We start from the raw sequence: 72,089 nt of genomic DNA, 5'->3' as shown, positions 1-72,089 counted from the left end.
AATTTCAAAGCATGGAATTGAAGTTGACAAAGCCAAGATAGAGGTGATTTCCAGGCTTCCTCCCCCCATTTCTGTCAAAGGGGTGAGGAGTTTTCTTGGGCATACGGGTTTTTACCGGAGGTTTATAAAAGATTTTTCAAAAGTGGTACACCCCTTGTGCAAGTTGCTAGAAAAGGATGCAAAGTTTGTGTTCGATGCGGGTTGTATGCAAGCATTCAAGATTCCCAAGCTTAAGTTGACCACTACCCCTATCATTACCGCACCAAATTGGAGCTTGTCTTTCGAGCTTATGTGTAACGCAAGTGACATTGCAGTTGGGGTTGTTTTGGGTCAAAGGGTTAATAAGATGTTTTATCTAGTGTACTACGCAAGCAAGACCACGAATGAGGCTCAAAGGAACTATACAGTCACCGAGAATGAGTTGTTGACTATAGTGTTTGCAATGGAAAAATTTCGGTCATATCTTATGGGGGCCAAGGTTATAGTGCACACCGATCATAACACCCTTAGGTATTTGATGATAAAAAAAGACTCCAAGGCAAGATTGATGAGATGGGTGTTACTACTTCAAGAATTTGATCTAGAAATTGTGGACCGGAAAGGTAGTGAGAACCAAGTGGCAGACCACTTGTCCCATTTGGAGGAGGAGGGGAGGCCTTGTGATGGCCTTGAGATCAATGATTCATTTCCCGACGAGCAAATCCTTGCGTCAATGAATAATATGTCATGGTTTATCGATGTTGCCAATTACCTTGTGAGCGAAGTAATCCCGCGTGAGCTCTATTCTAACCAAAGGAAGAAGCTCAAGCGGGATAGTTTGGATTTCTATTGGGATGAGCCATACTTGTTCAAGATTTGCACGGATGGTGTGATTTGTAGATGTGTACCGGAGGAAGAACAATTGTGTATCTTAGAGGCTTGCAATTCTTCACCCTATGGTGGCCATCATGGTGGGGTGAGGACCGCCTCGAAAGTTCTTAATTGTGGATTCTATTGGACAACCTTGAAGATGCGGGTGATTTTGTGAAGAGGTGTGACGATTGCCAAAGAGCGGGTGGAATTCCAAAAAAAGGATGAGATGCCTCTCAATACCATTCTTGAAGTGGATATCTTTGATGTTTGGGGCATCGATTTCATGGGTCCATTTATTAGCTCTTGTGGAAATACTTACATTCTCGTGGCGATTAACTATGTCTCAAAATGGGTTGAAGTCATGGCTTTGCCTAACAATGAAGCCCGGAGTGTTGTTACATTTATTATAAAGAGCATTTTCACAAGGTTTGGCACTCCTCGTGCGATTATTAGTGATGGAGGGTATCACTTTTGCAATAAAGCTTTCGACACGTTGCTTTCCAAGTACGGTGTCAATCATAAGGTTTAAACCCCTGATCATCCTCAAGCTAGTGGTCAAGTGGAAGTCTCCAACAGGTAAATCAAGAGTATCTTGTCAAAGACGGTCAATGCAAATAGGACTGATTAGTCAAAGAAGTTGGATGACGCTCTATGGGCTTATCGGACGACTTACAAAACTTCGATTGGGATGTCTCTGTATCGGCTGGTGTTTGGGAAAGCATGCCATCTTCTGGTTGAGTTAGAGCACAAGGCCATGTGGGCTTTGAGGAAGTTGAATATTGAATGGGATGTTGCAGCTAATCTTCGTGTTGAACAACTCAATGAACTCGATGAATTTAGATTCCATGCCTACTCCAGTTTGTCCATGTATAAGGACAAGATGAAGTACCTTCATGACAAATATGTTCGTGGAAAGGAGTTCAACGTAGGTGATTTGGTTCTCTTATTCAACTCCCGGTACGTTTGTTTCCGGGAAAGCTCAAATCCAAATGGAGTGGACCGTTTGAAGTTGTGTTTGTGACCCCTTTTGGTGTTCTTGATTTGAAAAACAAACATGGTGAAGTCTTTAGAGTTAATGGGCACCGGGTCAAGCATTATCTTGGAAAGTTTGATGACAGCCACGTGGTGGCGCTCTTTCATCTCAAGTGATGTGGTGGTAACATGCGTCGTGCTGCAACATTAAATCAGGCGCTTCTTGGGCGGCAACCCATGTCTTTTTCTTCTTGTCATTTTCTTTGATTTTCTTTGTAGTATATGATTGATTTTTGGGCTAATTGATTGTGAGATGTTGCAGGATTGTGTTGATGCAGTGTAAGGCATGATGGAAAAAAATGCACAGGTCTCTGAAGTTTCCAGTGTGGCCGCAATACATTCTGTGCGGACCGCACTAGTGTCGGTAAGATGAAGCTTCTCTGAAGTTTGCCACCGCGGCCGCACTACATTTTGTGCGGTCCGCGGTGGACCTCTACGGTCGCAGTCCATTTTGTGCAGACCGCAGAAGGTTGCCTTCTCAAACTTGTGCTAAACAAGGCAGTGCAGATCGCGGTCTATTTTGTGCGGTCTGCACTGGTAGGTGAGGCTGGGCCCCAGGGGCTTTTCTATAAATAGACCCTGAGGTCCCCCTGTTACCCTTTTCGCAAATTTGAAACCTCTTAGAAATTAAACACTGTTCATCTTCTCACTTGCACGTAATTACTTGTTGAAACTCATTTGTTCAATTCACCTCACAATCTTGTACTTTAATCTTCTTCTTTACTTGTTCAATTTTGTCACTTGCATTTAATTTTAATTTTTTCTTAGTTTTTATTTCTTCCTTCTCCCGTAATGTCTTAATTTGTTAGGTTAGGGTAGTTAGATTTTTTATTCTTATCTACTTAGTTAGTGTACTGGACTGGGTAAACATATAGGGACATAAATTAGGGACAAATTTGGACTTAAAAGCAAAATCTGATGAACCCTAACTTAGTTCTAAGTCTAGGCACGTAGTGCAGACCGCGGTTGTTTCTGTGCGGTCCACGGTGCCCTAGTGTCGTCCGTAGTTCCATTTTGTATGGGCCACACTGATGAACTTCTGAAAGATAACACTTGGGCAGTGCGGCCGCACTACACTTTGTGTTGTCCGCACTGCCCCAGTGCGGTTGTGGTACCATTTTGTACGGGCCACACTGGTCAGATTCAGAGGATGGGTAGTCTGAACCCTATCCCAGTGCAGACCACAGTAGTTTTTGTGTGGACCGCACTGGCCCCTGTGCAGCCGCACTCCATTTTGTGCGGTCCGCATTGGGCAATTCCTGCAACCTGTGTGCAACATTTTAAGTCTGTTATGCAATTCTTTCTACACCAATGTTCCCACTGATTCTGTTGATACTAACAATGTTAGATGATTGTGTTTGCAGATAATGGTTAAACAACAAGGCAAGGGGTCAAAACAACCCGGAAGAGGTGAATCTTTTCGGGGTGGAAAATAGAAAATGGTTAAACTCACTCCCCATGCTCGTCAAAACATAAAGAACATAAGGAAGGCCATAAAAGCGGCTGACAGAGCCATTGACATGTCGGGGAGTGAGTACGAGCCCTCTCCAGAGATCTCTTCGGACTTAGTCCTAGAATACATCCCGTATACGGAGAGGGCCAGACATAGAGACACCCCACCCTCATCACCCACTGCCCAAGCACCAGGGAATGTTTCTACTGAGTCGTCTGAGGGCTCAGTAGCCGGCAGTGGTGAATACTCCACCTCCCCCACAGCTTCATTATTGGGGGAGGGTGCAGGCGGAGGTGAGGAGGAGGTACAGGGAGATGAGGAGGCAGCTGAAGGTGGTGCGCCTCAGGTGGGAGGTATTGCCAGAACAAGAAAACATGATGTCTGGAAGGATAGGTTCGTGAGCAGGTGGCGTACCACAAATTTCGGGAGTGGTGGCCGGTGAGAAAGTTGATACTGGAGCGGAGTTTCATTGACAATGATCTACTACCCCACAACCCCAACGTGCAGAGACAATTCAGAACTAGAGTGGGTTGGGAGCACTTCTTAGATAACTGTGTGGATGCCAACGAACATTTGGTCAAAGATTTTTATTATAATGTAGGCCACATTATAAAGGGCTCCAAAGTGACCAAAGTTCGTAATTTGAAAGTTTTGTTTGATGGGAAGTCAATTAATGAATATTTGGGCTTCGATGAGAAGGATAAGACTCTATATATGGAAAAGATGGAGATGGGCGAGGAGGTCCGTCCATGGTTAGCTCAGTACCTGGCAATCCTAGGTACCATTCCTGATTGGTTGACAGTTGGGGTCAAAATATTGCGGAGGACACTAAACTTTGAGGCGAGGGGTTGGGAGACCTTTGTTTGCAGCTGGTTGGACCCGACCACTCATGACCAGACCCTTCCTCTCCACCGAGCTATTTTGGTTGCTTCCATTATAGCGGGGTACCCCATCAACGTGGGGAATGTGATGTCCAGAGTTATCACTATGTGGGAGCAGAGCATGACCGGAACTAGCCTTTTCCTAGCTTCCTCACTGAGTACTTCACAGATCTAGAGGTGGAGCCGCGGCCATATGACATCAAGGTCAAGGCGACAGCCCCATTTTTCTGGTACATCTTGAAGGGGAATGACAACCCCAAGGATAAGAACTACAAATCCCCTGCTTCTGCCCCAACTGGCCAATCTGAAGAGCTAGTTGTGGTAGAGGTCCCTGCAGAGCTTACCTCCATTTCTGCTGACATGCCTCTCGAACCTTCCACATCTTCAGCCATTCCTCCTGGCCCTTCCACATCAGCAGGCTCGGAGATCCCATCTACTCGGGCCCATCCCATTACTGCCCACTGGATGAGCCAAGCCCTGTTGAGTATAAACAACTAGATGCAGACTGCCTCATCCAAGTTGTCCACATTGACTACTACTGTAGAGGCTCAGTCGGTACCTCAGCCACTCAGGTGCCCTAGTCGATAGAGGATACTTTGAAAGAGATACTTGAGAACCAGAAGAAAATTATCACTACTCAGGCGACACTGACCAAGGCAGTTGATTCACACAGCAAAGCTCTCAATGAGCTTTCTCGGGAGCACAAGAAGCTTAGAAAGACACGGGCCTCTAAGGAGTCCGTGAAGGAGCTACGGGCAGATGTAGATAGACTAAAGGCAGACTAGTTGCCTTTGGACCTGTTACTTGATGATCCAAACCCAGCAGCTCATCCACAGCCGAAGCAGATCCAGAGGCCTCCGAAGAGGAGGAAGATCCCTAGAGAAGATGATGTCATCATCCAGTTAGCGGACCCACCGAGGCTTCCTCCAGTCATCCATAGGATGTACCAGTTCCACAGCCTGTCGAGGTCTAGGTCCAGGTCCCAGTAGCAGCAGAGTAGACCACCGGGAACCAGTCTAAGGTTTCCGAGCACACAGAGGACCCAGGGACCACCCATGATCCGATGCAGACAGACACAACTTAGGGAGTCTTCTATATCCTTTTTCTATTGTTTTTGGTGCTTATGTAGACTATTTAGCATTGGGGACAATGTCAGCTTTTATTTGAGGGGGTGAGCCCTACACATTTATGGATGACTGTATATATTGATATCTTTATGCTTTCTTGATTTTTCATTTGGTTTGTATATAATTTTATATTTAGTAACTTTTATCGCATTTTTTATCTTTCCTTGGGTATGTATATAAAGTTACATCATATTGTATATATTCATACCTCGTTGTATATTCAAACTCCCTATTGTATATATTCATTCTATTTTCCGCAAACAAATTTCATTTTTAGCTTCTTAATTATGTTCGTAGATTTTTGTTTTGTTTTGGACGTTTTTAATAAGCCTTTGGTTTTCTTAATTCCACGGTTTTTTTCAAAGGTGGAGTGTTGTGTGAACTGGGTGGCTCTTCCCAATGATGGATGGCATGACAACCTTCTTAAGGGTATGAGTCCGTTTTTGTTTTTGTTTTTAGTAGTTTGTAGCTAAGGGTACCTCAAGCAAAGCTTCACTTGGGCCTAGCACATTTGCCTTTGATCCCATGGTGAAAGACAAATTATTGTGTTTAGGATGGTGAAAGTCGTGACCTTGAGACTCTTGTGTTGACCGATAATCATCAAGTGGCTTTTCGGGACCATTGTGTGCTTAAATTGTATCTAAGGTTGTTGTGGGTCCCGACTGTATATCTTTAGCGATCCTTTAGCTTGTGTGGTGAGAAATTGAATTGCAAATCCAAGTCCCGAGCCATTGGTCTAGAACTTTCTCCGAATGTTTGTTGAGGCGAAATTCTAAGTGAATTTTGACTTGAGACGTGATTATAGGCTCTCCTTGATCCAAATGATAGTTTGAACAAATTCCATAGCCTATCAATGATATGATCCCTAGTTAACCCTTTTGATCCTTAGACCTTTTTCTTTCAAGAACCATGATACAAGCTTATACCCATTTTAAAAGATACCCTCTCTTGGCACTCGATCTTTCCTTGAGCACATGGTAAAAGTATAAGTTTGGGGGAAGAGACGAGGATGGAAACAAAGTGGTAAAAGGCACAAAAATGAAAAAAAGGAAAGGCAATGAAAAAGAAATAAAAGCAAAAGACAAAAAGAATGCTCAATGTGAAAAAGAATAAAAAGGGATTCAAGAAAAGCAAAAGAATGAAAGATGTGGAAGGTGAAAAGGAGAAACGGTTTGAATTGAATAAGAAAGAGTGACAACGTGTCTCCCTAACCCCTTAGAAAGAAGTGAGATGACTCAAAGAGTCAAGAAAATATGTGCCAAATGAATCAAAAGAAGTGCTTAAAGGGAGATGAAACCCACTTAAATCAAAACATTTCCTACCCTGAACCAAAAGCCTTCATAATGACTTCACAAAAGCCCTATAGGATCTTGAGTTGAATGAAGCTTACGTTAGTGGATACTTACATAAGGGGCAAGCATATGGTACTTAGAGCCGGACTTGCGACTTTTTCTTGAGAGAGATGAGTGAATTTCCTTTAACCTCGGTTTGTGTGCTAATATTCAAAAAGGTGAGGTTTGCGTAGGGAGAGTTGAGGATGTGTGAGTTTGGGTTCCATAATGACCAAAGAAATTGAGAGAGTTCTTTGATGTTTTGAGTCAACTCTTAATGCTCTTGTGTCACACTTGATCCATGGTTTTTAAAAAGTTAAATGTTGTTAATGATTCATTTGTATTGAGGGCAATTTTAAGTCCCAATTGATGCTAGTTGAGGTTACTTTAGGATAGCTGAAAATTCTTGGATTTTCCCTTAAGGGGTGGGTCTTATTTTGTTTGCTTGAGGACAAGCAAAAGCTTAAGTTTTAGGGAGTTGATAACTAGAGATTTTGACGCATTTCATGATCCTTCTTGCTTATGTTTTGATTATAAATTCATACAAAATAGTCCCAAAAGGCTCATAAGTTGTGCTTGATTGCAGGTTTGATCAACAAAGTGAAGAGATGTTAAAGATCGGCTCAAAAGGAGTGAAACCGGCACAAGTACCAAAGACAAGAGAAAACTCTAGAGAAACAAGCCTAGTGCGGCCGCACTACACTTTGTGCGGTCCGCACTAGGGAGATTCAGAGAGTTGGTTTTTCAAGCATTAAAGCAGTGCGGCCGCAGTAGATATTGTGCGACCCGTACTGAAGGCACCGCGGCCGCACTACCAGTCTGTGCAGTCCGCAGAACCAAAGTTCAGAGAGATGCCAAGTTCTGAAGATCAAGCCTGTGCGGTCCGCAGTCATGTTTGGGCGGACCGCACTAGATGCCTCCGTGGCTGCAGTCCATTTTGTGCGGTCCGCGGAGCCTGGGTTCAGAGAGTTGAATTTGCAAAGTCAAGAGCCTAGTGCGGTCACACACCATTTTGTGTGGTCCGCACTGACCCCGTAGGGGCATTTTTGTCCAGTTTTTCTAGCTTAGTATTAATAGAACCTTTTTCCATTTTTAGGGTATCAGATATTATCAGACGTTAGCTGCACTCGTGAGAAGACTTTTCTTAGCCATTTTGGGCATTTTTACTTAGTTTTTATCATTGAATCTTTGTATTTACCTTAGCAATTAATTAATATGTCTTTATCTTCATCTATTTCTTTGTTTTTCTCTTCAAGCATGAGTAGCTAGACCCATTATCTAGGGTTGTGGCTCAACCCTAGTGTGAGTAATTGATGGGTGTTATGATTTAAGGTTATATTGACTATGGGTGTTTGTTATTTGGGTCAATTTCATGGTTTAATCTATGAATTAGTGATTGCAAACACTAGTTTGTGCTAAGTTGACTTGGGTTCTTCTTGAGAAAGAGAGCCTAAGTCTCTGAAATGGACCCAACAAGGAATTGGGATGGACTAAAGAGAATTGACAGTCTCAATTAAAGGGTTAAACCTCGAGAGAGTAATACCCGACTTGAACCCCAGTTGCTTGAGCAAATTTGCCTACCCTATTGGTCTTGAGAAAGTCAATTGGGCAAAATCACTCTCTCTACCGAGAGGTGTGAGAGTGGGTACAATTGCGCAACGGTTATAGCATATTCCCCAGTCATGTCAATCGTGCCTTAGGTTCAATTACCCGTCAATTGGCCACCTAGGAGGATGCCACTACCCTAGTGCCTTTTTAAACTATTAGATACAACTTGTAGCAATTTACTCGTAGTTAATGTAGTAGCAATTGTAATTTGTAGTTTGATAATAGTAGAATATAAAGAAAACCCAAAAATGATTAGAAGTGATATTTGGAACAAATACGCAATTCCAACCTAAATAGATACTCGACTCCATTCCTAGCTCTCTGTGAAAATCGATCCCGGCCCACAAATTGGGTAAAAGCTATTGCAACCCTCTCTTCCTACTTTTTAGTAGTGTGGAGTCGGCTGCGATCAAGGTGACAAACCTACTTTCATAAACTTTTAAGTGAAGAAGGGGATCAGGATATTGTACTAGGGGAATTGAGGATTGCTGACAGTCCCCATGAATTAAGTAATTGTAGGGACATTTAGATCGATGAGGTCATGGAGGCAATGCGTAAGATGAGAAGGGGCAGAGCTACCGGTCTAGATGAAATTCCGATTGAACTTTGGAGGTGTATGGGTAAAGCAGGCTTGGAATGGCTTACGGGATTGTTTAATATTATATTCAAGACTAATAGGATGCCTGAAGAGTGGAGATGGAGTACAATGATTCCATTGTATAAGAAAAAAGGTGATGTCCAGTACTGTAACAACTATAGGGGTGTCAAATTATTGAGTCATACCATGAAAGTTTGGGAGAGAGTGGTAGAAATGAGAGTGCGAAGGCGATGTACCACAGAAACTATCCACCTTATTAGGAGGATGGTGAAACAATACAGGGATAGGAAGAAGGATCTCCACATGATGTTTATTGATCTGGAGAAAACGTACGACAGGGTTCCTAGAGAGGTCTTGTGGAGCTGCTTATAGGATAAAGGGGACCCGGTTGCCTACATTAGGGTGATTAAAGACATGTATGCTGGATCTAAGACTGGGGTTAGGACAGTAGGAGGCGACTCCGAGCATTTTCTAGTTGTTACGGGGTTGCACCAAGGGTCTGCGCTCAGCCCATTCCTATTTGCCCTGGTGATGGATACACTAACTCATCATATTCAAGGGGAGGTGCCATGGTGCATGCTATTTGTGATGGCATTATTCTAATTGACGAGACACGAGGCGGTGTCAATGAGAGGCTAGAGGTTTGGAGACATGCTCTTGAGTCTAAAGGTTTCAACTTGAGCAGGACGAAGACGAAATACCTCGAGTACAAATTTGGGGTTGAGCCGATGGAAGCAGGAGTAGAAGTGAGGCTTGACTCTGAAGTCATTCCCAAGAGGGGTAGTTTCAAGTACCTTGGATCGGTTATCCAGGGGATAGGGGAGATCGACGAGGATGTCACACACCGTATAGGGGTGGGGTAGATGAAGTGGAGGTTAGCGTCGGGAGTCCTGTGTGAAAAGAAAGTGCCATTGTTACTAACACATCCAGAAGATGAAAGTAGCAGAGATGAGGATGTTGAGGTGGATGTGCGGGCAGACAAGGATGGATAAGATTAGGAATGAAGATATTCGAGGGAAGGTGGGCGTGGCCCCCATGGAGGACAAGATGCGGGAAGCAAGACTCAGATAGTTCAGGCACATTCAGAGGAGGAGCACTGATGCACCGGTGAGGAGGTGTGAGCGATTGGCTGTGGTGGGCACGATGAGAGGTAGAGGGCGACCTAAGAAGTATTAGGGAGAGGTGATCAGATAGGACATGGTGCGACTTAGGATTACTGAGGATATGGCCCTTGACAGGGAATTGTGGAGGTCAAGCATTAAGGTTGTAGGTTAGAGGAAAGTTGTGAATATTTCAACAGCACAATAGAGTGAGACTAGCCAGTTAGGAGTTAGTCTTAGGATGCTATTGGTCGTCTACTGATGCAGGGCTTTATCTGCTGGTTTTTACTACACCATCCATCTATTTCGTATCTCTTATATTGATGTTATTTTACTATGAGTCTATTGGTGGTACTAATATATCGTCTCTTGTTGCTTTCTATAGTCGAGGGTCTCCTGGAAACAGCCTCTCTGCCCCTCGGGGTAGGGGTAAGGTCTGCGTACATATTACCCTCCTCAGACCCCACTTGTGGGATTATACTAGGTCGTTGTTGTTGTTGTTGTTGTTGTTGTGATAAGTTATTAATAGTGGTATATATAAAGTATAATACACATTTATAAAAATATGTATGGTATATTTTGTTTATTTACATATTATGATGTATATATATAAAATTTATGTGTGGTATCACTATAACAAATTTGATTATCAATGACGAACTATTTTGTCATTTAAAAGTCATATTTTGTCACAAAAGATCTTTTGAGACAAAAAATAATTCGTCAATTATTCATCCCAAAAACATCGTCGCCAAAAGTATACAAAGACAATTTGGTGGTTCGTCACTAAATCAAGTTATATGAGGGACGAAAATTTTTTTCGTTCCCAAATGCCTAGTATTTGTGACGAACCTGTTCGTAAAAAAAAGTATAAAATATTTGTCGTTAATAGCGTGCTTTTGTCACTAAAAATATTATCAATGCCGACGAAACTACCTTGTCACTAACTATTTGGTTTAATTAGCGACAATATCAAATGTCTCTAAAGTTATATATATTTCGTAGTTAAATCGACGTTATTTTGTCACTAAAGACTACCTTTTATGTACAAAAGATATTTCGTCCCTAAATATATAAAATAGTGATAGCTTTGCCTTTACAAGAATAATTTACAATTTGTAGTTGAAAACTATTATGTCGTCACTAAAAATAATATTTTTTTACAAAATTATTTAAAATTAAAATAATCATAAAATATAAATTACTAAAAAGATGATTCTCGGACAAATAATATTTTTGTCACTAAATTTTGATGAATATTTGATAACATTAAAATCCGCAGTGCTACTATTTATAAGTAGTATTTATCTAATTTCCCATTAATTCCAGAATTTATCATTTACTAAATGGAAATAACATAGTAAAAATGGAAGGTAACAACAAAAATTTTCACCAACGATCACATAATTAAGAACTAATACTACATTGAGATAATATTCATTACAAACTCCGTAAACTAAAATACCGAAATAAAATAAAATTTATTCAACAACATGACGTCGAATCGAAATACAAATAATTTTAGTAACTACTTCCTCAAACACTAATGTAACCACTCGTCTGGTAAAGTTGCTCTTGAATAAATTTACACTTTCATGTACCCACTGAAGAAAAAAACAATTTTAGTACATACTTTTTGATGAACAAGATTTAGCCAAAAATGACATATCATATTTTAATTAGTGAAGCAAATAATAGAATGACAAATTAGTAATGGTAGAAAGATGCTTACTCGAAGTTAGACCATAAATATTAATTCTTCTTTGACTGCAAATAACCACAAGAATTAAGAAGAAGAGATATAAAATTAAGAGTATTTAATCTCTCAAAAAATAAAGAATAATAGACAAATTTCTTCATACCTCTATAATAAAATTAAATCAATAAGAACCCACAAATACATACACATAATATGTCATCTGGAGAAACCCAAATTTTTATTGCCCTACAACTGAAAGAAAAAGAATTCTGTATGAGAGACACAACAGAAAAACAAATTGAAGTACAAATAATATTTCTTAACTTAGCTTGAGGATTTGTATCAAAGCAAAGGAGGCGTCAGAAGTGGCTTTGCGTCTTAAAATGCCCATCATGCGGATTTGATCTTTTATGTTATTAAATCAATAAAAGATTTTAGAGATAATTAAGCATTATTGAATAAGAGGATCTATGTGTGTGAAAGAGAAAGAAATAAAATATTAATGGAAGCAATATAGTAGATTTAACTGGTGCAATAATTTGATGGAGAAATGAACGTCACAAAGAATTAAGAGAGGAATGGAGGAGAATTGAGAAAACGGAGGCGGCACTTCTCAACTAAAAAGAGGGACTTGGGAACACAAAAAAGAAAAGGAGGGAAAATTGCCGCTACTTTTTCATACAACTTTGAAATAGAATAAAACCGAAAATACTAAAATACAACTTGCCGCTCTTCAATTGTTGTCAATTTATTTTCACTTTAAATTTTTTATGTTACCAAAATACCATAAGATTAATTTTTAGTTGACAAACAAAAACTACTAATTAAAATTTTATTATGTTTATCAACAGTTAAATCAAATTATTTCCATTTATAATGACCAGTATTATGGTTGTTGATTAAAAAATATCGTCAATTTTATAATTGTTATAGTGAAAATAAAAAAAATTAATTAATTAAATTAAATTAAAGGCATTTTAATTATTTAAAAAATATACTTTATTGCAAATACACCAACTGTTTATTACAGTTATGCTAATTTTGTCTTGATTTCATATTTCTTATTCATATTTATGCTAGGTTTGGGGCTGCATATCCAAACTTAGTGTCACGATCCAAAATTCCAACCCGATCGTGATGGCGCCTCTCGTGAGGACAAGGCCAGCCAATCAACAAAACAGTACATCTCTTTATAATTACTTAGCAGGAATAAGTCTAAATCATGGGCAATATAATCTTAAATGCGAAATAAACGTGATAGAACAAGGAAAACCCTCCCAACTCAGCCCGAAATCGGGGTGTCACAAGTCATGAGCTACTACAGAGTTTACTAATATTTTACAAAGTCTGGAATTATCATAAATAACAAAGATAAGGGAGAAAACGGGGCTGCGGACGTCAACAGCTACCTCGTTACTCCTAGTCACCGCCTGGTCTGGAAAGAATCAGCGCTCAGGAGCGAACTCAGCTCTGCCTGTATCTGCACACATGGTGCAGGGAGTAATGTGAGTACTCCAACCTAGTGAGTAATAAAAATAAATAACGACTGAAAACATGAAATCTCATAACGGCACAATATAGCGCTATCCCAAGCAGTAAAATCAGTTATACAGTAAAATAGTGAGTATCAGATAATAATTCTTTTAAAACAGTAAAGACAAATAATTTTCACAGTAAGGATAAATCAAAAGCTTGCCCCTCGGGCTCAATATGTAAATCTCAGTATAGTATCAGCCCCTCGGGCTCACTCCCAACTCACCAGCACACAACATCATCCCCTCGGGCTCACTCCCAACTCACCACACACAAGAAACGGCCTCTCGGGCCCACTCCCAACTCACCTGGGTACCCTGCGCTCACTAGGGGTGTGTACAGACTCCGGAGGGGCTCCTACGGCCCAAACGCAATATCAATAGGCCTGAAAGCCTTCACACATCACACACGAGGCATGAAAGCCTTCACACATCACACACGAGGCCTGAAAGCCTCCTCATATAACACTCGAGGCTTGAAAGCCTCCTCATATAACACTCGAGGCCTGAAAGTCTCCTCATATAACACTCGAGGCCTGAAAACCTCCTCATATAACACTCGAGGCCTAAAAGCCTCCTCATATAACACTCGAGGCCTGAAAGCCTCCTCACATCACTCAACATATCCTCACGTATGGCCTTCGACCTCGATCAGTCCAGAAAATAATCATAAGCCTCTTGGGCATGAGTAAAATAATAGTGCTCAGCTCAACAGCATTATAAATATCATTAAATCTCGATTGAGTATAAATGTAGCTGAGTTCACAAAATAATAAAATTCTATTGGACTGAGTTCAAATAATATTTCAATTCATGAGAAAAATAGTGATGTAAATTCACAAAAGATTTCAGATAATTGGCACGAAGCCCAAATATGGCAATAAGCCCCAGTCATAGTGAAAAACAATAAATCTTTATCAATTACGCGGTAAAAATATCAACTGGGATGGACCAAGTCACAATCCTCAATAGTAAATGACCCCGCGCTCGTCATACAATGCGTGTCTCATCTCAACATAGCAGTATGTTGTGAAATCTGGGGTTTCAAACCCTCAGTGCATCATTTAAAATCATTACTCAACTCGAACCGGTGAAATCTATAGCTTGCGACGCCTTTGCCCATCAAATCGGCCTCCACGGGCATCGAATCTAACCAAAATCAGAGCGAATACATCACAATATACTAAGGGAACAATACTCAATCGAAAATACTCGAAAAACGCTAAAAATCACGAAGTTGGCAAAACCCAAGCCTCGGGCCCACTTCTCGAAAAATTACAAAATTCACATCACCGGATTCCTCGTCTCGCCACGAGTCCGTACATATCAAATTTACCAAAATCGGAGTTCAAATGACCCCTCAAATCTCCATTTAATTCTCTTAAGTTTTAAGCCCTAAACCACCTTTTTTGTCCATAAATTACTTGAGTTTTCAGCTCTAATCCATGTATTTAACTTGGAAATAAGTAGAAACAACTCACCTTTGATGCTTGATGAAATCCCCCTTGAAATTCTCTCCAAAATAATCCAAGCCAAATGAAAGAAATAAGCCAAATCCGTGTTTTAAAGAATCTGCTCGTGCTTCGTCGAGTTGTATCTTGCACTTGTGCTATACAAGTTGTACATCCTATTAAAAATTTTCCTTGTCGGACACCTTCTGCTTAAACACCCATAACGTCTTGTATAAATATCCAAATGACAAATGATTTGAATATTTAGAAAATAGACTCGAATATCTTTAATTTGATAGGTTTTACACCATATAACTCTTTATATATCCCGAGATATGAGCTTCAAAACGCATCCGTAAATTCTGTCGAAATCCCTCTACCAGCCATTTTCGATCCATCATAACTTTCTGAGATAATATCCAAATCACATGTGGTTTAACTTTCTGAAAACTAGAATGTAAGGGTTACAACTTTCGCGTTTTGTAAGTTTTCTGATTTCTTATAGATTACAAGATATGAGCTTCCAAACTGGACACCTCGCGCCTGAAATTTTCTGGGCACAGCAGAAACCTAAAAATTTCTGCAATTTTTTTCAAAGATGAAATAGTCCGTTTAACCACCCAAAACTCACCCGAGGCCAGTGGGACCTCAACCAATCATGCCAACATATCCCATAACATCGTTCAAACTTGTTTCAACCTTCGTAACGCTCAAAACAATATCATAACACCAAATTCGCATCGGATTCAAACCTATGAACTTTGAAACTTCTAACTTCCGCATCCGATGCCGAAACACGTCAAAACTAGTCCGAATGACCTCAAATTTTGCAGACAAGTCCCAAATGACATAACAAAGCTACAACAACTCTCGGAATTCCATTCCGACCCTCGAATCAAAATCTCACCTATCAACCGGAATTCGCCAAAATACTAACTTTGCCGATTCAAGCTTAATTCTACACCGATCATCACAAAAATATTCCGTACACACTCCTAAGTCCGAAATCACCTAACAAAGCTATCCGAACCATAAAATTCACATTTCGACTCCGATATCAAAATTTCCACTTCCGGTCAAATTTTCTCAAAAACCTTCAAATTTCTATATTTAGCCAAACGGCTCCAAAATGACCTACGGACCTCCGAATTCACTTACGATCGCGCCCCCAAATCCAGAATAACCATACGGAGCTAATCCCATTCTCGGAATTCCAAACGGACATCAATAACACTGAAATGCCTTCCAACCCAAATTTATGAAATTCTTTTAAAATACTAACTTCCACAATATACGCCGAAATGCTCACGGGTTATCCAAAATCAAATCCGTACATACGCCGAAGTACGAGATCATCAAACAAACATGCTGGAACTTTCAGATCCCAATTCTGAGGTCGTTTACTCAAAATTCCAATCTTAGTTCATTTCTTCAATTTTAAGTTTTCAAAATGAGAATTTCCATTTAGATTTGACTCCAAACTTCCTGAATTTTAATTCTAACCATACACACAAGTCAATATACCTGAGATGAAGCTGCTCATGGCCTCAAACTGCTGAATGACGCGTCAGAGCTCAAAACAACTGATCGGGTCGTTACAATCTCCCCCACTTAAACATACATTTGTCCTCGAACGTGCTAAGAACTACACTGAAGTAGTCTGAAATCACTTGTTTAACACCTCATGCACCTTTCCGTGCTACCACCACTCAGTTGAGTACATTAGCTCGATAACTCTGTAAATATACTCCCTTATTCAAGCAAATAAGCCATTAGGTCCAATTCCAACATCCTGAATTTCCTGCCAAGCCTGTTTCCATCATATGACCACCATATCAATATCCACACGCTGTACCCAACATGGCTGCATAACTTTGCTGAATTCACACTTTGCATCACTTTACTCATAGGACCACAATAACATTCTTTAAACATAATAGTCGAAATTCCACAAATCTGATGCTCCCATTGCATCTCATGACCTACATAGGTCTTGCTCTAGTTTTTACAACACCGATACGACTGAAGAGATGTGCCGAAATTCATAATCAACTGTTGAATCAACAATTCATTGGATCTATACTCCTGACAAGTTCCATTACCTTGTCTCAAACCAAAGAATGATCTTTGCTCTATAATATACTTCATATAATCAGTTTGCACTGACCCCAAATCTAGTAACCTCGTCTCACCCAGTACGAATTGCTCAGGCAATAAGTCACCTCGGACATAATAAAAAATCCCACAAGACGCCACAATGTGCCAGTGGGCTACAAATTCGAACGCGATACAAAAGGGAGGCGAACTCTGGGAGGAACTACTCAACTCGCACACTAACATGGACTTCCTTAGAAAACAGGGAAACATAACACATAAAAGCAAATATGGGCACTGAACTGAACATCACACTGTTGCGGCACGCAACCGATCCAAACAGCATACCCATGGTGGCGTGCCACCCGATCCACATATAGAACTCACATAAGGAGATACACGTCGAGCTGAATAGCTCACCACATCCAAATACCGCATATCAGTTATAAACACACTAAGGTGCATAATACCATTCCCAAGGAAACATATAGCGTTATAGGCTACAACTCAAGCACAACTGAGGTGCGATACATGATCTAAGTCTCAAGAGCCATCTTTCTCATATAATATCACCGCTGAGCGGAACCTCAACACATAAGGAATTTACCAAGCTGTCTCACAACTCATACATCGCAATATATCTTTACATGAATTATCTGACCACGAAATAAGACCGCGACTATCCTTCCATAAAGAGCGCATTGCTGAAATAAACACAACTGACGTAAGGCTCACTTCCACATTTAAATCTATCCCCCGACCTCAAGTCGATCCTGATCGTGCCAAGCTAGGCCAATAATATTTCACAGGTCTATAACCCAATAAGCAGAGTGCCCTCCAGGCATAAATTCTCAAATGGATGATATTACCAAAATCCTCATACTTGGTTTAAATTTCTAATTAATCAAGTGACTACATGTCACACTTATACAATCTTCCTGTGGGCCAAGCTCCCACCATCTTCCGAAATAATTAACGGGTTCGCACATTCAAAACACCGGCTACACTAACGCTAAAAAGTGATCAAGAATCCCTAACCAGGATGCAAAGCCTTTCTCACAGAATACCGGTATCAGGTGATACTGACATCAATACCCATCTTAGTCAAAACACTAGAACTCTTTTCCTACTCATCCGAGCTTGTTACATCACAGTCATTGACCAAACTGCGACCTTCCGAAATCATACACAAGATTAGAACCTCACATCTATATTCAGAATAAGCCCGAACCAGCTGTAATAACCGATACCTGCAACCTCTGGTGCAATTACATGATAAACCACATAACTTAAACGCTTATAGTGATAACTTCTAATCATAATAGTTGCACACAACACCCGAATACCGATAGAAAAACTCTTATCAACTAAAGTGTCATCTCAACACTTTTACATACTACCAATGCTAACTAAATCACGCGGTAAGCCATAACCATTTTCCATATCAACCATTCATGAAGCCACTTCTCCTTTGGCAAATGCTACATCAAATATCTGAGCCGAAGCTCGATATTATCCTTCCAACATGCTGAAATCAAATCCGTTCGTATTCATTAATGATCCTACTAATCTCTTCTAATCCAACACATTATTCTGGTGACATGATACATCAAGAAGATATGTTTCGCGCATCGGTAGAAGATATCCGGCTCGAACTATGGTAAAAACCATCAAGAAAACTTTCAAATCTGCTCACACATACCCAAGTTATTAAAACGGAATTTCTCTGGCTTGACCAGGCCATGTAGGTCACCAACCCAAAAATATTTCCATAAAACATCTGTAAAGCATCACAATATACGGTATATGAATCTGAAGCTGATGGCAAAACCAACACTAGAGTTGTGGTCAAAGCTGTCTTGAGCTTCTGAAAGCTCTTCTCACATTCGTCCGACCATACAAAGGGGGCACCCTTCTGAGTCAACTTGGTCAAGGGCGATGCAATGGATGAAAAATCCCTCACAACTAGGATAGAATCAATACTAGGAGTCTTAGATCCAACATCTAGCACAAACACTAGATATGACAGACAACCTTTCCCAACTATACGTTGGGCTTTCAAGAAAGAAATTACTCTGCTAGGAACATAATCAGTCATACCACGCTACTCGATCCGCGGTACACCTGGCATAGCCAAAGTAACTGTCTTAGCATGACAGTCTAGAATAACATGACACATAAATAACCAATCCATGCCCAATATAACATCAAAGTCCACCATGCTCAATAGCAATAGATCAACTCAGGTCTCCAGGCCCTCAATAATCACAACACATGACCGGTACACACGGTCCACAACAACAGTATCGCCTACCGGGGTAGATACATAAACAGGTATAGAAGGAAACTCTCGGGGCGAACCCAAATAATGAGCAAAATATGAGGACACATAAGAATAGGTGGAACCGGGATCAAATAATACAGAGGCATCTCTGTGGTAAACTAGACAATTCCTGTAATGATAGCATTTGAAGCAATAGAATAAAAAGAACAGGCTCGTCCACCGCCTGATCGACCTTAATCACCGTAAGCAATAACCGACTCACCAACACGCCTCAAACTGGAACCAATATAGCACAAAATCGTGCAATCAACTTATTTAATAGCAAACTCCCCAACTTGGCTCAAAGACATAGATCAAAACGCACTCAATAAATCATAACGCACATACTCTATTATTGTTGTAATACCATAGTGAGATTGAACTCACTCCTTCATAAGCTTGTGGAAACACAAATCATCTAGAATTTTAACTCTTCAGGAATTCTTGCATTCACTCACATAACAGTTAAGCCCACTCTCTAGGTGACCAAATTTAGATTTCAACGCATATTCTTTACTTGTAAATGAGATCTTCTAATAGACAGTATAAGAATCGCACCACCTTAGAACACTCCGCAGGAGATAACCCACATGTTTCACTTCTAATTAATATTTTTGTATACCTTCCATCGTCATTCACATTACACAATCACTTAGTCTTCCTGAGTCTAAAATCATACCGTAACATGAAATTTACTTCACTCCAAACAGGAGACATGAAAAGATTCTTCACGCGCCCAAAACTTGGGGCTACACATCAGATCACAATGAAAATCAAACACTTAATAGTTCATCTATTATCCTGACGCCCTTCCTCGTCACCTCCAAGTCATATAGATATATCTCGCAGTACTAACATACTCCTCACGTGGCTATCCAACCATCATTCCCACTAAGAGGGACAATACCGGACATATAATTTCAAAACTCGTGCTCGCACAATCAGCACTTCGGTGCTCAAGCCATAGGCAAGGATCCAGCCTCAAGTACTCCAGACTGGCCTAACATCAAACACATAGCGATTACGTCTCGCCCTTCGTCCGGGGAATCACAAGCCATCAAGGCACATCTGATACTGAGCTCTCATGCGCGCATACGAATATGTGGAAGGAACTGTAAAAGTTACTTTTTCAAGCTGAACAGGAGGCACGATTAAGAATTCAAGAATATGAAGCTTTTCCAAAAGGTTCTGCAACCTCTCGAGGATAAATACAGATGTCTCAGAACCGATCTGCAAGACTCTACTAAACCTGCTCATGACTCGCGAGACCTAGTAACCTAGGCTCTGATACCAACTTGTCACGACCCAAAATCCCAACCCGGTCGTGATGGCGCCTCTCGTGAGGACAAGGCCAGCCAATCAACAAAACAGTACATCTCTTTATAATTACTTAGCAGGAATAAGTCTAAATCATGGGCAATATAATCTTAAATGCGAAATAAACGTGATAGAACAAGGAAAACCCTCCCAACTCAGCCCGAAATCGGGGTGTCACAAGTCATGAGCTACTACAGAGTTTACTAATATTTTACAAAGTCTGGAATTATCATAAATAACAAAGATAAGGGAGAAAACGGGGCTGCGGACGTCAACAGCTACCTCGTTACTCCTAGTCACCGCCTGGTCTGGAAAGAATCAGCGCTCATGAGCGAACTCAGCTCTACCTGTATCTGCACACATGGTGCAGGGAGTAATGTGAGTACTCCGACCCAGTGAGTAATAAAAATAAATAGCGCTATCCCAAGCAGTAAAATCAGTTATACAGTAAAATAGTGAGTATCAGATAATTCTTCTTTTAAAACAGTAAAGACAAATAATTTCCACAGTAAGGATAAATCAAAAGCTTGCCCCTCGGGCTCAATATGTAAATCTCAGTATAGTATCAGCCCCTCGGGCTCACTCCCAACTCACCAGCACACAACATCAGCCCCTCGGGCTCACTCCCAACTCACCACACACAAGCAACGGCCTCTCGGGCCCACTCCCAACTCACCTGGGTACCCTGCGCTCACTGGGGGTGTGTACAGACTCCGGAGGGGCTCCTACAGCCCAAGCGCAATATCAATAGGCCTGAAAGCCTTCACACATCACACACGAGGCCTGAAAGCCTCCTCATATAACACTCGAGGCCTGAAAGCCTCCTCACATCACTCAACATATCCTCACGTATGGCCCTCGGCCTCAATCAGTCCAGAAAATAATCATAAGCCTCTTGGGCATCAGTAAAACAATAGTGCTCAGCTCAACAGCATTATAAATATCATTAAATCTCGAGTTGAGTATAAATGTAGCTGAGTTCACAAAATAATATAATTCAATTGGACTGAGTTCAAATAATATTTCAATTCGTGAGGAAAATAGTGATGTAAATTCACAAAAGATTTCAGATAATTGGCACGAAGCCCAAATATGGCAATAAGCCCAATCATAGTGAAAAACAATAAATCTTTATCAATTACGCGGTAAAAATATCAACTGGGATGGACCAAGTCACAATCCCCAATAGTAAATGACCCCGCGCTCGTCATACAACGCGTGTCTCATCTCAACATAGCAGTATGTTGTGCAATCCGGGGTTTCAAACCCTCAGTGCATCATTTAAAATCATTACTCACCTCAAGACGGTCCAACGTCTACTCCGCTATGCCCTTGCCTCTCGAATTTACCTCTTCGCGCGTCGAATCTGGTCAAAACCACAACGAATACATTACAATAGGCTAAGGGAACAATACCCAATCGAAAATACTCGAAAAATGCTAAAAATCACGAAGTTGGCAAAACCCGAGCCCCGGGCCCACTTCTCAAAAAATTACGAAATTCACATCACCGGATTCCTCGTCACTTCACGAGTCCGTACATATCAAATTTACCAAAATCGGAGTTCAAATGACCCCTCAAATCTCCATTTAATTCTCTTAAGTTTTAAGCCTTAAACCACCATTTTTGTCCATAAATTACTTGAGTTTTCAGCTCTAATCCATGTATTTAACTTGGAAATAAGTAAAAAAAACTCACCTTTGATGCTTGATGAAATCCCCCTTGAAATTCTCTCCAAAATAATCCAAGCCAAATGAAAGAAATAAGCCAAATTCGTGTTTTAAAGAATCTGCCCGTGCTTCGTCGAGTTGTACCTTGCACTTGTGCTATACAAGTTGTACATCCTATTAAAATTTTCCCTTGTCGGACACCTTCTGCTTAAACACCCATAATGTCTTGTATATATATCCAAATGACAAATGGTTTGAAGATATAGAAACTAGACTCGACGATCTTTAATTTGATAGGTTGTGCACCATATAACTCTTTATATATCCCGAGATATGAGCTTCTAAAGCGCATCCATAAATTCTGTCGAAATCGCTCTACCAGCCGTTTTCGATCCATTATTACTTTCTGACATAATATCCAAATCACAAATGGTTTAACTTTCTGAAAACTAGAATGTAAGGGCTACAACTTTCGTGTTTTTCAATTTTTCTGATTTCTTATAAATTACAAGATATGAGCTTCCAAACTGGACACCTCGCGCCTGAAATTTTCTGGGCACAGCAGAAGCCTAAAAATTTCTGCAATTTTTTTCAAAGATGAAATAGTCCGTTTAACCACCCAAAACTCACCCGAGGCCAGTGGGACCTCAACCAATCATGCCAACATATCCCATGACATCGTTCAAACTTGTTCCAACCTTCGTAACGCTCAAAACAACATCACAACACCAAATTTGCATCGGATTCAAACCTATGAACTTTGAAACTTCTAACTTCCGCATCCGATGCCGAAACACGTCAAAACTAGTCCAAATGACCTCAAATTTTGCAGACAAGTCCAAAATGACATAAGGAAGCTACAACAACTCTCGGAATTTCATTCCAACCCTCGAATCAAAATCTCACCTATCAACCGGAATTCGTCAAAATACTAACTTTGCCGATTCAAGCTTAATTCTACACCGGTCATCACAAAAATATTCCGTACACACTCCTAAGTCCCAAATCACCTAACAAAGCTATACGAACCATAAAATTCGCATTTCAACCCCGATATCAAAATTTCCACTTCCAGTCGAATTTTCTCCAAAACCTTCAAATTACTATATTTAGCCAAACGGCTCCAAAATGACTTACGGACCTCCGAATTCACTTCCGATCGCGCTCCCAAATCCAGAATCACCATACGGAGCTACTCCCAGTATCGGAATTCCAAACGGACATTAATAACACTGATATGCCTTCCAACCCAAATTTATGAAATTCTTTTAAAATACTATCTTCCACAATATACGCCGAAATGCTCACGGGTTATCCAAAACCAAATCCGGACATACGCCCAAATCCGAGATCATCATACGAACATGCTGGAACATTCAGATCCCAATTTTGAGGTCGTTTACTCAAAGTTCCAATCTTAGTTCATTTCTTCAATTTTAAGCTTTCAAAATGAGAATTTTCATGTAGATTTGACTCCAAACATCCTGAATTTTAATTCTGACCATACACACAAGTCAATATACCTAAGATGAAGCTGCTCATGGCCCCAAACTACTGAATGATGCGCCGGAGCTCAAAACGATTGATCGGGTCGTTACACTTAGGTAGATAGTGATAGGGTTTTTTTGTTATATTTGTAAATATTTTTCCTGGAAATAAAAATTAATTACCAAAAAAAAACATCTTTGGCGCTTAAAATATTTTTCTACACTTGACACTTGTAATTTATTATATGAAATAGTGGAGCTAAAAGTATTGAAGAGCAATTCAAGTAAATCTCATTCGTCGAAAAATTATATTGTACAAATATGTTAAAATAATCTCTTTATACGTTCACACACACACACACACACACTTATAGTCAATCACTATGCTAGTTTACATTTTTCTAAATTCATTTGTTAAATTTTTTGATTTCGCCACTACTTATAATTGCGTTCTATTAGTTACAATATATATTGTTTTTAATTTAATTTGTGAAATTAATATAAAGAACTTGAAAATTTTTAAGAAAATCTAATTCTTTTCAAATACTATCAATAACAACAACAATAATGTACCCATATTACCACAAGTAAGGTTTAAAGAAGGTGGGGTGTATATAGACTTTACGTGAATGTCACGACTCGGAATTCTTACCCTCAGGAATTGTGATGGCGCCTACTAATGTGAGCTAGGCAAGACAATCCTTAACAGCTTACTTCATTAACAAATCACTTCTTTTAACGATTATCAATGATAGCTGTCACACCTCCTTTTTGTGTGCCCGCCCCGAAGGGTAAAATGCGCGAGGGAGTTTTTTCAATTTAAGTGACAATATTCGAAAATGGGATTATTTATTTATTTCAGAGTCGCCACTTGGGAAAGGTTTGGCTTTTGGTGTCCCAAGTCACCGGTTTATCTTGAATCCCAAATCGAGGAAATTTTCGACTTTCCAATTGAAGTCTGCGAACCAGAAATTCTAAGTAAGGAATTCTGTTGACCCGAGGGAAGGTGTTAGGCACCCCCGAGTCCCGTGGTTCTAGCACGGTAGCTTAAATTGCTATAATGGCTAAATATCTAATTTTAATACATGTTATAACGTATGTGCTTTTATTAAGTTTAAACCGCTTTTATTATTATTATTTTTTATAGAATTGCAACGTCGTAAAAATGCATCTCGAACCACGTCACAATCAATGCACCCGTGGTTGTTAACACATTCCGACTCAGTTGAGATTTGAATTTGGGTCACATAAATGCGCACCCTAATTTAAGAATGTAATTTAATTAAATCGCGCCTAAAGAGTCTAACGCGTTATTATCTTTGACGAGGGCAGTGAAATTCACTAAACAGTCCATCCCAAATTCTAAGTATTTTATTATGACCAGTTATTGAGGGCCCCGCAATTTACATTTTTATTTGGCGAGGCTCGTCTCATTTTTTGAAAGGATAAACCTACAGCGACTACATTTTTCTATTATGTTTGTCTCTAAAATGAAAGAAAGAAAATACACGCTAATTAAATAACATGCTTGGCCAACTCCGGCCTCTTATTAATTATTGGATTAATTATTTATGAGGCGGGGAATTGTTTCAAGCCTTATTCCATAAGCGAACATGCTTTTAACTTAATAAAGGAAATTGCATACAAGATTAATGAAATGCTAAACTCACGCTAAACATTCTTCAAGTTGAATTAAACTAACTTATTTAAACTAGATTAATGGAATTAACTACTAGAGGATGCTACTAATGGGATTTGAACATTGTCCTATAAACTGCCTAACGAAATCCGATTTGATAGAGTCAGCTCAAATGACTTAAAACTATATTGCATTTTTTGCCAAATTAGAAACAACCTGTCTTACGTGTTTAAAATAAGAATAGAGATGAGATTTAACTATCGATATACTAAACACGTGTGCATTCAATGTCATACAGACAGCTAAATAACTAAGATCACAGTATTAAACAAACTAAGTTTCAATTAAGTACAAGCTACCTAATGTAATTTCTATTGAATTACAAACTAAAGAATTACACAAATCTAACAACATTTTATAAAGCTGTAAGTACAGCAGCAAATGATTAAACTCCTTCGCATCTGTCATTTCATGCTTTTACTATTACATCAATGTGAAATTCTAGTGTGTACCTGGATGTTGGACACAAGAGGAGAAAGGAGTGATTAGTGCAGCAGCAGTGATAAGAAGCAAACAACAACAACAGCTCAACAATGATTTAACACCCAGAAATGTTTGACAACCAGACGGAAACCAACAAAACAAACAACCAACCACTTGAAATGCTCCAAACAAATTCGACAGTGAGCTTAAAATGCATGATGAAACTTCTTGGAACAGCACTTAATCAAAAAACCAGACCAGACAGATCCAAATATACTCAATCAGACTGCCAAATATTCCTAAATGTTGCTGAAATTAAAGGGAGATAGATTCTAGAGAGGTTTTTGATGGCTGAAACTTTTGAAGTTTACAGGGGTCTTTTCCTCCTTTTTTCTGATCTGATCCTCTCCCCTATTTTCTGATCTCCTTATATCTTTTTAAACTCTTGATGTCTGTCCAAAACCCCCTCTATTTTCTGATTGTTTATGTTGCTGAAATTAAAGGGAGATAGATTTTAGAGAGGTTTTTGAAGGCTAAAACTTTTGAGTTTTTCAGGGGTGTCCTCCTATATTTTCTTTCTGATCCCTCTGTCTTTTATATCCCAGCTCAACCCATTCCAACAGCCTGTTCAAAACCCATTCAGACTGAACTCCCCCCATGTTCTCTTTTCTGTTTTTCCACTCACAAGTTAAAAGAAAGGTACCCCCAATGAGATTTCCCCTGACATCCCCCTTTTTCATTGTTAAAGTGGTCTATCCTTTATTAAATTAAGCAAGTATGGGCAGCATGAATATGCCCTGACAGCACATGCTGTCCATTCTACTTTAATTCTTTAACAACTAACAATGCACATGCTGCCCAAGGTCCAAAATGAGTAAACATGTCATCAATTCAAACTAAATTCTAAAATCTATACTAAACTGCAGCTATAAACCAATCCTTAAATGATTTCTGGTTTAACTAAAGGACTAAAACACAGTGGTAATCACTTCACAACTAATTCAAAACAAAGCCTCAGTAAACAAATCAACAGCACGAGTCATATTAATATCATTCCAAACTGAAACTAATTGACGACATATATCGAATCGATTATGTGAATTACAACACATTCAATCAATACCACATGAATCAGAATCGAACAGTATTAACAGGGGGTTCAAATTGTACTGTCAAAATAAAGAATGGCCCTGGGAACTAATTAATCGATCGAAACTCATTTCAATCGATTATATAGTTAAACACATACACTCATCAATGAATAGAGAAAAATTCGACCAAATAAAAGGTCCGGGCAAGGTGGACAGAATAGTCGACACAAAAAATGAAAACAAATCAACTAACATTTAAACACATGAACAAACATTTAACAAAACAAACAACATGAACTGGTAAGGAAAAGAAAAAGAAAATACATTCAAGAATTGAAAATCAGACGACCATATCTCGGATTTTGAATCGAACCTCTTTTGGGGTTGAACGGACTTTAATCGAAATGTTCTCAACTGAGAACACTTCAATTAAGGTCTATTAGACCCCAACCTTCTCGTTTAATTGGACAAAAACTTCAGATTCCGGATTTCTAGGGTTCTTGGGCCTGATTTGGGACTTGGGGTTTCCTGGTTAGATTTGGACCAAACCAAGCTTGGTTTGGTCACGAGGGAGGTCAGGGGGGTACCTGGTATGGATTTGGGGGGGTTTGGCATAGGTTGGGGTCCGGCTCGAATCTTCAAACGAAGATTCGAGATGGTGGGGGAAGATTTGAGACCTATGGTTTGTAGATCCGTGTTCAGGGGGTCGAGGTGTACTAGGGGTGTTAGTCTGGTGGTCACCGGCATCGTTGTTGCCGGGTTTACGGTGAGGGAAAGGGGGTGGCGCTAGGGTTCTTGAGGGTGTCTGGGAAGGGGACGATGATGGGGAGGGGGGTCTGGCTTAGGGGGCGTGGGGGTAAGGGTTTGGGCTTATATAGTTAGGGGGAAAATTAATCTAGGCCGTTAGATCAGCAACAATCGATGGCCTGGATTAACCAGCTTAAATGGAAACGACGTCGTATGGGTTAAGTGAGACCGGTGGGTCTCTGGGTGAGACGGGTCGGGTTAAAATGTGGGTATGGAGATGTGATCTTGGTCGTTGATCATTCTGAGATCAACGGCCCAGATCAAGCATGATCAAGACGACGTCGTTTGGACGTCCCTGAGGCCAACTGATCTGGACCGGGCAAAACAGATGCTTTGGCCCGATTTGGGTCCAAATTGAAATGGCTCAATCCCAATTTTATCCAATTTCAACTTATTTCTTTTCTTTTCCCATTTATAATAAAAATCCGAATTTACAAAATTCTAAAAATATATTATAAAAAAAATAAAAATCAAAATTATATCACAAGACACCAATTGATTTTTAGTAATAATTAACACACAATATCATATATTAATTAAACAAAAATCAACCTTTAAACGATTAAATGACAAAATTAACAAAGACAAAAAAATTTTTGTGATTTTTTATTCATTCAAAACCAAATATGATTTAATTAATTCCTAATAGTAGAACAAGATCCCAACTTTATGGGCGACATACATTTTTGTATTTTCAATTGATAAAACTAAACAATCACAGATAAAAACTACAAAAATGCCAAACAAATTCACAAAATTATACACAAAGACAATTTATTATTATTTTTTCGATTTCTTTTGGAGTAATTGTCGTGTAAACAAAAATCACGTGCTCACAGCTACCCCTCTTTGCTTGAAAACATGCGAGGTTTTCGTGCAAAGATAAAGTGAGCGGATATGAGCGATTTTTGCCCGTTGGACTACTCCGTGTGAAGCACATTTTGAAAAATTTGACCGAATCTTTGCTTCAAAGATTTCCTACATATCTTGGGCTAAACAGGAATCAGGTTAATGTAGTTCGGGAAATTTTGGTAGCTGGGACTACCATGGGATTGCAATGCTTGTTGTTACTGTTGTTGCTGTTGCCACTACTGCTTTACCGACCTCCTTATTACAACCAAAGGAAATTGAAACTGAACTAACTACTTATGCCTGTCAACCGCTAGTTACAAGATTCCTATCTATAATTCTTTTGCAACTTGATCTTGGGTCTTAGCTGATTCTGCTTGTAGACTTCGATCCGAATCATGATGCTCGCAAGTTGTAGGCGCTTGTTTATTTACAGTATTGAGTGAAACGGGATTGGCGGAGCTCGGGAGTTTGATCAAATTTTGAACGACCTGCCCTTTGTTTGTTCCAATATTTGGGAACATCTTCTTTTTGTTCTTGTCTTCTTTTCTTTATTCTGGAATGAGACTCAAACCATAGGTCATCTCGATCCATGCGCCTCGAGGTCAGACCTGCTGAGACAACAAAACAAACGAACGAAATTTCTACCCCAGTTTCACTAGAAAAATTTCGTGAGTTAATTGCCATGAAAATTTACAGAATTGATGAGGGGATTGGAAACCTCAAGTCTAAAAAGCGCAACTCAGGGATTGGAGCCCTAATGTCGCAAAAGGTAAAAATACGCAATTCAGGGATTTGAGCCCTAATGCTGGCTAAAGGAAAGTTGCTCAACTCAGGGATTGGAGCCCTAATGTTGGCTTAAAGTAAAATTTCTCTACTCAGGGATTGGAGCCCTAATGTCGGCTAAAGGAAAGTTGCTCAACTCAGGGATAGGAGCCCTAATGTTGGCTTAAAGAAAATTGCTCAACTCAGGGATTGGAGCCCTAATGTCGGCTAAAAACAAATTGCTCAACTCAGGGATTGGAGCCCTAATGCTGGCTAAAGGAAAATCGCTCAACTCGGGGATTGGAGCCCTAATATCGGCTAAATGGAAATTGCTCAACTCAAGGATTGGAGCCCTAATGCTGGCTAAAGGAAAGTTGCTCAACATAGGGATTGGAGCCCTAATGCTGGCTTAAAGGAAAAATGCTCAACTCAGGGATTGGAGCCCTAATGTCGGCTAACAGGAAAAACGCTCAACTCAGGGATTGGAGCCCTAATGCTGGCTAAATGGAAATTGCTCAACTCAGGGATTGGAGCCCCAATGTCGGCTAAAAGCAAATTGCTCAACTCAGGTTTTGGAGCCCTAATGCTGGCTAAAGGAAAAAAATGCTCAACTCAGGGATTGGAGCCCTAATGTCGGCTAAAAGCAAATCGCTCAACTCAGGGATTGGAGCCCTAATGCTGGCTAAAGGAAAAACGCTCAACTCAGGGATTGGAGCCCTAATGTCGGCTAAAGGGAAATTCGCTCAACTCAGGGATTGGAGCCCTAATGTTGGCTAAAGGAAAAACGCTCAACTCAGGGATTGGAGCCCTAATGTCGGCTAAAAGCAAATCTCTCAACTCAAGGATTGGAGCCCTAATGTTGGCTAAAGGAAAAACGCTCAACTCAGGGATTGGAGCCCTAATGTCGGCTAAAGGGAAAATGCTCAACTCAGGGATTGGAGCTCTAATGCTGGCTAAAGGAAAAACGCTCAACTCAGGGATTGGAGCCCTAATGTCGGCTAAAAGGAAGTTGCTCAACTCAGGGATTGGATCCCTAATGCTGGCTTAAAGGAAAAATGCTCAACTCAGGGATTGGAGCCCTAATGTCGGCTAAAAGGAAGTTGCTCAACTCAGGGATTGGAGCCCTAAAGCTGGCTTAAAGGAAAAACGCTCAACTCACGGATTGGAGCCCTAATGTCGGCTAACAGGAAAAACGCTCAACTCGGGGATTGGAGCCCTAATGCTGGCTAAATGGAAATTGCTCAACTCAGGGATTGGATCCCTAATGTCGGCTAAAAGCAAATTGCTCAACTCAGGGATTGGAGCCCTAATGCTGGCTAAAGTAAAAAAAAGCTCAACTCAGGGATTGGAGCCCTAATGTCGGCTAAAAGCAAATCGCTCAACTCAGGGATTGGAGCCCTAATGCTGGCTAAAGGAAAAACGTTCAACTCAAGGATTGGATCCCTAATGTCGGCTAAAGGGAAATTCGCTCAACTCAGGGATTGGAGCCCTAATGTTGTCTAAAGGAAAAAATGTTCGACTCGGGAATTGGAGCCCTAATGTCGGCTAAAAACAAATCGCTCAACTCAGGGATTGGAGCCCTAATGCTGGCTAAAGGAAAAACGCTCAACTCAAGGATTGGAGCCCTAATGTCGGCTAAAGGGAATACGCTCAACTCAGGGATTGGAGCCCTAATGTCGGCTAAAGGGAAAACGCTCAACTCAGGGATTGGAGCCCTAATACTGGCTAAAGGAAAAATGCTCAACTCAGGGATTGGAGCCCTAATATCAGCTAAAAGGAAGTTGCTCAACTCAGGGATTGGAGCCCTAATGCTAGCTTAAAGGAAAAACGCTCAACTCAGGGATTGGAGCCCTAATGTCGGCTAACAGGAAAAACGCTCAACTCAGGGATTGGAGCCCTAATGCTGGCTAAAGGGAAATTGCTCAACTCAGGGATTGAAGCCCTAATGTCGGCTAAAAGCAAATCGCGCAACTCAGGGATTGGAGCCCTAATGTTGGCTAAAGGAAAAAAAAAATGCTCAACTCAGGGATTAGAGCCCTAATGTCGTCTAAAAGCAAATTGCTCAACTTAGGGATTGGAGCCCTAATGCTGGCTAAAGTAAAAACGCTCAACTCAGGGATTGGAGCCCTAATGTCGGCTAAAGGGAAATTCGCTCAACTCAGGGATTGGAGCCCTAATGTTGGCTAAAGGAAAAAACGCTCAACTCGGGGATTGGAGCCCTAATGTCGGCTAAAAGCTAATCGCTCAACTCATGGATTGGAGCTCTAATGCCGGCTAAAGGAAAAACGCTCAACTTAGGGATTGGAGCCCTAATGTTGGATAAAGGGAAAACGCTCAACTTAGGGATTGGAGCCCTAATGCTGGCTAAAGAAAAACGCTCAACTCATGGATTGGAGCCCTATTGTCGGCTAAAAGGAAGTTGCTTAACTCAGGTATTGGAGCCCTAACGCTGGCTTAAAGGAAAAACGCTCAACTCAGGGATTAGAGCCCTAATGTCGGCTAAAAGGAAGTTTGCTCAACTCAGGGATTGAAGCCCTAATGCTGGCTTAAAGGAAAAACGCTCAACTCAGGGATTGGAGCCCTAATGTTGGCTAACAGAAAAAACGCTCAACTCAGGGATTGGAGCCCTAATGCTGGCTAAATGGAAATTGCTCAACTCAGGGATTGGAGCCCTAATGTCGGCTAAAAGCAAATCGCTCAACTCAGGGATTGGAGCCCTAATGCTGGCTAAAGGAAAAATCGCTCAACTCAGGGATTGGAGCCCTAATGTCGGCTAAAAGCAAATCGCTCAACTCAGGGATTGGAGCCCTAATGCTGGCTAAAGGAAAAATGCTCAACTCAGGGATTGGAGCCCTAATGTCGGCTAAAGGGAAATTTGTTCAACTCAGGGATTGGAGACCTAATATTGGCTAAAAGAAAAAACGCTCAACTCAGGGATTGGAGCCCTAATGTCGGCTAAAAGCTAATCGCTCAACTCATGGATTGGAGCCCTAATACTGGCTAAAGGAAAAACGCTCAACTCAGGGATTGGACTCCTAATGTCGGATAAAGGGAAAATGCTCAACTCAGGGATTGGAGCCCTAATGCTGGCTAAAGAAAAACGCTCAACTCAGGGATTGGAGCCCTAATGTCGGCTAAAAGGAAGTTGCTCAACTCAGGGATTGGAGCCCTAATGCTGGCTTAAAAGAAAAACGCTCAACTCAGGGATTGGAGCCCTAATGTCGGCTAAAAGGAAGTTTGCTCAACTCAGGGATTGAAGCCCTAATGCTGGCTTAAAGGAAAAATGCTCAACTCGGGGATTGGAGCCCTAATGTCGGCTAACAGGAAAAATGCTCTACTTAGGGATTGGAACCCTAATGCTGGCTAAATAGAAATTGCTCAACTCAGGGATTGGAGCCCTAATGTCGGCTAAAAGCAAATCGCTCAACTCAGGTATTGGAGCCCTAATGCTGGCTAAAGGAAAAAACGCTCAACTCAGGGATTGGAGCCCTAATGCTGGCTAAAGGAAAAACACTCAACTCAGGGATTGGAGCCCTAATGTTGGCTATAGGGAAATATTGGGGATTCTAACTAAACCACTTTCTTTTTTAATTTTCTTCTTACTTCCCTTTCGTTTTTTTTATTATTATTATATTTTTCATTTTTTGTTTAGTAAATGCATGAGAGAATTTGGGGAAACTTCCCTTTTGGGTTGATTTCTTATTGCAAAGCTGTTTCTTGCATTCACGCATTTCTTTTCCTCTTGGGCAGCACCTACTTCTTGCACGGTTGCCTTGGATCGCACCAATTTCAATTTTCCAAACAAAGAACAATTGTCAGTTTGAAAACGGTGGTTGGTTTGGTGGCCTTGATTGTTCCAATTGCTTTGTCCCATCCTTATTCCTGTTGAGAAACTCTGCCATTGATTGGATTCACAGGCGATCCCCTTTAAAACTTATCAGACTCGCATTCCCGGATTTTGCGATGATTCGCCTGTGTAAGGCTTTGATTCTTCCATCCCATTCTGCTTGGGGATTTTTACCGAGGCAAACTCAGTGGGGATTTTTATTGGGGCAGACTCGTTGGGGATTTGCTGGGGCAGACTCTTTGGGGATTTGCTGGGGCGGACTCTTTGGGGATTTTTACAAGGGGAGACTCTGTGGGGATTTGCCGGATTTTTTTTTTTTGTGGCTTTACTTCGAAAGCAATCAACATCATGGTCAGTCGGAATTGGACTGATGTGCCAACTGAAGCGGGGTATTTTCTTCACTTCTTACTAAACGGAGCTCCGTGAAACCGGTCCTGCCACCTATTCTTTCCATCACATTTTGGAATTTGGGGTTAAAACGAAAGGGATTCAAGAAAAGGTAAAACAAAGAGTGGTGAAAACGAATTTAAAAAGAGGAGAGTCCCTTTCGGGACAAGAAAGACTTATCTGAGGTACATGCTGACTTTAAATTGACATGACATGCTTTTTGGACCGGATGCCTGACCTTCATGAACTTGCATTTCCTCATGAACCAAAACGGATCTATGTTTCCAAACCAAAGAACCTTGCCAGAACTTTCTGAGGTGGAATCATCTTATCGGTCGGCAGTGCCCTTTGCGGGTTTTCACTAGTCGACCTCTCTCATTTCTCTTCTTACTATCGCCTGATAACACTCTTTGCAAGTTTTTACTAAACAAGCTCTCTCATTTTCGATTTCTCTACTCCCGTCGCCTCACGGTGCCCGAAGGTTTTCACCGACAAGACTCTCTCATTTTATTTCTCTCAATTTTAGAATGTATCGGCTTCCAACCATGATATCTCCTTGTTTCCCCCGCCTTTGGCAATTGATCCAAAAGAACTGTACTTGGTAAAAGAATCGTGGATGAAATTACAACTTCGGAGCCATTTGGTGGGGCCCAGTGTCAATTTTAGGGTAAATTGGATTTTATTTTTGGTGTGACTGAACCCCAGAGAGAGGCTGCCTACGTATCCTTTCGGAATCAAATCAGACGTAGTTCAGGCGTCAATCGATTGTTGGGTTTTTTTTTTAAGGAGGGTAGCCAAAGAAATGTAACCGGCTCAAAGGGCTTGTAGAGAGAATTGATAGTGTTTGGGTAGTGGGAATAAAACCTTAATCATCTCAAATGTGCCAAGACATCACCGAAGTAAACTCATACATAGTACCTTTTGACTACATCCGCATTCACCGCTATCTCAGGATCATTTTCTTCAATATCACCCAGATACAACGCTCCTCTTGGCAGTATCTTCCTGATGATGTACGAGCCTTTCCAATTAGGAGCAAATTTTCCTTTCGCTTCCTAGTGATGTGGAAGAATGCGCCTTAGTACCAGTTGACCCACTTCAAAATTCCTGGGTCGTACTTTCTTGTTGTAAGAACGGGCCACTCTTTGTTAGTACAACTGCCCGTGACAAATCACGACCATTCGTTTCTCATCAATCAAAGTCAACTGCTCCAATTGAGTCTTGACCCACTCGCTATCTTCAATTTCTGCTTCAACAATGGTTCGGAGCAAAGGAATTTCTATCTATGCTGGTATCACAGCCTCGGTCCTATAAACCAATAAGTAGGGGGTTGCCTCTACTGATGTGCGTACTGTAGTGCGATATCCCAGCAAAGCAAAGGGTAACTGTTCATGCCATTATCGGGAACTCTGGATCGTCTTCCTCAAAATCTTCTTGATGTTCTTGTTTGCTGCTTCAACAGCGCCATTGGCCTTGGGCCGATAAGGAGTGGAGTTGCTATGCGTTATTTTGAACTGTTCGCATACATCCCTCATCAAGTGACTATTCAGGTTTGCTGCATTATCTGTGATGATAGTTGCAGGAATACCGAAACGACAGATAAGATTTGAATGTACAAAATCCACCACAGCCTTCTTAGTGACCGATTTGAGAGTGACAGCTTCTACCCATTTTGTGAAGTAGGAGCGACCAATATGAATTTGTGCCCATTTGAAGCTTTTGGCTCAATCGGACCAATGACGTCCATACCCCAAGCGATAAAAGCCAAGGCGCCGACATAGGATGTAGTTCTGTAGGAGGTGCATGAATCAAATCACCGTGCACCTGACACTGATGACACTTTCGAACGAAACTGAAACAGTCCTTTTCCATGGTCATCCAGTAATAACCCGCTTGAAGGATTTTCTTTGCTAAAACATACCCATTCATGTGGGACCCGCATACTCCCGCGTGTACCTCATGCATGATTCATCCTGCCTCTTTGGCGTCAACACATCTTAACAAGTTGAGATTCGGGGTTCTTTTATACAATATTGTGCCGCTCAAAAAGAAACCACCCGCATGCTGCCTAATAGTCCTCTTTTGATCTCCAGTAGCATGTTCGGGGTATTCTTGTGTTTTCAAGAACCTCTTGATATCATAGTACCATGGCCGGGTACTTTATCCTACCTCGACTACATTACAGTAACCGTGTCTTTCCCTGATTTGGATTTCCAAGGGATCGACGTAGGCGTTGCCTGGGTAAGGTAACATTGAAGCTAAGGTAGCAAGTGCATCCGCTAGTTCGTTGTGACACCGCGGGATATACCTGAACTCTATTGATTTGAATCGCTTGCCAAGATCCTCCACGTGATGTCGGTAAGGAATGAGCTTGACATCTTGAGTTTCCCATTCACCTTGGGCTTGCCGGATAATCAGGTCAGAATCCCCCATAATCAATAAATCTTCAACATCCTGATCGATCGCCATATGCATGCCCATGATGCAGGCTTCATATTTAGCTGTATTGTTCATGCAAAAGAAGCGAAGCCTAGCTGTAGCAGGATAGTGCTGACCAGTGGGTGAGATCAAGATTGCCCCAATTCCTACACCTTTGGCGTTTACGACCCCATCAAAGAACATCTTCCAAACATGAGCGTTTTTCGAGACTACTTCTATGGTGTTTATTTCTTCATCTGGAAAATAAGTACTCAATGGTTGGTATTTCTCATCAACCGGGTTTTCGGCCAAATGATCCGCTAATGCCTGGGCTTTCATCATCGTGCGAGTGACATAGACTATGTCAAATTCAGTAACCAAGATTTGCCACTTGGCCAGTCTGCCAATAGGCATTGGTTTCTGGAATATGTACTTCAACGGATCCAACCTGGTTATGAGGTAAGTAGTATGAGTTTGGAGATAATGTCTCAATTTTTGAGCAACCCATGTCAAAGCACAACACGTTCTTTCCAACAAAGTGTATTTGGCCTCATAGCTGGTGAATTTCTTGCTCAAGTAATAGATCGCTTGCTCTTTCTTTCCGGTTATGTCGTGTTGCCCGAGGACACACCCGAAGGAATTTTCCAATACTGTCAGATAGAAGAACAGGGGTCTCTCTGGCTCTGGTGGGACCAAAACTGGATGATTTGAAAGGTATTCTTTGATCTTGTCAAAAGCTTATTGACACTCAGCCATCCATTTTATTTTTGCATCCTTCCTCAATAGCTTGAATATGGGCTCACACGTTCTAGTTAGCTGGGCAATGAATCGACTGATATAGTTTAACCTGCCCAATAGACTCATCACGTCTTTCTTCATTCTTAGAGGAGGTAAACCTCGGATAGACTTTATCTTTGTTGGATCTAACTCGATACCTCTCCTGCTTACTATGAAACCCAAAAGCTTGCCCGATGGGACTCCGAAGGCGCATTTAGCCGGATTCAGCTTCAGGTCATACTTTCTCAGCCTCTCGAAGAATTTCCTCAAGTCTTGGATATGATCGTCCTGAGTCCTGGACTTGACTATCACGTCGTCCACATACACCTCTATCTCTTGATGCATCATATCATGAAAAATGGCGGTCATGGCTCTCATGTAAGTTGCCACAGCATTCTTTAAACCAAATGGAATAACCCGATAACAGTAAGTACCCCAAGGTGTAGTGAAGGCGGTTTTCTCGGTGTCTTCTTCATCCATCAACACCTGATGATATCCAGCGTAACAATCTACGAAAGACTATATCTCATGTTTGGCACAATTATCAACAAGGATGTGGATGTTGGGCAATGGAAATTGTCTTTGGGACTCGCCCTATTCAAATCTCGATAATCCACACATACCCGAGTCTTCCCATCTTTTTTCGGCACTGGAACTACATTCTCCAACCATGTAGTGTACTGGACTACCCGGATTACTCCTGTTTTCAACTGCTTGGTGATTTCTTCTTTGATCTTATCACTGACATCAGTTTTGAACTTTCTCTGCTTTTGTTGAACTGGAGGACAATCAGGGTAAATTGGCAATTTATGCACCACTAGATCAATACCTAATCCTGGCATGTCATCGTATGACCAAGCAAACACATCTTTAAATTCAAATAGGAGTTGAATTATCGCGTCTCGCATTTTCTCGTCCGTGTAAATGCTTATTTTGGTCTCTCAGATTTCTTCAGGAGTTCCCAAATTAATTGGTTCGGTGTCATTCAGATTCGGCTTAGGTTTATTCTCAAAGTGTTCCAATTCTCGATTTATTTTCCTAAAAGCCTCTTCTTCGTCATATTCCAGTTCTTGGTTCATTATTTCACAATTAAACAGCTCATTGGGATCTGGGCGTGGAGTCCGCAAGCATGTCATATTATTTAAAGCCGCATTATTATAACTGAAAGGAAAAAATAAAGGAAAAATAGCAAAAATCAGAATAAAAGAAAAAAGGAGGAAATACTGATTTTATTCCTTGGAATTGGTAAGATAACAAGGTTTATAATTCAGGAATTCAAAACAGGAAACTAAAGAAAAACATTCGAGTTACATCCTGGGATAACTCGTGATGCAGGAAAGGTGGAAGGACAGGTCTACCCGAACTCCTGCTTAGTTGGGAACGGCGTGGCCTCCCAATTCCGAAGCTTGGCATTTGGCCCATATATAGCATCTCAGCGGTGCTTGTGCCTTCTCCCGGTTGAACCATGTGAGTTTCATAGAGCTTTCCCCTAATTGCCCCACATATCTCTTCGATCTCTTCGGCCGTAAAAACCTCGTCGACTTCTTCTTCAATGTATTTAGGTCCGATGAAAGTCTCGTATAAATGTGGCAATGGTCGAGGCATCTTCCAACCCTCATTTTTCCTCTTCTTTGCCCACTCTTCATCTTTTGGAGTGGGTTGAAAACCTATTCCAAAAAGTTTCTTAGTGGAAGGTAAGGTGATGGGTTCCGTTATTCCTTGCAGAGTTCGTCCAAGACCTTTCCCCCGTCTGAATCCATGTCAGATCATTTCTTTAGCCACTATGATTGAGGCGTTGGATAGGAAAGGTTGGGGGCAAGGTCTTCCTTCTTCATACTGCTCTGCCAGCACAACTTCGAAAGCCTGATAAACCGTGTGCTCACTCCCTTCCCCTGCTTCAAGATATGGGATGGATGGGTCCCGATAAATAGATTGCTCGTCTTCTCTGTGGACCACAACTTCCCGACCTTCATATTCAAACTTCACCATTTGATGGAGAGTGGAAGGTACAGCCCAGCATGAATCCACGGTCTTCCGAGGAGGAAGTTGTAAGACGTATCCATATCAAGCACCTGGAAAGTTATTTCGAACTCCACTGGTCTTATAGTCAGCACCAAGTCTATTTCCCCGAGGGTGTCCCTCTTGACGCCATCAAAAGCCCTAACGCAGACATTATTGGGGCGAATTCTTCCAGTCCTAATTTCCATTCTCTGCAGCGTGGAGAGCGGACAAATGTCAACACCTGAACCTCTATCCAACATTACCCGCTTGACGTAGTAGTCTTCGCACTTAACTATCAGATGTAAAGCTTTGTTGTGAGCCTCTCCCTCCGGAGGTAAGTCGTTCTTGCTAAAAGAAACTTGATTAACTGCGAAAAACCTTTCCGTCATTCGTTCCAGTTGTTCAACTGAAGTCTCAGTCGGTATATACGCTTCGTTCAGGGTTTTGAGCAAGATCTTCTGATGTTCGGCCAACCTCATCAGCAAAGATAACATAGACACTTGCTCAGGGCAGTTGCGTAACTAATCTACCACTTCGTAGTCAGGCATTCTCATCTTTTGGAAGAAAACTTCTGCTTCTTCAACGCTTACAGGCTTCTTGGGTGGGAAGCATTTCCGTGTGGCGTTGTTTAACTCTTGAGTGTCTAAATATCTTTCAATGAAAGTATTCTCCGGAAGTTCCCCCGTGACTTCTCTGCCTTTGTACGTAACCAATGTTCTTTGATAGTTCCATGGTACTGTGGACGGGTCTATCATTGGCTTCTGTGGTACGCGTCCGATAACCACTGGCTCATTCAGCCGAGGTGGTTTAATCATTCCCCGGACCACATAGGCCCCTTTCGATACGTATATTGGTTTTGACCTTTTGACTTCGAATCTCTGCGGCTTCTCTGATCGACCTCGTGGAATATAAAGAACTTCATTCTTCGCAGGCAACATCGTCATTGTCTTTGTCTCGACTTTCTCTTCGAGCTCAACCTTGACAGTACTAGTCTTCTTTTCCCCTTTCTCTAGCTTCGGGGCGGCTTTAGGCTTTTTCCCTACATCGACGATGGCAATTATAGCTTTTAGGGCAGGATCAAACTCCTTGTCCTCACAAATCATTCCAATCAATGGCCCGTTATTGTGAGCGGGCAACGGATTGTTGGTCACATTTGGGACCTCCTCGTCCCTCAGTACTATCTTTCCCTGCTCTATTAAGTTCTCAACCACCCTTCTCAAAGTCCAACAATCATTGGTATCATGCCATTCTGCTCCCGAATGATAAGCACCTGACACCGGCTTTGTAAGCAGGTGATGCTGGATTGTGCCTTGTCTGAGGGACTGGTTGCAAGAAACCCATCTGGACTAGCTTTGGGAATAAGGTAGAATATGGTTCACCAATGGGTGTGAAAGTCCGTCTTCTGGGTGGTTCCTGAGGGCGAAAGTTATTTTGAGGTGGTTGTGGATTATAGTGGTTCCTGTAAGGAGGCTGATTTCTGGGAGGTGGAGCTTGGCCTCGATTGGCTTGCTGTGGTGGATGGACATAGGGCTGGGTATTCATGACCATGTAGGGCTGAGGAGCATAGGTCACATTTTGGTGGGGGTAGTAATGTTGTGGGGTTCTTTCTGGAAAATGGGGCCTGGGATTACGATATTCCCTCGCTTCTGATGCTGCCATGGACGTTTCTTCCTTTTTCTTCCCTCTTGCCATTCATTTGGACCCGCTTTGGACGGCTTGGGAGGTTGCCCTTATGGCTTCCTGACTTAAGATCCTACCCGTTTTCAAACCATTCTCTACCATCTCCTCGATCTTGATCGCTTCCGCGAAAGGCTTTCCCATGGCTGATATCATGTTTTGGAAGTAGTCTGATTCTTGAGCCTGGAGGAAAGTAGTGACCATTTCTATCTCATCCATGGGAGGTTTTACCCTAGATGCTTGCTCGCGCCATTTGATAGCATATTCTCTGAAACTTTTCGATGGTTTCTTCTTCAAGATTGACAAAGAATTTATGTCCGGTGCGATGTCAATATTATACTGAAATTGTCTTACAAAATCTCTGGCGAGATCATCCCAAATATGCCATCGAGATATGTCTTGGTCTATATACCACTCTGAGGCTATTCCTACCAAGCTTTCTCTGAAGTATACCATCAACAATTCTTATTTGCCGCCGGCTCCACGCAATTGGTTGCAATACTTCTTGAGATGAGCAATGGGGTCGCCGTGCCCGTCATACTTTTCAAATTTTGGTGTTTTGAACCCTAACGGCAAATGTACATATGGAAACATACATAGATCAGTATAGGAAACACTCTTCTGCCCGCTTAAACTTTGCATGTTTTTCAAACTCTGCTCGAGGCTCCTCATTCTTTTTGCCATCTCATCTTGTTCAAAAGCTTTGGGGTTTTGGTCTTGCCAGGTGTAAACTCGTATTGAGGTTGTTAAGGATGAGTGCTAGTGGTAAACCGAGTTGGTTCCAGTGAGAAGGATGGTGCTTGAAATGTGAATGAGGACGAATCAAAATTCGGCCTGTATGTAGCGGGTTGTGCCACGATTGGGCAGGGCGGTGTAGTGAATGTGTTTGTAGCTACATATGTTGTTGACATCCGGGGATAAGAATTAGAGGGTGAGCCAGAATAGAGGGCTGAAATGGTCGGGTACCCGAATGGGGTAGTTGGATAGCTTATGGGGACGTTGGAAGTCCCACTTGTCTTGGAGAACAACTCGGGGAACCCAGGGATTACACTCGGTGGCTGTTTTTCGTTATTCTAGTCATCCAACATTTCCAACATGCGGAGCCGCAAGATTCTATTTTCCTCAGCAGTTGCTGACTTGGGAGTTGGGATGGCCGAGATTGAACTCTCCTCGGAGACAGGAATTGTCGGCAAAGGAATTTCTGAAGACATCTCTATACTTCCCTTTGATCTCGTGAAGTAAGTGTGAATACTCCCTCTCGACTTAGCGACGGGCAACTGAACACTTCCTTTCGACCTCGTGAAGTATGAATGTGAGGCCAGACCTCCACCAAACCAAACCACCTTTTCTAAAAACCCGGACTTAGCAGCAAGCAAACGGTTAGTTTGAAAGAAATAACAGACAGGTAATCTCACGTTGGGGCGTGATGCACCTATACAGTTAGGTGAATTTCTACATGTTTGCAATGATGACATGCGTCATTCCGGCTCCTCTTTAGGCTTCCCTTTATTTATCATACATTTGTTTTTCTTTTTTTTATTATTATCATCTTCATTATTTGTAGTTAAAATGTGACCGGATCTGATGAGGATTGCCTACGTATCACGATGTCGCGTGAATTAGATCATTATGTAGAAACAAACGAGTGTAGAAGAAGCACACATTTTTATTACTGAAACAACCTATTACAAACTAACATTTTTTTTGAAAAAGGGGAAAATAACAAGGCTTGAAATAAATGCAAACTCAACAACTTGATACACCCTGATGCGAAAAGATGGACAGAAGATGCTAAGATACAGACTCGACCTATAAATACATTAAGGTTTCAAGAATTGGCGCCCGCGGGGCATCGTTCGGCCTCGCCGCGGTCTTAGGTGTGAGGTCCCTTTCAAGTTGTTCCAGCTCATACATGGTCTGCTTAACATAAATCATCACTGCCAAGAGAACGGTAATGTTGGTCATGTTTTCACATCATAGACACCTTCTGATGATGGCATGTGCAATGGTCTTAATCTTATCCCTGGTTCGCCTATTTTCCATGAGTAGGTGCTCTATTTGATCATTACGGGCCGTCAAAAATCCGAGAATCTTGGAGATATTGATTTTGCCACTGCTGAATTTCTACTTCCATTTGGGCTAGTAGCTTGTGGCAACGTCTATTTTCAGCTTCAAAGGTTCGGGCTTGCTCAGCTGCTCTGTCCTCAAGAGTGACCACCTTTTTCTTCAAATTGGCAATGGTTTGCTCGTGATCCCTTTTCAACTGCTGCAGGTACTGGTTACGCTTTTCTGTTCTTTTTGCCCAGTGTGCTTCGAGTCCTGCTATGGTATTTTCAAGATTTTCTGACTCACTCCGGCACTCCCCAATTTCCATTCTTAAACCTTTTATCAATCGTTCATCCGACCGGCTCCTTTGTTGGTTATCAACGTCTATCCTCATCTGTTCGATCTGGGCCCTAAGCATCTCGTTTTCCTGGGTCAACCTGTTCTTTTCTCCCAGATCAGTAGCAACTTGCACGTTGTGCTCATATTTTAGACTTTCGACTTGTCGCTTCAATTTACTGATTTCGGCACGATAGCCTCTTTCTTTTGCTAACCAATCCCACTGCTTTTGTGATAACTCGGTAAAATTCAGGATGTGGGGTCTTTTAGCCGGCCTTTCGTGTTCAAGTTCTCTTCTGTACCATGCAAGGTAACCTGGCGCCATTTCACTTTTGGCCTGATCCTACACACAAGTATCCGCTTTCAAATATTGACATTCATTCCAGATCTGGCGGACTTTTGCTTCAGGAAATTGTCCGTCAGGGCTAATCTCAATTGTTTGAGTACTAAGATCTTCCTCGTGTGGCACTATCTGGCATCTCCCGAGTTGTCTTAAACTCGGCAGGGTGCATAAGGTTGAATGCTCTTAAGTCCCATCAGTAGAAAGTGAGTTCTAGCTGCTGGCATATACATGACCTCATCAACAGGCAACCTTCCCAGTGTCCACTGTATTTGGCTGGCAGTGAGAGTCTGAAAAAATGAAGTCCATGCCATAACTCCTTTGGGCAGACTGACCTCTTTGGTTCTCGTGTAAAACTCTTCTATGCAAGTTTTCTTCGAGGAACCATGGCTCAAAAGCTCGGAACGATGGCAGAGATGTTCAGTCATCCATATTTGTAGCAGTAAGTTACACCCTTCGAAGAAATTCCCCCTGGCTTTGCAGCCTGTGAGAGCTCGAAAGATATCAGATACCACCATAGGCGCGAGAGTACTTTCATTCTGAGTGAGCAAAGTACTGACGACCCCGGATATTTTCAGATCAATATTTCCGTCTTTCCTCGGAAATACCAGAAGGCCCAAAAATGTTATCATGAAAGCCACTCGTCAGTGCTCATCCCACTTCTGACGGGCTACCTTTGCTGCATAGTTTGTTAACCGGATTATTGAATCCTCCTACATGACCATATTTGTCGTATAGGAAGCATGGATTACAAAAACTGGCGGCCAAATCTGGGTTATGGACCGTCCTGGGTATCTTTAGTGAGTCTAGAAATCGATGCACCATGACAGCTCTTGGGGCAGCCAGGTATTTTTGCCTTAATGGAAGTTCAGCATTTCCGATGTACCCAGCTATTTCCTCCAGAGTCGGGGTGAGTTCAAAATCGGAGAAGTGGAAAACGTTGTGCGTTGGGTCCCAGTAGGTGACCAAAGCTCTTATGATATCTCCTCGAGGCTGGATTTCCAATAAACCCGTGAGACTCTTCAGATATTTCTTGACCTCATCTTGCCCTTCAACACCTAGATCATTCCACCATAGCCGTAACTTGACAGGGATTTTAATCATTATTGAAAAGTGCTCTTTTTGCATCGTGCTCATCCTGCACATTTATTAAGGTGACTTAAGCAAAAGTGATTTGACTCAAAAATGTTTTGACCATATTTTAGAAAGAAAGATCTGATTCTCGAACACGGCCTTTCAGCACTTCGGGTATGAAGATTTTAAGGCTGTGAGGGTCAACCGATCAAAACTCCAAAAAAATGATCGAAAGTGGTTGTTTATGCAAAGTCAGCCTTCCGTCGTCCCTTTCGGAAACATTTGGCCATTTTTGACAAAAACAGTCACTTGATTTATTTATGACTCTTTTGCTTGTTTGTTTTTTTAGTAATGACCCGACATGGGGAACACGACCTCACAGAGCCTCGGGGGCGAGGATCCTAAGGCCATTGGGCAAGTTGGCCAGAAAAAATAAAAATGACCAACAATGGCCGTTTGTGCAAAGTCAGCCTTCTGGCGTCCCTTTCGGGAACATTCGGCTATTCTTGACAAAACGGCATCACCCGACTCACTTATGACGAAATTAAAATTCTAACATTTTGGCTATTTTAGAAAAGGAGAGGTTGGACCCGATGAGGGTTGCCTACGTATCTCGCACCCTGTGAGAATCAAACCGGCGTAGTTCGGGCCGATCAGGAATAGGGAAATAAACTAAACCCCTTTTTTTAATACAATTTTTTTTAAAGAAAAGGAGAAAAAAAAATTCTGGATTTTTATTTATTTATTTTTTTTGAAAAGAGACGAAGACTAAGGAAATATTTTTCTTTGAATTTTAAACTTCTTTTCACTTTTTTTGAAATTTCGAAAATCTTTTAAGGAAGTACTTGGACTATTAGTCTGAATTTATGAAAGAGATACTACAAAAGAATAGGGAGTCTTGACCAGCCGAAAATCTTTCGAAAACCTCTTTCTTATTTCAGGGTATGACACTAACAGAATAGGGAGTCTTGACCAGCAAGCTCCTCCCCGGAGGTAAGAAGAGAAGGATTTCGGCACAGTTTATATACAGTCCAGATAATATCAAAGCAGTAAAAGACAACATTTAGCACGTTATGTCAAAACATGTAATAAAGATCAAATAATAAAGCCAAATATAACAATTATTCTAAGCTCGAATTCTTGAACCCTGAACCAGAGGTTCTGGGTAGTCTCCCCAGCAGAGTCGCCAGAGCTGTCATACCTCCTTTTTTGCGCGCCCGCCCCGAAGGGTAAAATGCGCGAGGGAGTTTTTCCAATTTAAGTGACAATATTCGAAAAATGGGATTATTTATTTATTTCAGAGTCGCCACTTGGGAAAGGTTTGGCTTTTGGTGTCCCAAGTCACCGGTTTATCTTGAATCCCAAATCGAGGAAATTTTCGACTTTCCAAATGAAGTCTGCGAACCAGAAATTCTAAGTAAGGAATTCTGTTGACCCGAGGGAAGGTGTTAGGCACCCCCGAATCCCGTGGTTCTAGCACGGTCGCTTAAATTGTTATAATGGCTAAATATCTGATTTTAATACATGTTATAACGTATGTTCTTTTATTAAGTTTAAACCGCTTTTATTATTATTATTTTTTATAGAATTGCAACGTCGTAAAAATGCATCTCGAACCACGTCACAATCAATGCACCCGTGGTTGTTAACACATTCCGACTCCGTTGAGATTTGAATTTGGGTCACATAAATGCGCACCCGAATTTAAGAATGTAATTTAATTAAGTCGCGCCTAAAGATTCTAACGCGTTATTATCTTTGGGGAGGGCAGTGAAATTCACTAAACAGTCCATCCCAAATTCTAAGTATTTTATTATGACCAGTTATTGAGGGCCCCGCAATTTGCATTTTTATTTGGCGAGGCTCGTCTCATATTTTGAAAGGATAAACCTACAGCGACTACATTTTTCTATTATGTTTGTCTCTAAAATGAAAGAAAGAAAATACACGCTAATTAAATTACATGCTTGGCCAACTCCGACCTCTTATTAATTATCGGATTAATTATTTATGAGGCGGGGAATTGTTTTATGCCTTATTCCATGAGCGAACATGCTTTTAACATAATAAAGGAAATTGCATACAAGATTAATGAAATGCTAAACTCACGCTAAACATTCTTCAAGTTGAATTAAACTAACTTATTTAAACTAGATTAATGGAATTAACTACTAGAGGATGCTACTAATGGGATTCGAACATTGTCCTATAAACTGCCTAACGAAATCTGATTTGATAGAGTCAGCTCAAATGACTTAAAACTATATTGCATTTTTTGCCAAATTAGAAACAACCTGTCTTACGTGTTTAAAATAAGAATAGAGATGAGATTTAACTATCGATATACTAAACACCTGTGCATTCCATGTCATACAGACAGCTAAATAACTAAGATCACAGTATTAAACAAACTAAGTTTCAGAATCGAACAGTATTAACAGGGGGTTCAAATTGTACTGTCAAAACAAAGAATGGCCCTGGGAACTAATTAATCGATCGAAACTCATTTCAATTGATTATATAGTTAAACACATACACTCATCAATGAATAGAGAAAAATTCGCCAAAATAAAAAGTCCGGGCAAGGTGGACAGAATAGTCGACACAAAAAATGAAAACAAATCAACTAACATTTAAACACATGAACAAACATTTAACAAAACAAACAACATGAACTGGCAAGGAAAAGAAAAAGAAAATAACTTAAAGAATTGAAAATCAGACGACCATGTCTCGGATTTTGAATCGAACCTCTTTTGGGGTTGAACGGACTTTAATCGAAGTGTTCTCAACTGAGAACACTTCGATTAAGGTCTATTAGACCCCAACCTTCTCGTTTAATTGGACAAAAACTTCAAATTCCGGATTTCTAGGGTTCTTGGGCTTGATTTGGGACTTGCGGTTTCCTGGTTAGATTTGGACCAAACCAAGCTTGGCTTGGTCACGAGGGAGGTCAGGGGGTACCTGGTATGGATATGGGGGGGTTTGGCAAGGTTGGGGTCCGGCTCGAATCTTCAAATGAAGATTCGAGACGGTGGGGAAAGATTCGAGACCTATGGTTTGTAGATCCGTGTTCAGGGGGTCGAGGTGTACTAGGGGTGTTAGTCTGGTGGTCACCGGCATCGTTGTCGCCGGGTTTACGGTGAGGGAAAGGGGGGGCGGTGCTAGGGTTCTTGAGGGTGTCTGGGAAGGGGACGATAATGGGGAGGGGGGTCTGGCTTAGGGGGTGTGGGGGTAAGGGTTTGGGCTTATATAGTTAGGGGGAAAATTAATCTAGGCCGTTAGATCATCAACAATCGATGGCCTGGATTAACCATCTTAAATGGAAACGACGCCGTATGGGTTAAGTGAGACCGGTGGGTCTCTGGGTGAGACGGGTCGGGTTAAAATGTGGGTATGGAGATGTGATCTTGGCCGCTGATCATTCTGAGATCAACGGCCCAGATCAAGCATGATCAAGATGACGTCGTTTGGACGTCCCTGAGGTCAACTGATCTGGACCGGGCAAAATAGATGCTTTGGGCCCGATTTGGGTCCAAATTGAAATGGCTCAATCCCAATTTTATCCAATTTCAACTTATTTCTTTTCTTTTTCCATTTATAATAAAAATCCGAATTTACAAAATTCTAAAAATATATTATAAAAAATACAAAAATCAAAATTATATCACAAGACACCAATTAAGTTTTAGTAATAATTAACACACAATATCATATATTAATTAAACAAAAATCAACCTTTAAACGATAAAATGACAAAATTAACAAAGATAAATATTTTTGTGATTTTTTATTCATTCAAAACTAAATATGATTTAATTAATTCCTAATAGTAGAACAAAATCCCAACTTTATGCGCGAGATACATTTTTTGTATTTTCAATTGATAAAACTAAACAATCACAGATAAAAACTACAAAAATGCCAAACAAATTCACAAAATTATACACAAAGACAATTTATTATTATTTTTTCGATTTCTTTTGGAGTAATTGTCGTGTAAACAAAAATCACGTGCTCACAATAGCATGAAAACAGCAGAATTTAATGAATATATGGAAGACTTAAATTAAAGAAACTGAACAATAATACGGAAATCAACATATGCCTCTACCCAATAACTGGTGTCACATTACTCACGAACTTCTAGAGTACTAAATACAACCATTTGAAAGAAAAATATAAATTGTTTGTCTCGAATACATGAGATAACAGACTGAAATAAAGATAGAGGAGACGTCGGGCCTGCAGACGCTTGCAAGGCTACCTCGGTGTCTCACTGGACTGAAAGCTGGCTCCCGCGCTACTGTTGTTGTCCAAGACCTGGATCTGTGCAAAAGAGCACATAGTGTAGTATTAGCACAACCGACCTCATTTGTTGGTAAGTGTCTGGCCTAACCCAGGCGAGGTAGTGATGATGCTAGGACCAGACTCCAGATAAACCTGTGCAATTATATACTATATGGCGGAAAAGTAAACAGGTAATAAGCAATCAAAGCTGGGAAAGGGGAAACATGCTCCGAAAGTAGCAAATAAAACAGAATATCAAAGAATAGTAAGGAAACTACAATTTAACTTCTAACACGGATAAAGAGAAATAAGGCAACTTTCACTTTCAGTTTCATCTTGTTGCAGGCGTGCAACCCGATCCCATTTCTCATATCTTGTGGTAGGCGTACCACCCGCTCCCATTTCGGTAAATCTTGTGGTAGGCGTACCACCCGCTCCCATTTCAGTATATCTTGTGGTAGGCGTACCACCCACTCCCGTTTACATTTCATCACACAATCACAAGAAATTCCGGCAAGGGAACATAAATAATATAATAAATTCCCGGCAAGGGAACACAACAATATTATAATTTTCCCGGCAAGGGAACAACAATGTTGAATTAGTCATCCCGGCAAGGGAGAATCAGCTATAACCAATCTCAACTTGTACTCAGTTCAATTATTGAAAATGCTTAGTCATCGAAGATCATTAAGTAAAGCACCTAAGTGTCATTTAGGAACACACCAACTTTCAATTTAAGACTCACGGTCATGCTTGACACCAACGTATAGATACTCATCACTATGTCTATACGTCGTACTCAACAAGAAGCAAGTAGCAAGTATGACTCAACTCCTAATCCCTCAAGCTAGGGTTAGAACAAACACTTACCTCGATGCCTTGATCACCACTCAAGTCTCAACTATAGCTTTACTCCTTGATTCCACCACCAATTCGCTCGAATCTAGTCACAAGTTACTTAATTACATCAATAAGTGCTAAATGAATCAACCTCAATGCATGAATATGAGAATCTAAAGTTTTACCCAAAAGTCAGAAATCGCCCCCGGGCCCACGTGGCCGAAACCCGAGGTCCGGAATGAAACCCGATTACCCATTCCCCCAAGAATCCAAATTTATAATTTGTTTTGAAATCGGACCTCAAATTGAGGTCCATATCCCCAATTTTAGAAAAACCTAGATTCTACCCAAAATACCCAATTTCCCCATCTTTGATTTGAAGTTGAAATCATGTTAAAAGATGTCAAGGAGTGAAGAAAATGAGTTAGAAATCACTTACCAACGTTTTTGGAGAAGAAATGTTGTTTGAAAAATCGCCTCTTATGTTTTTGGGGTTTTGAAAAGTGAAAAATAGCTGAAATTCCCGCTTATTTATACCCACATCAGACCCCCAGTGCGGACCGCATCAAATGGACTGCGGCCGCACAGCCTCCACCACGGACCGCATAAAGGCGACCGCAACCGCGCTGGCCCCTCCCTGAAGACCTGCAGTTGAGCTCCCTGTGCGGACCGCACAAAGACGACTGCGGCCACACAGCTTCCACCGCGGACCGCACAAAGGCGACCGCGGCTGCGCTGGCCCCTCCGCGGTCGCACGCGATTTCTCACGGACCGCACTAGAGGGTTCAGAGATTGTGGCTTCCTGAACCTGCAACACCTGACTTTCTAAGCCTAAGGCATCCCGGAACCTACTCGAAACTCACCTGAACCCTCGAAACTCCAACCCAAGTATACACACAACCTCAAAAACATCTTACGAACATATTCGTGTAATCAAATTACCAAAATAACATCACGAGCATCGAATTAAACCTCAAGATCACTGAAAATTCTCAAAACTCTTTTAAATATCAAATTTCTCAATTTAGGTCCGGATCGCGTCCAACGACGTCCGCTTTTAACCAAATTTCACAGGAATGACTCAAGTCATATATAAGACCTGCACCGGGTTCCAGAACTAAAATACGAGCCTGATACCATTGCTTTCTAATCAGTTTTCATTTCAAATTTCCTTAATCAATTTCTGAAACATAATTTCACTTAAAAATTTATTTTTCGGGCTTGGGACCTCGGAATTCAATTCCGGGCATACGCCCAAGTCCCATATTTTCCTGCGGACCCCCCGGGATCATTGAATTACGGATCCGGGTCCGTTTACCCAAAATATTGACCGAAGTCAAGATTATTCCTTTTAACATCAAAACTTAGCATTTTTTTCACAGAGGATTTCAAGGCCTCGGAGGCACAGAAATTAACTGAAAGCAAGCGATATCACCATACAAGGAAATTAAAGTTTATAAATTTACCAAAAAAATTAAATAATAAATACAAGGAAAAATGAGGCTTTTAAAAAATTGATTGTAAGTACAACTTTATCCAGCATAGAATGTATTTGTGAAAGATTAAAAAAATTAATTATAATTTTGTATTAAAATTTGAGCTTTTATAATAATATTAGCTTTTATGTGCATACATTGTGCGTGTATTATTTTATATTTGAATTAAATAAACTTGACACTTCTTGATAAGGAACTAAATTGCGTTCAAAGTTTTTTAAACATCCTCAAAATTCTATATATAAATAAATAAAAGAAACATTCTTAAAATAAACGTAGGTTAAAAAAAATTCAAGAAGGAATTAGATTGTCCCAATTCCTAAAATGTAACAATAACAAAAAAGGAAAATACATTTCCGAGAAGGAAACAGATTACTTTAAAAAATTACAGAGAAAGAACCTTTCAAGGAGCAATCATTTTGTCCTCTAGTCCCAAAAAGACACCTAAACTTAAAAAGAGAAAATGAAAGTAATATTGCCTTGAAAGAATTTATATTTTTTATATTGTATTAAAAGCACGAAGGTCCTTAGTAAATTGTCGTTCACCATTTTTACCAACTTTTAAAAATAGAGCTCCCACTAGATAAAATAATAATATAGTTATTTTTTTTATTTTTAAGTATATAAAATCTACTAAATTTTATTTACCAAATCCTTCCTTATTTGCACTACATACAAAATTCTAATATTTAGAACTTAAAAATCTATTCAGATTTCACCATTTCAATTAAACACAAAGGTATAATAAACACATAAAATTAGTCATTAACCTAAAAATCTTAACTTTTATGCAAATTACCTTACACATATAAAGAAATTGACGATGGAATAATCATTAAAAGATAATGAATACTTATGTAGGCATACTTATATAATTAAATAAAGACACATATATAAATATTATAGCTATATGTGTATATAGGAGTACTGAAATAAAAATACGCTCATATACAAATTAAAAATAGGGAAATATTGCATATATATAAGAAAATATCATATTACTTTAGGGCAGAGTGTGTTACTTTATTGAGTAATTAAATTATTAAAAATTAGTTAGTATATATATATATACTAACTAACTTTGTTAGACAATTTATTTGAGTTATATATAATTATAAAATAAAAGTTAAACAAAACTTTTTGAACATAATAAATGTTGTTTCCATTAGCTAGCTCAATAAATAAAGATATCATATACCACAAAAGTTTTCAGATGTCTTATTTGTGATTAAAAAAAGGACTTATATCAGAATTTGAAAATTAAAAAATCTTTTGGTCTTCTAGAAATTGTGATGACCCTTTTAAAAGTCCATTCTGTGTTTTCAGACCTTAAAAATCTCCTTTTATCTCACCTCGACTTGCGTGCGCGGTCTGAGCGTATATCTGGAACGCTTTTATGTGAAAATTTGATAAAAATGCTAATTTTGCCTTTAAAATTGAATTTAAGTTGGCTTTGGTCAATATTTTGGGTAAACAGACCCGGACCCGTGATTTGACGGTCTCAGTGGGTCTGTAGAAAAATATGGGACTTGGGCGTATGCCCAGAATTGAATTCCGAGAAATGAATTTTTTAAGAAAATTGTTTAACTGAAATTATAAGAGTTTTTGGAAATTTAAATGTTTGAATTTGATGGTATCGGACTCGTATTTTGGTTCCAGAGCCCGGTACAAGTCTAATATGGTATTTAAGTTGTGCCTGTAAAATTTGGTTAAAAACGGACTTCATATGACGTGAATCGGACCCTCGGTTGTGAAAATTTGAACTTAAGAGGTCTTGAGATTTTTCTAAGATTTCGTGCTAAATTCTTTGTTAAAGATGTTATTTTGATGATTTGATCGCACGAATAAGTCCGTAAGATATTTTTAATAAAATATAAAAAGAAACATATTAATTAGAAATGTAATTTGATGCAATATTGCAGGCATATATTTTAAATTGATATATAATGTGCAATTTTCTAGAATAAAAATTGTGTTCCCTTCTAATCAAACAAACAACAATCATCTTGCAATATTAAAGTTTAGTAAGACAAAATAAAAAGGAAAGGTACATTAATTTGAAACTTAAGGCAAATTCACGGCATAAATTGTTTACTAAGAATCAAATTGAATGATTCATGCCCTACTTGAAATTAAATAAACTTGATACTTCCCAACAAGAAATTGAACTGTGCTAGAACGAAAAATACTCCTAAAATTTCTAACATAAGTAAAAAATGGAGTTCTAGTTTCTCGAACTTGATAATTGTCAAAGATGATTATTACAATTTCAATTTCAAGTAGTCTTAAAGTAATTATATGTATGTTACACGAACAAAATTTTAGAATTATAGTTATCTACGAAGTGTGATCTTTTAGTTTTTACTAAAATAAATAATTCGTAGCCAATAATCTCACGATTCAACTACAAAACTCGTAGCAAATTAAAAATGCTATTTTGTGACAAAATATTTTTGTGACTAAATTGTATGTTCAATAGCGACAATTAAATAATTGTCACTAATTATTTGCAGTATCAGCGATAAAAATTAAGGTCACAAATAAATATAAAATTTTGTGGCTAAAGTTTACCTTGTTTAGCTACAAATTCTAATTCGCCACTATTGTAATAACATATTTTTTGTGACGAAACTTATTTATATCCAAAATTTAATTACTTTTAAGACAAATAATGCTTCGTCATTAATTGGGTACATCATTAGTGACAAAATAATATGTCACTGATAATTTTAAATTTGTGGCTAATATTATTTAATAATTGGCGCCAACTCAATTTTTGGTCGGAAACTTTAGTGGACAAAATTTTGCTACAAAATATTGTGTTTCGTCACTAAAAGTATGTGGCTTATGTATTTAAAGACGAAATGTAATTTTTGTTACGAAAAGTAAACTATTAGTGACGAATTAGTGACGAATTTTATGTCGTAGCTAATAATTTCATAGCTAAATATCAGTTTTGTTGTAGTGTATAAAATACATATAAAAATTATATATGACATATTGATGGAATATTTACATTACAAATTATCACAATATAATATACTTGAAATATATTAAAGGTATATTATGAGTAAAAATAAAATTGTACAGTAAAAACTTTAAAACTTAAAAGAAAAAAATACTAAAATTTCCATTGTGCAACCTCGTTAAAGAGGAGATTATTTTTTAGATATTCTTTTTTCAGAATCTTTGATATATTTGGTAAGTGTTATTTATGGAAGAGAAGAAGAAAATTATGGAAGAGAGGGGGAATATGGATCCCTGAGTTAATGAGTTACCAACGTGAAAGTGCTAAAAACGTAAAAAAAATGTGCCGATTTTAGAATAAACAAAGATTATATCATTTATCAAAATAGTTTTTAAAAAGCGAGCGACCATGTAAATACAGTGTTATTTTATTTTTCCTATTATTAAAAAGTTATAGTCTACCACCTGAGATAGCCAATATCTTCAACGGAAATGTACAATCGACGAATTGAAATATTATCATTCTTTGCATTACTGTGGTAAAATAAGTTTCGCACCAAAAAAAAAATGTTTCGAAAGCTACGAAGAAAACTTCTGAGTTCACGTGGGTTATGAGTTGAGAATGGAAACTTTAACAAACAAAAATATAAGGTATTTGACCTGTATTTTAACAAACAAAAATATTAGGTGACACGTGTATCTATCATGGAGTGTGGCATAAGCAGTACAGCAACCACAAATTTTTTAATTTAAAAACAAAAAGTACGTTAAAAATATATGAATCATGAAATTTATTTTAAAAACATTTCAATTGTATACAATTAAGAATGTACAAAATTTGATATGATTATCTAGTTTAATGATACGTTTACATATTAACAGTAAAACTTTTGAGGATAATGAAATCTTACTTTATTTTGGGATTGTTACACAAATAGCTGGTCAAATTATTGTTTACTTTTTCTAACCAATATGCATAAATTATACATTGATTATAAGCATTTACACACACACACACACACACACACACACACACATATATATATATATATATATATATATATATATATATATATATATATATATATATATATGAAACTTCGGACGAATTCGCGAGGCAAAGGCTTGTTGGAATTTTGAATTGATTGCAAAGCGAGGTAAGTGTTTGGTCTAACCTTAGCTTGAGGGATTAGGAGTTGTGTCCCACTTGTTATGTGTTATTTGTTGAGTACGACGTATAAGCATGGTGATGAGTATCTATACGTTGGTATCAAGCATGCCCGTGAGTCTTATACTTTGATTAATGTGACTCCGTTTCGTATTGTATATGCTCTATATGATAATTTCTATTGAGGAATATGACTTGTGGAAGTATTATTGTTAATTGAACATGGTAGAGCGTTGGTTCAAGTTGAGAATTGAATTGTTGAACATTGTAGAGCATTGGCTCTAGTTAAGAATAGAATTATTGAACATTATAGAGCATTGGCTCAAGTTGAGAATTAAATTGTTGAACATTGCAGAGCATTGGCTCAAGTTGTGAATTGAGTTGTGGAGTAAACGTGAAAGAAGAAAGGAGAGAGAGAATCATGATATTGTCTCCCTTGCCGAGATGTTATTGTTTTGATGTTGTTTCCCTTGCCGGGATTCTTTCGTGATTGGTGTTGATTTGTATATGATTTGGATCGGGTTGCACACCGCAATAATATTATATGGATCGGGTTGCATGCCGCAACAATATTATATGGATTGGGTTACACACCGCAACAATGTTATATGGATCTGGTTGCACGCCGCAACAATATTATATGGATCGGGTTGCATGCCGCAACATCATTATATGATTTGGATCGAGTTGCACGCCGCAACATCATTATATGATTTATATCGGGTTGCATGTCGCAACAATATGATATGTTTTGGATCGGGTTGTACTCCGCAACAGTAATATATGGTTGGGATCGGGTTGCACGCTGCAACAAGAAAGAATAAAAGTGAATATTGATTCTTATGGTGAGCACGAGTAAAAGCATGAAGGGTGGTGACGTGCACTTTCTGCTGCTGTATTTATTTGTTGTTATCAATTCAAGTGTTTTTAACGATTCAGAATTTCCTTACTGTTGTGATCCTTTGTGTTGGAACCCGTATTGTTTTGAATACCTCGCCTCATTTATATAAAGCTTTCAATACTTAAATTTTCAACAATTGTTATACCTCTAATTCAATTGGCTTCTCAACTAAATCTCCTTAGAACGTCTGAGGTCATATTTTTACTTAAAAATAGAATTTCTGCTAAGTTAATATATTAAATTCCTTGTTAAAGGTAATATTTCATTTGGTGTTGTACCTTAATTGAAAATGGTACTTTCTCTATTTAAATAATTTCTAAAAATAACTTCATCTTTTCTTGTTGATTTCCTAAATGGGTTGGAAGTTGTACTCTACTTTATATTAAGTAAATGAGACACCTTGAACATTCTTAATAGTATTAGGTTATGGACCCTATGAACTGAGTAACATGAAAACGTTGTTGCGGAATGTGAGACGAAAACATGTGGGCACCAGGTGCCGGGAAAAAAATATGATGATTTTATTTAATGGCACGTGAGTTGCCCGTGCGGTTGTGATAGAAATATGGGCACGAGATTGTTACACCTTGTGTATTTGGCGTTATCATGTTGTAAAGGGGCTAATTCGATAGGAAGATAATTTCTATGAGATATTTAAATGATGCGATAGTTATACGTTAAGATTGGAAGTCATTCGAGTTGTGATTAAAAATTCGACAAAGATCGCAGCAAGTTACGGGTTTTAAATTTCACTGAAATTTAGATAGAATGTTGATGCACTTTTCTCTCAATATACTAGGATCTATGGTGTGTTCTATCCATTGAATTGAAGGTCTATGAGTCTAGTTTCCAACGCAATAAACCGTTCGTTAATACGACTTCGGAGTAGAGAGATATTAACATTTTCGTACAGGGGTGCACACTGTTACGGGAACAGTGTGCATAGTCGGTTTTGGTTAAAAATAATTATTTAAGTCAGTTTTAAAACATAACCCCTACGTTTTATCCTCTCCAAAACAGAGCCTAAAACCTAGGGATTTCCTCTCAAACTCCTCCCATCCATCTAGCCAATCATAACAATAATTTAGTCATCCTCAAGATAGAGAACACCATGGTAGCTTCGGAATCGTGAATTCTTCAATGTTTCACTTTTCGTAGGAAGACTCCGCCTTGAAGTAATCTAGAATTTAAAGTAATTCTGGTCACATAAGGTATGATTTAACTTCCTCTTTGATCTTTGTAAACTTCTACCATAAGAATTCCTAAGAAATAGTTGAAACCTCTATAGAAATATTCTTGATTTTTTAAAGAAACCTCTCTTAATATGACTTGATTGTTGGGGCTGTTTTATATGGTTTTATTGTGTTGTTTGGATCTGTGAAGACATGGATGGAATCGTGTCGATGAGGATGTAGTAAAGTAAAAATTTGGTGGTGTGTTGGGGGGAAATTAAGCTACAAAAGAGTCTACAAATTCATGCCGCAAGTCGTTCGCTTAAATGTCTAAATGAAGAATTATATAAGATATGAGCTTGAATTTGATATTGAATGGTTCGTATTATGTAGGAAATCGTTCCTAAGGCTTTCGAGGTCTCCGAAACTGCATACAACTCCATCGACAAGGTATGTAGGGCTTTCGCTATACATGACTAGAATTTGAATAAACGTTTATCGAATTGTTTCGTCGGATTTGAGTTATTTCACCTTCAACTTATAAAGATGCTTAGACCTGATCCTTTCTCATAGATTTCTTACTTCAGAGAATATATATGAATTCTCGGTTTTCCCTGTTCCTTTCTTAAAAAGAACTAGAGCCTTTCGACGTTCATATAAATCATGAATAAGTAACACTTACTTCAAAGGTACTCATAATACATAACTCTTATGTTCTTAGTACTTGTTGGCTTGTAGTTGAAAATTAATTATTTTAGCGACAACCATGATAGTCGGGGAATAATGATGATAGTCCACTTCGACTCTTCGTAGAATACGTCTTTTAAGGTTAGTTTCGCATTGCACTTATATAATTCATGATTTAATATATGTATGTATTTACTTTCATTACCGAACCGCACTTTAGACGGCCGGGTATGACACCTATTGTGTAACCACTGATCAGTTGGGATTACCGAGCTTCACGTGGCCGGGTACGATTCTACCGAGCCTTTAATATGGCTGGGTATGGTATGGATATTATAGCCCCACAGAGGGATTTATTATTATATAATGTGATATATTATAAATAGTAATAGTGAGCGACGATTCCACGAGCATACATTTATATCCATATTGAATTTTAGTTTTCCTATCGAGGCTAGTTTCAGAATTCAAATTGTCTTTATACTCTTCTCTTGTTAATTACATTTTTCATATTACACTTGTCGCCCTACATATTCAGTACATATTTCGTACTGACTCTTTTTTATGCGCTGTGTTCATGCCCACAGGTTCGGATAGACAGAGCGGCGTGCCTCCTCAGTAGGACCCCCAGGATCAGCGTTGGTTTTCGCACTCCACTTCTTCGGAGTTGCTGACTTTGAGTCCATAGGTACTATTACAGATGTATATGTGTAGTTTTAGGCATGTCGGGAGCTTTGTCCCGCCCTGTTGAGATTGTCGTACACTCTTAGAGGCTTGCGGACTAGCGGTCATTGCATATATTTTTTTTTTGTATGGCCCTATCGGCCTTCTGGATAGCTGTTATATTGTTGTTGCAGTCTTGTTGGCCTAGGTTACATACATATATATATATATATATATATATATATATATATATATATATATATATATATATCGTGTTGAGATCTTCTGCCTGCAGGTTAATATATTTCAGATCATATCTCATGATTGGTTCGCTCGGGTCTTCGGGCATCGGGTGCCGGTCACACCTCCCAATATTGGGGTGTGACAAACTTGGTATCAGAGCAGGTCAATCCTAGGGAGTCTGCAAGCTGTGTCTAGTAGAGTCTTGTTTATGGTGTCTTGTGCACTACACTTATAAACATAAGGCGATTGGGCATTTAGGATTATTACTTTCTTCTTGATCTAGATCGTACAATAGAGCCTAATCATAAGTGTTCATTCCTAATTCTCTTTTTGTTTACCTTCTCAGTGATGCCTAATACTACGAGACGACAAGTGGATATGAAATTTATTCAGAGGTTGGATGAGGAGGCGGGAGAGGGCACAAGTTAGGTGCCACCTACTAATGTAGATCAGCATGAGCCACAGAATGAGGCTATTTCTCAGGCTTCTGGGGCAGCACCCCCATCACCCCCAGAAGGGCGTAGAGGAGCTAACGTACCTCCAGTCCCTCTCCCAGTTGTTCCTGATCAGGACTTAGACATGCGGAGTATTGTATAATTGCTGACTCGAATAGTGGCCTCCCAGGCCCAACACTAGACCCTCGGTATTGCTGATAGGTCTGTGAGTGCGAGAGTTCGGGACTTTATCAACTTGGATCCTCCAGTATTTACAGGGGTTGATCCTAATGCTGACCCACAGGATTTTCTGGATCTTATGCAACGGACCTTACAAACTATACATGCCACGGATGTTGAGTCAATGGAGTTTACTTCTTATAGACTACGCGATATTGCTGTGACATGGTATGAGACTTGGAAGAAGACTCGGGGGCCTAATGTGCCACCAGTGACATGGAAGGAGTTCTCTAAGGCATTTTTACAGCAATATTTGCCAATCGAGCTTCGAAGAGCCCGACGAGATAGGTTCTTACACTTAGAATAGGGTAATATGAGTGTTCGGGAATATAGCATGCAGTTCAACTCTTTGGCTAGGTATGCTCCTACGATTGTTGCTGATATGAGTGATTTGGTACACCAATTTGTTAGTGGTCTGAGGGTACACTTGATAAATGCGTGCATTACAGCTTCTCTAAACCAAGGAATGGATATTTCCCGTATTCAATCATATGCACAGGATCTAGAGTATCGCAAGAGGCAACAACGAGCCAATCGAGAGCATGATAGAGGTTAGAAGAAGAGGGCACGGTTCACAGGTAACACAGGAGAGTTTCGAGGTGGATTTAGGCCACAGTTTCCCCGGCATCAATCTTATCTGGTAGCCAGTGTGCCACCACAGTTTCAGGGACAGTGACATGATCGGACCACTTATTCTGGTCTAGGTCAGAGTTCACGGACCCCAGGTCCACAATTTATAGGCGAGTTCAGTCAGATAAGGCCTCAGTTTCCCAGATGTGATCGATGTGGCCAAAATCATTTTGGACCATGTCACCAGGGTTATGATGCATGTTATGCATGTGGACAGCCAGGTCATATTATGAGACATTTTCCGATGACAGTGGAGGGGGTATGGCTCAGCCGACGGCATCTGCAGGGGCTTCTTCTTCTTTTTCGGTATGTCATCCTAGGCAGAGTATGCAAACATCAGCTGGTAGGGGTAGGGGAAGAGTTGGAACTTCTAGTCCAGGAGGTCAGCAAAATCGTATATATGCTTTATCGAGTCGTCAGGATTTAGAGTCATCTCTGGACGTGGTTACATGTATACTATCCTCTTTTCTATCGATATGTATGCTTGATAGATCCTGGTTCTACATTATCATATATCTCCCCCTTCGTTGCTAGTAAATGGGATAGAGAGCTTGAATTGTTGCATAAGTCATTTGAGGTATCTACACTAATGGGTGAGTCTGTTGTAGTTAGACGGTTATATCGAAGTTGCGATGTGAAGATTCATGACCGCCATACGTTAGCTGATTTTCATGAGCTAGAAATGGTTGATTTTGATATCACTATGGGTATGGACTGGCTGGCTTCTTTTTATGCCAATGTAGATTGCTGGACAAAGATTGTTCGTTTTAATTTTCCAAGTGAGCCTATTATTGAATGGAAAGGTGATGCTGCAGAGCCTAATGGGAAGTTTATTTTTTACCTTAAAGCTCGAAAGATGATTTTGAAGGGGTACACCTATCATTTGGTACGAGTGCATGATATGGAGGTGAAATCTCCAACCCTTCAATCGGTTCCCGTCGTGAATGAATTTCTTGATGTATTTCCTGATGAAATTCCTGGTCTTCCTCCCGAAAGAGAAATCGACTTTGCTATTGATGTGCTTCCAGATACTCAGCCAATATCTATTCCTCTATATATAATGGCTCCTACTGAGTTAAAAGAGATGAAAACCCAATTGAAGGATCTTCTGAATAAGGGCTTTATCAGGCCCAGTATTTCCCCCTGGGGTGCACCAATGTTGTTTGTTCGTATGAAGGACAGTTCGTTAAGAATGTGTATTGACTATCGTCAGCTCAACAAAGTGACTATCAAGAACAAGTACCCCTTACCCAGAATTGATGATTTGTTTGATCAGTTGCAAGGTGCCAAGTATTTCTCAAAGATTGACCTTCGATACGGCTATCACCATGTTACACCCCGTAATATTACGTCAATATTACGTCCCGCAGTATTATATTACGATAATGTTACCCTCTGCAGTAATATATTACGATGATATTACGTGCAGCAGTATTAAGTTACGACAGTGTTCTACTCAACAATATTACATTACGGTGATGTTATGCTTCGTAGTAATAAGTTACGACAGTGTTGCACCCTGCATTATTGGATGTTGAATTTTTCATAAGGTAATTGACATCAGTCCAAGGAAAAGATTATTTGGAAATTATAAGGATTGTAAGTGATAAATAAATTCGTGAAGGTGAGAGGGGAAGCAAGTCGAAGAGAATGAATTTCGTTGAAATTTGGTACTTTGGGTTAAAATACGCCTCAAGCTAAAATACGCGGTATTTATGGATTAGTACCATACAAGGTACCACATGACTATAATAGTAAGACATATAAGGTATGTGAAAAGTGAGTAATATTTTAAATAAGTGGGAATAATTCTCAAATTTTCGGGTAATTGGTTAATTACCGGATAATAGGACATTACCCGATTAACTAATAAATGGATAAAACTTAATTAACTAAACACCCCACCCATGTGGCAGAAAGGCCACTACATAGGAATGACTCATATCAAATTATATGTAGGTGGCAGATCAAGTCTTATTAAAACAAGACTTAAAGCACTTTGGTCTTGGGTTTCAAAAAGACATTATGTCTTTGACATCAATTATCATAATTCATTTGGTCTTTGGGTTCAAAGAGAAAACGCAAAAACGGTATTAGATTCCATTTTCAAAAGCTAGCTTCATTCATAAAAAATCCGTTCATCAATTCAAGTTTTGCCAGCGTTTTAATTTCAAAGAGCCATCAATTCTGTTTCTGATTTTCGAGAGCTTCAAAGCAGAATTTCGTCCATATTTCGCAGAAGTAGATTCGTTCAAATAATTTCGGGAACAGGTATGTTAAGGTTATCCCTTCTTTCTTTTGACATGATCTATATGATATGAACGAAGCGTGCAAATGCACAAATTGCATAAGTGACTCTACTCATAGAAGTAATAGAAAAATCTATATTCTTTAATTATCATGTGTCATAATATTTTATCATCTGTTCATGAGTCTCAGAAAAATACGAAAGTTGAAAAGATGTTACTTTATGATATTGCTCAAGAGGCAAAGTGGTCTTATGACCTTCCGAATGATTTTATTGACGTACTTTTCATGCATTGCATTCATGTGCATTGACACATGACCAGATGGCGTTATATACGCGTATATATGCAAATATATGTATATGGAATGGGAAAAAGTTATGGCGTTATATACGCACCACCACCTGATCAGTTGGTATATGATGATGATGTTGCTCACAGTGGCCGAAATATGATTCAAACGGCGTTATATACGCATATATATGTAAGTATTATTCAAACGGCATTATATATGCGTATATATGTATGTATATATGTATAGGGGATATGGGAAAGGTTATGGCGTTATATACGCACCACCACCTGATCAGCTGGTATACGATGTTGATTTTGCCCACAGTTGCCGATATGATATGATGGGATGCCCTCAGAGGCTGATGATATTATGAAATATGTACCTTTGCACGACATGACATTCATACGCATATGCATGACGTTAAAAGTAATTTATGATTTACAAAGTTATTCAGACTTACAGGTTGAGTCATGTACTCTATATGTCTTTCATATCTCTCTTGTATTTATTTATGTGCCTTACATACTCAGTGCGTTATTCGTACCGACGTCCCTTTTGCCTGGGATGCTGCGTTTCATGCCTGTAGGTCCCGATAGACAGGTCGAGAGCCCTCCAATTAGGCTATCAGCTCAGCGAAAGATGTTGGTGTGCTCTATTTGCTTCGGAGTTGCTCGTTTGGTTAGTATGATTTAGACGTGTATTGTTTGGTATGGCGGAACTCTGTCCCGACCCTTATGACATTTATGTATTCTTAGAGGCTTGTAGACATATGTAGTGTACATAAAAGATTGTACGGCCTTGTCGGCCTATGTTTTGAGTTTATAAAGGATCATGTTGGCCTATTAGGCCCGTATGCATGTGTATATGATGAGGTATTAAGAAAGATACGTTACATTGGTACTCAGTTGAGTAAGGTACCGGGAACCCGTCCTGGCCCATCGGTTTGGGTCGTGACAAAAGTTGTATCAGAGCAGTTCTTTCCTAGGGATGTCTACAAGCCGTGTCTAGTAGAGTCTTGTTTATGGGTGTGTAGTGCACCACACTTATAAGCAGGAGGCTACAGGGCATTTAGGATTGTCACTCTTTCTTCTTACTCTAGATCGTGTGGTAGATCTCACTTATAAGAATCCAAGTTCTGAAATTCTATTTTATTCGTAATAAGACGATGCCTACTTCCCGAAAGAAGGTTGGAAAGAGAGATTGTTGTGGAAAAGTTGAGTCAGAGGATTTGGATTTTTGTATGATGCCTATGATAAGTAAATGTGAGGTCTTAAGCAGATCATGGTTGTACTGAAAGGTACAAGCTTCCTGATAAGAAGCCTTAAGGCAATAATGTCTATCCATCTTTATGGTAAAAGACAATGGGAGATTAAGAAGATAAATACAGGTTTCAACAAGAAAAAAAAACAAGATGAAGAAGGGTACGAGGCACCCAATTAATGAAGGCTAACAACATTTGTAATTGAGGCAGATGAACATAAGCCTTTTGAGTTATAGTCAATAGTAACAGAGGTATATACAATTGGTCGCACCCCTTCCAGATACGCCCTATGGAAGTTAACAAAAATAGTATAAGAAGATATGATGGATGAATTGATCATGTTAGTTGATATTTCCGAAGGATATTGCAAGTGTGCTAGTAGATCTCCTTGTGAGACACCCAGATAGTACACTCTAAAATAGTGCAGCCAGATATGAGTACTACAAAGACATGCACTATAAACCTTGAAGGGATAAAAATTACCTTAGTGTGGCTCGCGTCTCTAGTAAAACGAGAACGTTAAGCAACTTGAAGAGCCACTGGATGGAGAAAAGGAAAATTAAAAACGAAAGAATGTCGTATTTAAGTTTTCACAAGAAAAGGGATATGCAGAAATATTAGAAGAATAATAAGAAGCGAGATAAGGAAGCATTATGAATAAAGTGTGATACATTGATGAAAACGGTAGAGTGTTACAGAACATATAGTCAAATGAAGGAAGAGATGGTGATGGGCATTAAGACAACAAAAGTGTATAGGCTATAAGGTTATATCCTCATTCCGAAAAATAAGTTCGTGAATCCAATACGACTACCAGAGGGGAGAGTTAATCCCCAAAGTAACAGAGATCAGTATGGAATGATAAACAAGATAAACTAAATATGAATTAGGGACTGAATAATTGGAAAGTACTCGACATCATGGGAATTTCAGATTTTGTCCCGCCAATAATAGAATGGATGACAAAAGAAAATTCATGAGAAATTTAGAGAATGGTCATCCAGGGAGACGCTTCCCTAAAGCAAGCAATGTGAGCAAAGTTAAGCTTAAGAGACTGTATGTGTCAGTTAATTTAAGTGACACCCTCGCGAGTAAGGGAATTTGTCATCTTTTGTACAGAATAATTGTCGCAAAGCGGGTAAGAATCATTGATGTTGAGAAACAACGCCAAAGATGAAAAGGCAAAACATCTATAGGTAGATCCTCGTGGCTTCAGCTTTTAGTACACCCCTAAATGGGGGAATATGGAGTAATGTTGCATTAAGACAGAATTAAGTGGTTCTAGTAACTATAGAATGGTAAAGGAAGAATACGATAATTGAAAGAGGAATGAGATAGCACTTATCCAAATCTTACAGATATGCTACGGTTCAAGAATATTGTGCAAGCACGATGTCAAGGAGATGAAGTAAAGGTTCCTTCCCGAGTTGTTATTAATAAATAAGGAGTCAGTGCGAGACGTAAGTTAAGAAAAAGAAAATAACCCAAGAAAGATTACGAGGAATATTGATATGAGAATAGGCCAACGAGTAGTTAGTAATTGGTCAGGAAGATCCCAGTTATGGCTAAACAGGAGGTTATAGACGAGTCATCAGATCGTGTAAGATAAACATAGCTTCAAAGAATATCATTATAATACTTGAGATATATTCAAACAAGAGTCCGGGTAGTTAAAGGTATTGTATGAGTGTTATGGGGATAAAAAAAGTCCACTGGGAAGGCAGTCAAAATATCATTTCAGAAGCAACCATACAAGCACAAGGGCATGGAAGTAAGCAACTACGGATGATTATAGGCAATAAGGACATCAAAAAGGTCTGTAATAAGCTCACAGCTTTACAAGAGTCAAGGGTTCTCCCTAAGTACTACAATGAAAGACTAGCTAAGGAGATAAAAAAGAAGGCTTCAACCTAAGCACAACAACCTAAAGAGGAAATGGTCATGTAACAACAATCTCACAACAACATTGTAAGCATTCCAAAGGAAAATGGCACCTACCGTGGCTAATGAACAGGAAGTAAGAATAAAAGTAATATTCGAGATCATATGAGTTGCATGAAAACACTGGCAAGTATGGGTGCTAAGATAAGCTAAGTATGGACGCAACAAAGGGGGCATGAAGACCAGAAAAAGTAATAGCTTACGATAAAAGAAAGCTAAAACGGAACAAAAGAATTATTTGATCAATGATCTAAAGTGAGTACATTATGGATACACTCAAGATTATGGAGCATTATCCAGACAACATATTTGTTGACAATAATATAGCTATAGAAAACTCCGGTATAAGTTAAAAGAAAAAATGGAGCCCAGGGCATAGACAAAGGATTGAATTGTTAAAAGATTCTGTCATGGATATTCCATACATGAAAGGCTAAGGTAATAACTGATACCATGAGCCATGGATTGGAAGATAGCTTAAGCCTACGTAAAGGAAGAGAAATAACACAACAACCATAATCTATAATGGCATTACAAGGAAGCCAGTTAGAAGAAGTACCAACCTCATAAGAAGTCAGTACGAAGCTCCCACTGGGTTGTGTATGTACTAGAGGTGTGAGTATTGTAATAGAGCTTCAAGTTATGAATGTGAATTACACCTAGGTGGAAGGGAGGTCAGGAAAGATATAGAAGATACAATGCGAGATTTAAATATAAGTAAGGTAAAGGTGAACAACATACGAGATACTCAAAGGCAAAAGATCGTGAATAGTCCATAATTCGGATAGAAGGCTATCAGCACGGGGATCTAGTAATCGGGAATGATAATGGCATCGTCAGAGGCATGTCTTCCAACCTATGGTTTCTAAGTACTGAGAGATCTAGTTAAGAGAATAGAGAAGAGTTGGAGACGGTGTGATGTATTGTTTGACATTCCAGAATAATATAAGGAAATATATGGCGTAAGCAAGTTGAAGGAAAGTTGCGAGTATTATAAATGGATATTTATAGGTCGCAAGCTAAAGTATGGTAGAGCGACAAAGTTTTGAGAAAACATGAGTAAGAATGAGGAAAGGCAAGTGAAAAAGTGACGAGAATGGATCAGTCCTCAAGATTAAGTCCATAAAAATAAAAGAGCTAATGGTTTCTCTAAATTATAGAAAGTTCAGTATAGCCTGAACAAACTCAAAAGAGTCTAAGACTAATAACATTCAAAAAAAATGGAATGCCACCCTATTAATAGAATGAGGGGTAATTATTATAGACAAAAAAATAACGTTTGGGCCTTCAATTAAGTAATGATCTGACGGATAAAAGAAAGGGATCTCATGAATTTGACAGGATTAAAATACCCACGCAAGGTGAATCCCATTGGGATGCCGTAAGATACGGTTATGAAAGCAGGGTATTGCCCCAAGTGGATCAATCTAATCATTTCAGATGTTCCCCGATAAAACGTGAATCCTAGCTGCAATATTACATAAAAGGTTAAGCTATCAGGGTTGGATTATGGATAAAAATTGAAGTGAATCAACAATGGATGGATAAAAGTTACAAAGTATGAGAGGATATTAGGTCGCCATTCTTAAAAGATGAAGAGTAATGTGGAGGCATTAAAGGACTTAAATTTATACATATGGAATGAGCAACGAGAGTAAGCTGGGATTTGGTAGTAGACCTCAACAACGATAAATTAAAGTAAGAGTTATGGCAGTAAACTCATACGGATGGTTAAATGGACCTATGCGATGAGATACAAAAATATTCGTGATTTCAATAAAGTACCGAGCAAAGAACTTCAGTATACTCATAGATGCCCAACATGAAATCTTATCAAGCTCTACATATGAAGCCTAGAGATTAGGCACACTTACAAGGTCAAAATCGTATTGGTTGCATGATGAAAGGTAGCAACAGTTACGAGATTGGAAAGATTCGACTACAAGTTGTGGGGTAAGAAGGAGACCTAAGGGGGGAATGCCCTAGACTTTGGAATTATTCATAGAACAATCGCCTAGATGTCAAGGAAAGTTCTAAAGTATTCGGAAGATATAAGTTAAGAAAATGATAAGAGCATTAGTCAACATTCGAGGATGAATGTTCCAAAGGGGGGAATGATGTTACACCCCGTAATATTACGTCAATATTACGTCCTGCAGTATTATATTACGATAATGTTACCCTCTGCAGTAATATATTACGATGATATTACGTGCAGCAATATTAAGTTACGACAGTGTTCTACTCAGCAATATTACATTACGGTGATGTTATGCTTCGCAGTAATAAGTTACGACAGTGTTGCACCCTGCATTATTGGATGTTGAATTTGTCATAAGGTAATTGACATCAGTCCAAGGAAAAGATTATTTGGAAATTATAAGGATTGTAAGTGATGAATAAATTCGTGAAGGTGAGAGGGGAAGCAAATCGAAGAGAATGAATTTCGTTGAAATTTGGTATTTTGGGTTAAAATACGCCTCAAGCTAAAATATGCGGTATTTATGGATTAGTACCATACAAGGTACCACATGACATAATAGTAAGGCATATAAGGTATGTGAAAAGTGAATAATATTTTAAGTAAGTGGGAATAATTCTCAAATTTTCGGGTAATTGGTTAATTACCGGGTAATAGGACATTACCCGATTAACTAATAAGTGGATAAAACTTAATTAACTAAACACCCCACCCACGTGACAGAAAGGCCACTACATAGGAATGACTCATATCAAATTATATGTAGGTGGCAGATCAAGTCTTATTAAAACAAGACTTAAAGCACTTTGGTCTTGGGTTTCAAAAAGACATTATGTCTTTGACATCAATTATCATAATTCATTTGGTCTTTGGGTTCAAAGAGAAAACGCAAAAACAGTATTAGATTCCATTTTCAAAAGCTAGCTTCATTCATAAAAAATCCGTTCATCAATTCAAGTTTTGCCAACGTTTTAATTTCAAAGAGCTATCAATTCTGTTTCTGATTTTCGAGAGCTTCAAAGCAGAATTTCGTCCATATTTCGCAGAAGTAGATTCGTTCAAATAATTTTGGGAACATGTATGTTAAGGCTATCCCTTCTTTCTTTTGACATGATCCATACGATATGAACGAAGCGTGCAAATGCACAAATTGCATAAGTGACTCTACTCATAGAAGTAATAGAAATATCTATGTTCTTTAATTCTCATGTGTCATAATATTTTATCATCTGTTCATGGGTCTCAGAAAAATACGAAAGTTGAAAAGATGTTACTTTATGATATTGCTCAAAAGGCAAAGTGGTCTTATGACCTTCCGAATGATTTTATTGACGTACTTTTCATGCATTGCATTCATGTGCATTAACCCATGACCAGATGGCATTATATACGCGTATATATGTAAATATATCTATATGGAATGGGAAAAGGTTATGGAGTTATATACGCACCACCACCTGATCAGCTGGTATATGATGATGATGTTGCCCACAGTGGCCGAAATATGATTCAAACGGCGTTATATACGCATATATATGTAAGTATTATTCAAACGGCATTATATACGCGTATATATGTATGTATATATGTATAGGGGATATAGGAAAGGTTATGACATTATATATGCACCATCACCTGATCAGCTGGTATACGATGTTGATTTTGCCCACAGTAGCCGATATGATATGATGGGATGCCCTCAGAGGCTGATGATATTATGAAATATGTACCTATGCACGACATGACATTCATATTCATATGGATGACGTTAAAAGTAATTTATGATTTACAAAGTTATTCAGACTTACAGGTTGAGTCATGTACTCTATATGTCTTTCATATCTCTCATGTATTTATTTATGTGCCTTACATACTTAGTACATTATTCGTACTGATGTCCCTTTTACCTGGGGACGCTGTGTTTCATGCCTGAAGGTCCCGATAGATAGGTCGAGAGCCATCCAAGTAGGCTATCAGCTCAGCGAAAGATGTTGGTGCGCTCTATTTGCTTCGGTGTTGCTCGTTTGGTTAGTATGATTTAGATGTGTATTGTTTGGTATAGAGGAACTCTGTCCCGACACTTATGACATTTATGTATTCTTAGAGGCTTGTAGACATATGTCGTGTACATAAAAGATTGTACGGCCTTGTCGGCCTATGTTTTGAGTTTATAAAGGATCATGTTGGCCTATTAGGCCTGTATGCATGTGTATATGATGAGGTATTAAGAAAGATATGTTACATTGGTACTTAGTTGAGTAAGGTACCGGGTACCCGTCCCGGCCCATCGATTTGGGACGTGACACACCAGTTGCGAATTAAGGAGAGAGATATTCCGAAAACAGCTTTCCGGACTAGATATGGCCATTATGAATTCCTTGTGATGTCTTTCGGTCTTACTAATGCGCCGGCAGCTTTCATGGATTTAATGAATCGGGTTTTCAATCCATTTCTAGATATATTTGTAATTGTTTTCATTAATGATATTCTGGTATATTCTCGATCAGAAGCAGAACATGAGGATCATTTGCGTGTGGTGTTGCAGACTTTGAAAAATCAGAAATTATATGCTAAATTCTTCAAATGTGAATTTTGGTTGAATTCAGTGGCTTTCCTTGGGCATATTGTTTCTGATGAAGTATTAAGGTAGATGGTCAGAAAATTGAAGCAGTACAAAATTGTCCTAGACCCACAACTCCTATGGAAGTTCATAGTTTCTTGGGCTTAGCTAGTTATTATCGGAGATTTGTGGAGAAATTCTCTTCTATTGCTTCTCCCATGACAAAATTGACACACAAAGACGTTAAGTTCCAATGGTCTGACGCATGTGAAAGGAGCTTTCATGAGTTGAAGAAACGCTTAACATCAGCACCTGTTCTAGCACTTCCTGAGGGATCTGAAGGTTATGTGGTATATTGTGATGCATATAGGGTTGGATTGGGATGTGTTCTAATGCAGCATGGCAAAGTTATTGCATATGCTTTGAGGCAGTTGCGGAAGCACGAACACAATTATCCGACTCATGATATTGAGTTAGCAGCTATTATATTTGCCTTGAAAATATGGCATCATTATCTTTATGGTGTTCATGTGGATATCTATACAGATCACAAAAGTTTGCAATATATATTTAAGCAGAAAGAGTTGAACTTGAGACAAAGGAGGTGGCTTGAATTACTGAAGGACTATGATATGGATCTTTTGTACCATCCAGGCAAAGCAAATGTGGTAGCTGATGCGTTGAGTCATAAATCCATGGGCAGCTTGAAGTATGTAGAAGCTGGGAAATTAGAAATGACTAAGAAGATATATCGATTGGCTAACCTAAGTGTGCGACTATGTGGTACAGGTGACCAGGGTGTAGTAGTCCAAAATATTATGGGCTCATCACTGGTAGCTGAGGTAGAAATGTGTCAATTTGAGGATCCTGAGCTAGTCAAGATTAAAGAGAGCATCCCTTTTCAGAAAAAGCAGCTGTTCGGTCAATTTGATGATGGAATTCTAAAATATAAGGGTCGATGGTGTGTACCTAATATTGGGGAGCTTTGTAAGCAAATTATGACAGAGATGCACTAGTCTCGGTACTCAGTTCATCCTGGTTCAACTAAAATGTATCATGATCTTCATCAACTATATTGGTGGAACGACATGAAGAAAGATATAGCCACATTTGTGGCTCAGTGTCCCAACTGCCAACAGGTTAAAGCTGAACACCAGAAACCTGGAGGGATACTTCAAAATATTGAGATTCCAGCTTGGAAATGGGAATCGATTAATATGGATTTCATTACAGGATTGCCCAATTCTCGGCGGAAGTTTAATTCTATTTGGGTCATTGTGGATAGGCTGACGAAATCAGCTCACTTTCTCCCAGTTAGGAGCACCTATTCAGCTGAAGATTATGCGAGACTATATATCAAGGAAATAGTTCGGCTACATGGAGTTCCGCTTTCTATTATATCTGACAGAGGTGCCCAATTTACAGCTAATTTCTGGAGGTCTTTTCAAGAAGGTTTGGGTACTCTTGTTAACCTTAGTACTCTTTCATCCATAGACCGACGGACAAGCCGAATGCACTATTCAGACGCTCGAAGATATGTTGCGAGCTTGTGTCTTAGACTTTAAGGGAAGTTGGGAAGATCATTTACCGCTTATTGAGTTTGCTGACAATAACAGTTATCACGCCGGTATTTAGATGGCACCCTATGAGGCACTATATGGGAGGAAATGCAAATCTCCTATTGGCAGGTTTGATATTGGCGAGACAAAGTTGCTAGGACCCAAATTGGTACAACAAGCTGTAGAAAAGGTAAAGTTGATCCAGGAAAGGTTGCGTATAGCTCAAAGTCGACAGAAATCATATTCAGATAGCCGACGTCGAGACTTGGAATTTGTTGTGGGAGACTGGGTATTCTTGAAAGTGTCGTCTATGAAGGGTGTAATGAGATTTGGCAAGAAGGGAAAACTCAGCCCTAGATATATTGGGCCATATCAGATTGTTCAGAGAATTGGGCGAGTAGCCTACAAACTTGACTTGCC

At 39.5% G+C, this 72,089-nt stretch overlaps 2 protein-coding genes across 2 annotated transcripts; one reads left to right on the top strand and one right to left on the bottom strand.

Annotated features, from left to right (window-relative positions):
* Nucleotides 1-39,140: 39,140 nt before the first annotated feature.
* LOC138876217 (golgin IMH1-like) lies at nucleotides 39,141-43,003 on the bottom strand. The gene is made up of 3 exons (XM_070155122.1): nucleotides 42,366-43,003; nucleotides 39,518-39,831; nucleotides 39,141-39,316 (listed from the first exon to the last, which is right to left on the bottom strand). Exons 1-3 carry the CDS (start codon nucleotides 43,001-43,003, stop codon nucleotides 39,141-39,143), a joined length of 1,128 nt encoding a protein of 375 aa, XP_070011223.1.
* A 16,506-nt stretch (nucleotides 43,004-59,509) lies between these two features.
* Nucleotides 59,510-71,126, top strand: LOC138876216 (uncharacterized). Its single transcript, XM_070155121.1, has 4 exons — nucleotides 59,510-59,747; nucleotides 60,044-60,208; nucleotides 60,318-61,116; nucleotides 70,190-71,126. The coding sequence occupies exons 1-4, from the start codon at nucleotides 59,510-59,512 to the stop codon at nucleotides 71,124-71,126; spliced, it is 2,139 nt and encodes a 712-aa protein (XP_070011222.1).
* Nucleotides 71,127-72,089: the final 963 nt, after the last annotated feature.

The sequence above is a fragment of the Nicotiana sylvestris genome, chromosome 8 (genome assembly GCF_000393655.2).
Source record: "Nicotiana sylvestris chromosome 8, ASM39365v2, whole genome shotgun sequence".
Taxonomy (NCBI): Eukaryota; Viridiplantae; Streptophyta; class Magnoliopsida; order Solanales; family Solanaceae; genus Nicotiana; species Nicotiana sylvestris.
The sequence above is the reverse complement of the archived record's forward strand: the minus strand, read 5'-3'. Positions and strand labels throughout refer to the sequence as shown.

Coding starts and splice junctions, on each gene's coding strand:
- LOC138876217 (XM_070155122.1), bottom strand. CDS start 43,003: ATGGCGCCAGGTTACCTTGCATGGTACAGAAGAGAACTTGAACACGAA. Junction 39,832..42,365: donor TCTCGGATTTTTGACGGCCC/GTAATGATCAAA, acceptor GACTTTGAGAAG/GGTGGTTGAGAACTTAATAG. Junction 39,317..39,517: donor AGTTCTTTATATTCCACGAG/GTCGATCAGAGA, acceptor TTACGTACAAAG/GCAGAGAAGTCACGGGGGAA.
- LOC138876216 (XM_070155121.1), top strand. CDS start 59,510: ATGAGTGTTCGGGAATATAGCATGCAGTTCAACTCTTTGGCTAGGTAT. Junction 60,209..60,317: donor TGGAACTTCTAGTCCAGGAG/GTCAGCAAAATC, acceptor TATGCTTGATAG/ATCCTGGTTCTACATTATCA. Junction 61,117..70,189: donor GATCAGTTGCAAGGTGCCAA/GTATTTCTCAAA, acceptor TTTCTGATGAAG/TATTAAGGTAGATGGTCAGA.